Raw genomic sequence first — 66,087 nt, 5'->3', positions numbered from 1 at the left:
TGTTCCAGGAAAGTCCACCCTCTCCTTCTAGGAGTGGATCTTAGTGGATCTAATGAATCACACATGAAGAGAGACGTAAAAGAGGAAACAGTTTCAGGAGAGTACTGACCAGGTCAAAGGAGAGGGTTGGGGAGAAGAGCCATGAAATAATCAGGAGACAAACTTTTGGGGACTTTTGATTGACTAGCTGTAGCAACGCTGTGGAAGACTTCTGGCCTGCCATTTCCTGAGAATGGGACTGCTAAGAGAGGAGCTGGGAGGAGCGCTGCAAATTTCGCTTTGGACACCTGAGTCAGCGGTATCTGTAAAGGGACCTAGTTGGGAGACCAAGCAGGCAATTTGACATGTGGGCCAGGAGCACAGAGAAGGGGCTTGAGGATGCATATTTGGGTATTGCCATGGTTCCAATGTCCCCTCCAAAACTCATGTTGAAACTTAATCCTCCAAGTGGCAGCATGGAAAGGTGGGGTCTTTAAGAAGTGATTGGATCATGAAGGCTCTATTCTCATTATTGAATGGATTAATCATGGGAGAACTGGCGGCTTTATAAGAAGAGAAAGCAAGTCCTGTGCTAGCACCTTAGCCCCCTTACCATGTCATGCCCTGAACCCCTCAGGACTCCGCAGAGTCCCCATCAGCAAGAGAGCTCTCACCAAATGCAGCCCCTCAACTTTGGACTTCTCAGCCTTCAGAGCAGTAAGAAATAAATTCCCTTTCCTTTTAAATTACCCAGTTTCAGATATTCATTTTTTAAATTTTATTATTATTATTATTATTTTTGAGATGGAGTCTCACTCTGTTGCCCAAGCTGGAGTGCAGTGGTGCAATCTCAGCATACTGCAACCTCCACTCCCTGGGTTCAAACAATTCTCCTGCCTCTGTTTCTTGAGTAGCTATTACAGGCGCCTGCCACTGTGCCCAGCTAATTTTTGCATTTTTAGTAGAGACAGGGTTTCACCCTCTTGGCCAGGCTGGTCTTGAACCCCTGACCTGGTGATCCACCCTCCTTGGTCTCCCAAAGTGCTGGGATTACAGGTGTGAGCTACTGCACCTGATTCCAGTTTCAGATATTCTGTTATAAGCAACAGAAATAGACTAACTATCTTTGACATGGAGTGGGTACTGGAAGTCATGTGATTTCTGTGGAATCATCTTGAAAGAAAGCGTAAAATGAGAAGACACAAGGGCCCAGGAAAGAGCCCTAGGGAGCTCAGCATTTGCCCAGGAAAAGGGAGAAGAGGAAGGAGCCTGTTACGAATCTGAGGAGGAGCAGCCAGAGGAGGGGGAACTCAGGAAAGCATGCTGGTGTGGGAGTCAGGAGAAGTGTGTCAGAAGGGAGCAGTTGACAATGTCAGAAGCTGCCAAGAGGCACAGTAAGATTGAGGGAGGAAGTGAGTGCGGCTGTTTCCTTTTGGGCCAGAATTTCAAAACACCAGGATGAAAGGGCATCTAACAAATAGCAAGTACGCAAACTAACTTTTGTACCTACCAGACTTCAGACTAAAACTAGTACAAGGGATAGTTGCCAGGGTAAGGAGAAGCCCAGGAAATTACAAGAGAATGTCCAGTTTCTAAAATGACTTACAAACAATTATCATCCAAACAAATAGTATGAAAAAATATACACCTGAAAAAATGCGTGAAAATGGCCAAGAAAACACTGAAAATCAAGGTTAATGGAGGAAGATTTTACTGCCAGTTATTAAAATTTACTATCAGCTGTGCTGACTGGAACTGCCAGAATAGATAACAAGCCAGGATGGGAAGCCCTGATACATGACTTTGGTGGGGACTGTAGGTAGCTCCTCTGGCTATCTTCTTTCCAGTTGAATAGGTTGGATATCTAACTCCCTTGCAACTAGGTTCAGCTACTCAGGTGTCCTTAAGTTAGACTTGAAAGGCAGAGAGCAGAGGCCATTTTCCTGCTGTTTCTGATGGAGATGCAGGGCTTCCATAGGAAAGAGGGGTCCACCTGTATAAAGATCCCAACAGCCATATTCTCCAGGTGTTCAGTCCCTCTTTGCCCCTCCAAAACCAGTGACAGTCCAAGAGACTCTGCCCATGGAGACTCCACCTGCTGGTCCTCCAGGTGGAGTAACTGATAACAAGTCTCTAGCTTACTCCTAAGTGTTTATTCTGAAGGCAGAGTATGTGCAACAAGACCAGATTTTTGGCCCAGCTAGCATTGACTACTGCAATGTCAAAAGAGCACACAAACAGACTTGAAAAGCAAATGACAAACTGGGAAAAATGGCTGTAACATAGGCAGCAAAAGGCTGACATTCTATAAAGAGTTCTTGCATATGAATAAGACAAAGATGAATCCAAGCGGGCAAAAGTTTATGTTTAGGAAATTGGCAAAACTGATGCATAAAACAGGTTTAACATTATTAATAATTAATGGCATAAAGCTTAAAACAATAATACAACACCATTGTTCCATTACATTGTCAAAGATGACAATAAAATGGTGTGACAGTGAAGGATGTGGAGAAAAGTTGGTATCAAAGCTGTGCCATCTTTCTGTATATCTTTCATATTAATCAAACACCTTCAACAATGAGCACACCTTTTGACACCAGTTCCCAGACTTTATTCTGAATAAAATGACATGCACACAGATTTAGCTACAAGTACTTTTGCAAAAGTTAAAAGTTGAAAACAACCCAAATGTACAAAAATAAGAGAGATAATTATGGTACATTTGTATAATGGTATGCCACTTGGTCATTAAAAATGCCATAGAAGGCCGGGCGTGATGGCTCACGCCTGTAATCCCAGCACTTTGGGCGGCCAAGGCAGGCGGATCACCTGAGGTCAGGAGTTTAAGACCAGCCTGACCAACATGGAGAAACCCAGGCATTGTGGCGCATGCCTGTAATCCCAGTTACTCAGGAGGCTGAGGCAGGAGAATCGCTTGAATGATAGAGAGGTTACAGTAAGCCATGATCATGCCATTGCATTCCAGTCAGGGCAACAAGAGCGAAAACTCCATCTCAAAAAAAAAAATGCCATATATCTTTTGACAGGCTTATTTCTGGCTTCTGGTTTTAGGTGGTTTTTGTTTTTTAATTTTATTTATGGTTTACCATTTTCCTGTAATTATTGCATATTTTTTAATAATGATTTTTTAAACTGGCAATTATATGGTGAAAAGGAGAGAAAGGCATTAGTAAATTCTGAAGCGACTGAAATTAAATTGTAACTCATCATTAATAAATAAGCATCAAGGCCAACATGGTGAAACTCCGTCTCTACTACAGATACAAAAAGTAGCCGGGTGTGGTGGTATGTGCCTGTAATCCCAGCTACTTGGGAGGCTGAGGCAGGAGAATCGCTTGAACCCGGGAGGCAGAGGTTGCAGTGAGCCAAGATCGCGCCTTTGCACTCCAGCCTAGGTAACAGGGAGAGACTCCGTCTCAAAAAAAAAAGTATATATATAAACAAACAAGTAAACATCATTACATACTAACATTTACCTAAAATAAACTAGATTTCATTTACCTGAAATAAACTAGATTTTGTTTTTCTACTATGGGAGGAAAGACCTAAAATAAAAATGGACTTGAATTATAGAAAATAAAGTTACAATTCAGGCATATGTCTTTGAACTGAAATTTGTACCTGTTATGTGTGTATAAAAAATATATCCACTAGTTTAAAACAGTGGTTCCTTTCAGGGGTGGTGTTAGAGGGAGGCAGGAGACAATTTTTTGTTTACACAACTCTATTTGACTTGTTATAACAAGCATGAAAAATCAAAGGTCACTTAAAAAGTAAAAATGGTTATAATTATGAAAATACTTAGAAATATGTAAAGTATCTACAGTATGATCATTAGAAATCATATATATCACAGTATACTGTGCTTATAACTATGTTCTTCATATATTTCCATGTGAAAGAAGCCTGAACAGAATACTCTGCAATGAAAATAGTGTTTAAGTTAATTCATTCCTTCATTTATTCCACAAATGTGTGCTGAGCTGCTACTATAGGCCGGGCAACTGTTGTAGGCACCTGGGATATAGCAGGCAATCAAAAGTCAAATGTGCCTCCACTCAGGGAACCTAAATTCTAGTAGCAGGAGACAGACAATACATGGTTAACACAGTGAGTATTTAGGAGGTGTGAGTTCGTGCCATGAGAAAAGTGGAGCAGGCCAAGGGAGACTAGCAGTGCTCTGGGTCAGGGGCAGGTTTGAATAGGTTGGTCAGGAAAGGCCTCACTGAGGTGACATGGGAGGAAGACTCGGAAGAGCTGAACGGGTCTGTCCTGGAAATGCCTGGAAGAGGAGTTTTGCAAGTAGAAAACAGCCAGTGCAGAGGCCAGTGCAGCTGACAGAGACAGCTAAGCAGGCCAGTGGGTTGTCCGGCTCTGCGACCGTTGTAAAGACTTTAGCGTTTTATTTCATGCAAACTAAGAAGCCACTGTGCGGTTTGGAGCAAAGAAACGACAGGATTCCCGTGGCTGCTGTGCGGAAATGACAGCTACTGGGAGGGTGGAGAGGACAGGGTGACCTAGGTGTTCAGGTGAGAGATGAAGCGGGGCTGTGGATATGCCGAGATGATGCAGCCTAGACACAGACTGAAGGCAGAGTCAACAGGGTTTCTAATCAGATTGTGTCAACAGTGTGAGAGAGTGAGGCTGGCTCTTCGGGTTCTGGCTTGAGTGAAGGGAGCCGCCATTAATGCTGATGGGAAAGACAGGTGGGCGGAGGTTTGGAGATGGGGGAAGAAAAGGGTCTTATTTTCTTCCTCCTTGGAATAATATATTCCAAGCAATATATAATTAAGCAATATGTATTTTTTCCATTAAGAAAGTCCCAAATATTATACTGTTCCAAATAAAAAAATCATTTCAAGACTCCTGACGCAGCAACCATTACAATCCCAGTACTGTTAATGTTCCAGTCAAGTCAGTCCGTGCTCTGGAGACATCCCATGACGCAACACAGGCCAGGAGACCAGGCCTAGATTCCGGTTTTCGAAAAAGGGGGCAAAAACGGAGGCGGCAAATCCATCCCCAGTCCTGGCAAGATTCTCGAAAATGGCGGGAGAGGGCTGCATAAGAACTTCAAAAACGAGCAGCGGGTTCCTTGGATTCAGCGTGAGGGGAAAAAACCGCGGGGCAATTTTGGAACTTAAGAGTCCATGTTTGAAGGAGCCGGAGGCTGCCTGCGAGGAGCCCCGGGCACGACTGTTAGGGCCGCGCCGGCCAGGCCGCCCTCCTCCAGGCAGCCTCGGTTGGGCGGCTTCCGCGCCGGCGGGCCCGGCCGCAGGTACCTGGCCAGCACTTGTCCGAGGGAAGCGCGGGCGCACCCTGCAAGAGTCCTGTCTCGTCAAGAGAGGCAGCGAGAGACAGCAGCAATGAACGAAACAGAATCTTCCTCAACTACTGCTACACAAGAGCCCCCAGCCGAGGAGCAGGAACACACAAGCCCCGTTGCTTTCTGAAAACCTTGTCGCCAGGACCCGCGACAAGCAGGGGAGCAGCGCTCTTTTCGAAAAGCCAGGCCAAGCGGGCCGTTGCTGGGCGACCTTTGGGCGGAGGGAGAGAGCAGGGCTGCCCCGCACCGGCTCCGTCCTCACTTCAGCATCCTCGCCCCGCCCCTCCCGCTCAAGCCCCACCTAGCACCCGGAGGGCTGACGCATGCGTGCTTCTTCCCGCGTGGCTCCAGGAGCCGCGCGCTCCCACAGCCGGCCAGTCTCTTCTGCCCCGCCCCCTCCTGTACGGCCGCTACTCTGCGCCCCGACTTCGTTCTCACAACCTGGTTCTGCCCACACCTGTTCTTCAGCCCTGTGACCAGTGGCTGTAGAACAATCTCAGGCCTGGCCGAGCCACCTCCCTCGCTTCCGTGGTGGCGGTGGTGAAGGGCTGGGGACGGGGTGGGGGGAGGGCGGGTAGAAAAATGGGCGGGATGTGGGAGGTGGCGTTGCTGGCCCACTTCCGGATGCGGGCGGAAGTAGCTGCGGTGGATGGTGGGAGGGGGGAAGGAGTGCGAGGGGAGGGCCGGGCCGTCGGGGGTCGAGGGGGTGGGGCCTGGGCTGGCGCAAGGGATCGGGCCTGGGTCCTGGATTGCTAACCCGGGCGGGCCGCGACTCCTAGCCGAGACCGGGCGGGTGGGCACCAGGTAACGACCCGGCGCAGTTAGGGCTAGGGTCGTCCGCAGGGCGGACCGGTGGGGGTCGGAGTCCAGGGAGGGTCGCGGTGTCACCCCCTGCTGTGAACCCGGAGCTCGGGGTTCCGGGGAGAAGGGTGGGAGGAGTTAAATTCTTGGAGGGGGTGGAGGTCATGTGGACGCCACGCCCCTACAGGAAGGCAGTGGGGGAGGGAGGGGGAGAGACAGAGACAGGGAAAGTGTGAGAGTGTGTGTGTGTCTGTTTTGGAATAAACTTGGAGGGGAGGGGGGCGACAGGGGTGAGCTTCCGGGCTGAGAAATGGGGACACTGGGGGGGTACTGCAAGCAGGATTCGGGCCTTAAGCATTCCAGCAGAGTGTTCTCTAGCCCCGGGAAGGACTTTGACAGTGGTTGGGAATTATATCTCTGGCACAGTTTTGCAAGCAGAGGCGGAGCTGAGGGTTGAAGGAAAAGGAGCAAAGAATGCATGTGGAAGGTGCCAACATCTCGGTCTGGAAAGGATTTATTAACTAGTTTAGTTGAAGAAGGCTGGTGAATTAAAACAGCACCCTAAGAAGCTTGGGAGTTTCGATTATTATGTTGTGCTTTAGACGGGAGGGCAGGAGAAAGGGCGTTATTTTCTCTATTTCTTAGAAGACAGTCCTCAGTAATTTTTCTGTGGTGAGAATGGGTACCACCCATATTTTATCCTGAATCACGTATATGTTTGTACATATATATAATATGTTTATATATAAACACTTGATGAGGTGACTATTCTGGCGTGTGATACCTAAGTAGATGTTTTGTATAATCTTGTGCAGCGTTTAACGAGGGTTTTTTGATGATAGAGCCTAGTATCGACTCTTAATGTAGGTAGGGAGTGGAAACTAGAAGGTTTTAAGACTCTATTTGGGTATATACTAGATTAGAGAATGTTATAATGTTTAAATGTTCTGCAGGTTAACACCGAAATCTGCCTCCTGGGCCATGCGGCTTCTAAGACCTGTTTCTTCTCATGAGCCCCAGCAGAAGACTATGGGCCAGTTCTCACAGTGGATAACTTCCCCTGCTTGAGCAAGAGATGGGATAGTATCTGGGATCTGTCTATCACCAGACTCTGAGCTTAATAAGGCAGCTGAATGAAGGGATGTAACGGACCCCTGAGAGTGGCACTGAAGTCTGCAGTGGGGGGGGAGGGGCCTGGACACACCCCTTCCCCCCCAGACTCCTCCCCTTCAGGGTCAGCTCAGCCATGGACTTTGGACCTGGATAGGAAGAGAGAAGCTGCACTTTGTTTGGTGGATCTGATTTGGGATTCTCAGTTTTGGAAATGGAGTGCTGGATGGGGGCTTGACGATCTCCAGGGGAGCAGCTGAGACAAGAAAGGTAAGGCTCCTGTCTCATTTCCCACTTAGTGACTTGCTGCGCCTGTGCAGGTGTTGCGCGAGTGTGTTTGCCGAGACTACTATTCAGTAAGTCTTATTCAGATGGGTACACTGGAAGCTACACCTTTCCTTTACTCTGTCCGGATGTATACTTGTTCCCAACCTCTCCTTACCCAGGTTGGATGAATGCCTTGGATTGTGAGCAATAGCAGTTGTGAGGTTAGGCCAAGGAGAACATGAAAATAATTCAGGCTTCTGAAGGGAGGTTGGATTAGTTGACGTTTAAGGGCCCTTCCAACAGGGAGATAATAGGATTCCAAGTCAGTCTGGGTTAAGACTGGAATGGATTACCTGGGCAGAGGCAGCTGCTCTGTTTTGGGGAGCTAACTGAATAGGACTGTTGGTAGGGGGGAGGGGGTGGGAATGGTCTAGATAACCTCCTAAGTTGTCTCTCTTCCTCCTTCTAAAACGGGAGCTTAGGCCATGAAAGCTCAGCAAAAGAGCCGAGTAACAGAACATAGGTTTGGGAGTCAGAAGTACTTGTGTTCTAGCTTTGACTTTTTTAGTCAGTGTTCAACCCTACACAGGCCGATTAATCTCTGCCATGTTCTCTTCACCTACTAAATGGGGGAAAAACTAACTTTCCATGTTCACAAGTTGTTACAAGGGGCAAATGAAACAATGAAGGATTTTGAAAAGTATCCAGGGCCATGCTCATAGGAAACAATAACACTGATATTGCTCAATATGCTTTAAAAGCACGGAAACATCTCCAAATTAGGAGTTCTGTTTTCTTATTGAAATAGTGTGCTGGCAAGAACCCAAGAAGATGTCCTTAATTAAAAGTCTGCCCCTGAATCTGTTTCATCCTCTTGTTAAATAATACTTGAGATCGTCAAGTTGTAGAACAGGTGAATGGATCCAAGGAGAACTTGGATTAAAGAATTCTTGCGGATACTACATTGGCTCTTATGGCTCTCCAGTCCAATTTCAGTGTACCCCTTTGAGGTAGGCTGATTCAAGAGGGGGTAGCGGGAAGTTTAAGCCTTAAGGGCCAAGTGTCTGGCTAGGAGTTGGTACTGCACTTCCTTTTTTTTTTTTTTTTTTTTTTCTTTTTGAGACAAGAGTCTTGCTCCGTTTGCCCAGGCTGGAGTACAGTGGTGCCATCTCTGATCACTGCAACCTCCGCCTTCCAGGATCAAGCAATTCTCTGCCTCAGCCTCGCTGGTAGCCAGGATTACAGGTGCCTGCCACCATGTCCAGCTAATTTTTTGTATTTTTAGTAGAGATGGGGTTTCACCACTCGGCCAGGCTGGTCTTGAACTCCTGACCTCATGATCCACCCACCTCAGCCTCCCAAAATGCTGGGATTACAAGCGTGAGCCACTGCACCCAGCGTCTTTTTTTTTTTAAGAGACGGAGTCTTGCTCTTGTCGCCCAGGCTGGAGTACAATGGCTTGATCTTGGCTCACTGCAACCTCTGTCTCCCAGGTTGAAGTGATTCTCCTGCCTCAGCTTCCCAAGTAGCTGGGATTACTGGCACCCGCCACCATGCCCAGCTAATTTTTGTATTTTCAGTAGAGACAGGGTTTCGCCATGTTGGCCAGGCTGGTCTCGAACTCCTGACCTTGTGATCCACTCGCCTTGGCCTCCCAAAATGCTAGGATTATCAGCGTGAGCCACCTTGCCCGGCCGGTACGGCATTTCTTGGAGCGAGTGCTGGGCTTTTCCTTCCTGTGCCATATCCTAGTCATAATCTCCTGCTCTTTAAGATGACTTTTTTCCCAGACTGACATCTCTTCGCCCTCTGTATTTTCTCTGGCTGTATTCCCACTTAAAGCAGCCCTGTTTGTCTTTATCTTCTTACTTCCTGCCTGCCCCCTCCTTCAACTCCAGTTTACCTGTAACAAGATGCCTGCTTTTCCCAGTGACAACACATAGCAGAAAGAAGAGGTAGAGCACAGCATTGGGAATTTTGAGAGACAGTAGGATATGGTGGCCTGGGCAAAGGGCAGGAAGCCTGGCTTCTGGCATCTCTCTGCCTCTCCCTAGCTCAGTAACACCTGGGCCTCAACACATTCCTTGAGGATGGGTGACAGTGAGGTCATCTGCAAACTGAAAATCCTGTACTTATGCCTTACTTTCCTTGTTAAATTTTTTCTTCCACACTCCCCACCCCCTTCCCTGCCACCCCCATCTTTCTTCTTTGCCACAGTTGTTTTCCTGACTCCCTGCAGTGGTCTGAGAGGTTGGCAGTGGCCTGGGTGTAGTTGCTGCTGTGGAGCTGTTCTTTTTCCTCTGGTCTGATGCCTGGGGCAGCCCCTTTGAGGCCAGGCTGCTCCTTTTTAAGGTGTGTGGGTCTCAAGGTAGGTGTGCCACCTTCCCCAGCTAATTTCTGGTGCTGGTCTTTGCTTAGGCACAGGGATCACAGTGATCTCTCAGGGATATGTGATGCCAGGGTATCTCCTTAGCCATCTCTGGGATCCCAAGCACCAGGGAGTTGTGTATTTGCGTAGTGCTATCACATGACCCATCCAGTCTGCTGTTTCAGTTTTCCCTCACCACTTTGTTGTGAGGAGAACAGAGCAGGAATTCTTTTCCCAGTTTGAGGGGAAGCTACGGAAGCCCTGAGTGGGAAGGGGTTGCCTAAGTCTAGAGTGGTAGGTCCTGAAATCGTCTCCCAGGGCTGTGCTGTTTCCATAGCATCTGACCTGACAAGGGCCATCTGGATTCTGCTGCAAACCTCCAGGGAGAGAAGCTCTGTGTCCTGCCAGACAGCCTCAATGGTAGAACATTTCCTCCTTAGAGTGAGCAAGAATTCCTCTCCCTGACCCTCCCACCCTCCTGCCCTCCACCTGACCCTTCATGAGACAGTCCTCTCAAGACAACCATTGGCTTTCTCACGGGGACCAGGATGCCAGCACTCAGCAGGTATCAGGCTACTGAGCCAGGACCAATGATGGACTTAACCAGACTGTGTGTGTGTATTTTTTTTTTTTTGACATGAAGTCTCACTTTGTTGCCCAGGCTGGAGTGCGGTGGCAAGATCTTGGCTCACTGCCAACTTCCCCTCCTGGGTTCAAGTGATTCTTCTGCCTCAGCCTCCTGAGTAGTTGGTATTACAGCACATGCCACCACTTCCAGCTAATTTTTGTATTTTTATTAGAGATGGTTTCACCAGACTGGTCAGACTGGTCTCGAACTCCTGACCTTGTGATCCGCCTTGCTCAGTCTCCCAAAGTGCTGGGATTATGGGCATGAGTCACCACCCCTGGCCAATGTGTGTATTTAACTCTTTATTTCCTCCTTTTTTTTTTTTTTTGAGATGGAGTTTCACTGTTGTTACCCAGACTGGAGTGCAATGGCATGATCTCGGCTCACCGCAACCTCCGCCTCCTGGGTTCAAGCAATTCTCCTGCCTCAGCCTCCCGAGTAGCTGGGACTACAGGCGCGCACCACCATGTCCAGCTAATTTTTTGTATTTTTAGTAGAGACGGGGTTTCACCTTGTTGACCAGGATGGTCTCGATCTCTTGACCTCGTGATCCACCCGCCTCGGCCTCCCAAAGTGCTGGGATTATAGGCGTGAGCCATCGTGCCCGGCCTATTTCCTTCTTTATTCCAAATCAATTGTAGGTGGCTAACCAAAAATTATATTTCACAGACATTGTTTAGTGATTATTGTGTTAATCTTTCCTCTTTGACCTGGATGAGATGAGTTTCTGGGTCTCTACCGTGGGGTAAGGGAGAGGGGCAAGCAGAGATATTGGGAGGCAGGGAGAAGGGAAGCAAAACACTGGTTAAAAATTTTGCTTTTACTGATGTTTTCAAGCCAACATGCATTTTAACTTCAGGGCATGAATTCTTTCCAAATTGTAAAAAAATGTCATGGATCTTGGGCATGGTTTATGGGAGGGCAATTTCCTTTTCTTCTTTTCAGTTCTCTTGGTGGTGGAGTGGGCAGGAGAGAGTATTGTTCCTTCTAATTCTCTTTCATCCTGTGACTGGATCCTCCTGTTTTTCCCTTTTGCACATAATCCAATCCCAGGCCCACCCCCAGAATCCTGGTCCCTTCTTACCCCAGTCACTGCTCCCCATGCAACCTCTATCAAGAGCTCAGGGCCTCTTTTTCTCAGGTCAGTTTGGCACTCAGTTACCCTGGTTTCTTGCTTCTCAGACCAAGTGTTTTCTTTTGCCTCCATCAAGCCCATCCTGATTCTCTAACCAGGGCCTTTCTTTTTGGGATAGTCTCTTGTCATCCAGGAATTTCTCCTTTGGATTTTCCTATGAGCTTTGGGAAGAGATGGGGTGTGAGGTACGGTGCACAAACAGCCCCCCCACCTTCTGGAGAAGTATCAGGGGGTAGAGGTGGGAATCTGACATCTCATGGGCTGGTTGATCTTCACCCACCTTTCAGTACCCTCTTATGTCCGTCTTTTTTCCTGGAAGGTGATTTCAGCTTGTCATGTCTTGGATCTACAAACCAGTGTTTCCCAATTTTTTCACTTTTAGGAAATATCACTGTTTTCCTTTATGCCTTGACACCTTGTATGAGTATGCAGAGCCCCCAGGCCCCTCCTGACTCCTTCATTAGGCAAACAGAGGGTGGAGGTGACAGACACAGGCCTCTGACTGGCACATCCGCGTGAGCTCGAGGATCCTGCCGTGGTGCATACAATCAGCTAAAGTGGAGGCCACAGGGCTCCCGCACACTGCACACTACACACTACACACCGCACACAGTGGGCCTCAGTGGGCCTGCTCTTCTCCCACTCCTCCTCCAGGTCGGGGGCTCCGGCCACTTTTGCAGAGGCTTCATGGCAGTGCCTGAGAGGACACAGAGCCCTCTCAGGACACTGGCACTGGCGGATGTGTGTGTGAGGGGGGTGGATGGGGAGGGGTGCACAGGAGACTACAGGCGCGCACCACCATGTCCAGCTAATTTTTTGGTCTAAAACCTGGCCATGCTCCCCACCAGGTCTTGTGGCTTCCAGCACGTTGACACTTAACCCTGAGCCTCAAACTAGTTAACTGTAAAATGGGGATGATACCGCCCACTCTGCAGAGCTCTGGGGCTTGAAGGAGAAGCTGAGGGAGGGTTTGGCCTGTGGAGGCTTCTCACCATACCTGGTGACCCCTTAACAGTTTTGGTTTAGGTCTTTGCCTCCATACAAGGGCCTGTGGGGTGTGCCTGGCTGTTTGTTTCTATAGAACCCTCCACAATTCGTGGTTTCATGTAGAAACAAGTTAGTGAGCAAAGTCAGTCCGTAACCACAGGCTGCAGAGTTCCGGGCTGCTCCCTACTCTGAAACACGGGGGAGGGTTGGTGTCAGGGGCGTGGGTCCTGATCACATGGCAGCTGCTGTTCCAGGGGAAGTCAGCTACCCAGCAGCCCGTAGTCCTCAGCTACCCACCCTCACCAGCTAGGGTCCCATGGTGAGAGAGGTGAGTGGGTAACTGAGCTGTCTGCAGAGGGCCGGGCTGGAGGGATCTGGGGGAGGGAGTGGGGCTGGCTCCTGGTGGAATCCAGGCCTCAGACCTGATCGCTGCCGAAACTGGCCCTGTGCATTGGAGCCCCTGGTCTTCTGCGTCTCTTCTCCTCCTAGCCAGATTTTGCTCCTGGCGCAGCCACAGGTATTTGCTACTGAAGAGCTGTACCTCCCTCCCCTCGGTGGGTCTGGGTCCACCTCCACCTCCTCTTCAGGTCGCGCACTTTCCTCCCCTCTAAAACACCAGGGGCAGACCGATTCTAGGCTTTTCCATGGTGCTACCGCCAAAGCTTGTGACCGAGTCCTTCCCCCCTAGGGCTAGTGGGTCTACCCTGTCCCTGCTGGCAGCTTTCTCTTTGCTTTCTTTATTCAGAACTAACGCTCTCATTCCCCACTCACAAAGGAAAAACAAAAGGGAAGAAGCCACAGCTGGCCCTCGCCTGCTTTGGCACAGGTGTTTCCCCTGGCCCCGCGTCGGGCACCCTGGTTCCTGTTCTGTCCCTGCCCCACGCGCCCTTGGGGCCCCCACCCAGGTTCCTCTGCCTCCCATAGGTTGGGGTTGGGGTTGGGGGACCGGCTCCAGCCCTTGGCCTGGGGTTTGGTGAGCGCCTTTCCTGGGATGCGGACCCACTAAAGGCGCGCCTCCGGGCTGGGGCAGCGGCGCTGGAGGGCCGAGGGCGGGGTCGGACGTCCACCCTTAGGGTTGCGCCAGGAAGCAGGGAAGCTGCCTCCCGAAGTTGGGGGCTCAGGAAAACTTGGGCCTCGCAACTACGGCGTTAACTGCGAAGAGGCAGCCCAGGAGGAGGGGGGCCGACGAATGCCGGCCGGGAGAGCTGGGCGCGGAGGGACGGTCGGTCCCGCCCCTCGGTCTGCCCCGCCCAGCTTGCCGGGGAAGGGCCACGTTGCCCGCCCGGCCGTCCGGCCCCGGCGCGCCGCTGGAAGAGCCGGCGAAGCTAAAGGCGAGGCAGCCGCGGCAGCGCCTGGGACGCGCTTGAGCACCGGGCTCGCTCCCTGCGCCCCGGGGCGGGCCAAGTTCGGGGCAGGGACGTTGGGAGGACGTCGTGAGTAGGGGTCCGCAGGCGGAGGTCCGACCGGGGGAGGCCTCGCGGGTGCTGAGGGAGCCCCAGGGACGTCGGGTCGCCCGAAAGCCCCGGTGCCGGTGAGTGCTAGCGAGAGGGGACTTGGCTCGGGAGGGCCGAGCCGGGAGGTTAGAACTCCGCGTTCTGCTTTCGGAATCCCGGGCAGCTCCAGCTGTTAGAGGGAGGGAGGGCAGGCTCCGCACAGTGGGGAGGATGTTGTGAAACTCGGCCCAGGGCGTTTCCGTCGGTGTGGGGCAGGGAGGGGGTGGGATTGGGGAGTGGCCTTTTCCCCTAACCTCACCCCAACATCTTTTCCCCAAGTTAATAGAGGTTGATTCTCCTCAGCCGAAAGGAAATGTTGACTCAGTGTTGAAATACATATATAATAAATTGGCAAGAAAACTTTTCTTCCTACCTGTTTGCTAAAGTGTGGAGTAGAGAGCCCTGGGACCTGCAGCGCCCGCATCTGATAAACTCTGGAGTAGAGGGATTGGCTGGCCGGCTCTTCCTCCCGCAAGGCTGAAGCTTCACTTTGGTTAACCCTTGCTGCTGTAGTAGGTCTGTTGTTTGTTTTAGAACATCACTGGCTGAGATGTTATCCAGCTTTATTTTCAGTCATTTATATTTTCCAGGCCATATAGACTTTTGCTCTTACATGCTCACATCATCAAGGGCTGCCTTCCTTCAGGAATCACTGCATCCTGATCCTTCCCAATTCTGGGGACCATTGAGCTCAAGCATACCCCTGCTTCTGTGTTTTATTCTCACAGTTAGAAGCACTGCAGTATGTCTGACCTCAGTGGCCTGTGTAACAAGGTAAACTCGTTATTGTTTGAGGAATTAGAGAAATTGTCACTATCCCATCCAGGCACTGGGACCTTGTGATGAACCAAATCAACCCTGTCACATTATAAAAGAAAGAACTAAGGCACAAGTGAGTCAAGTGACTTGTCCAAAGTTGCCTGGCTGGTTGGCTGGATTGCCTGAATCCCATCCTCATACCTTTTGTGGCACTTGTATTTCCCTTTGGCCCTTTCTTTTCTGGGATAAATAACCTGCATCCCTTCCCTCCTAGGTCTTATTCTCTAAACCCTTGAATTATTTAGTGTATCTTCTCTGACTACCTTTCTGTTCTTCCGTCCTGAAATTATGGGCCTGATACATGATACAGGAGTCCAGCCGAGGGCTAAGAATGAACAAGAAAGTAGTTCAGTTAGATTTCCATTATCTGTGACATGTCTATATTTTCTGGATTTTTTAGGTTGTGCTTTTTAACGTTAAGCAAAGCAGAGGTAGAAGGGAAAATCTGTTACCATTTCTTCCACTTCTATACTTAATTTTAAAGTTAAATATAACTTTTTTTATTGCTCATGATTGGAAGTTGACTATTTGATGTTCACTTGCTGTTTAAGAAACATTTTTGCCAGAGAAAGGAAATAGGCTGGAGAATACCATGGAATCAGAGTATTAGAAAGGATATCATAGCTCCTAGGCAGTCCTTCAAATGACTCAGAAACTGAGTGAGCCCAGTACTGGTAGGTAGGACCTGCCCAGAGCCACCTGGGTTTTGGCTGAAAGTTTATGTACTGAAAGACTCACTCCTTATCTCCTATCATGGTCCAGATGTCTTTGTACTTGGTGGTGTGGATTGGCTGTGTCACTGCTCTAAAGGAGTTGTGAAAACTCCAAAAAATCAAATCCAGTTTTGAGTCTGTACCTTGCATGCCAGTCTCATAAATGACATTATTAGGAACTCAGGTCAGGATTAAGGACAGTTCTATTTAAAAAGGAAGGTGTAGCAGATTGTATTTTCCCCAAAGGTACTCACTGGTAAGTATCCCCTTCCACGTGTAGTTACGGTTTGACATTGTCCACTTCCCACCCAGTGGTAGGGTTTGTGATTCCCTCCCCTTGAATGTGAATAGGGACTTGTTTCCTTGACCAGTGAGTAAGACAAACCTTATCCAAGGCTGAATCAGGGAAAGGATATACCTTCACCTGGCTTGGTCGCTTTCTTGGGACACTCACTTTTGGAATGTAGCCACCACTTCCAGGACATTTCCAGGCCACATTGAGGGATTCTAGCAAGCACTCCTGCCAATAATGCCAATATCATCCTACAGACGTGAGAGAATGTGAGACCCTCTAAGGGAGTCTAGCTCTCAGCTTTTGAGCCTTTCACCAAGGCCTCAGGCATGGTAGAGCAGAGACAGGTCATCCCCTTGTGTTACACTGTCCAAATTTCTGACCCATAGAAACCATGACAGGGAGTAAGTGATAACTATTGTTTTAAGCCACTAAATATTGAGGTAATTTATTATGCAGGAGTAGATACCTAATAAGAAAGGGGATGTGCATGGAGACAGGGCCTCAGAGCTGAGCACAGAGAGCAGGGAGGACACTTGCCCTGATTGTCAAGACTATCTAGATTCTGTTTTTCTCATTGTTTCAGGTGCTGATGGCTGCATAATGAATCACCCCAGAACTTAGTGGCTTACAACAACAGACTCATTTTATTAACGTCTCAGCTATGTGGTTTTTGCTTGTGGTCTTTCATGTGGTTGCAGTCAGGTATGGCTGGGGCTGGGATAATCTGGAAGGCCGTCTCCTATGTCTAGTGGTTGATGCTGACTGTCAGCTGGGACCTTAGCTGGTGTTGTCAGCTGGAATACCTATAGGTGTCCTGTCTATGAAGCAGGGTTCTAGGAGTAAGCATCTTAAGAGGACCAGGTGGAAACTACTGCCTTTTATGAGTTAATCTTAAAAGTCACATAGTGTCACTTCTTCCCAGAACCAAAGGGAGGGAGTATAGACCCTCACCTCTGGAGGCAGGAATGTCTTTGTCACTTGTAAGAAGAGCATATGGAATGGGATATGTGCAGTCGTCTTTGGGAAATATAACCCTTCACTCTCTTACTGCTGCTTTGGCCATCTTTCTCCCTGATTTAGGTAATAGTGCAAGCAGTCTTCCATCTAGCCACTTGAACCTCATACATGTGCCAAGTACTGTGATGGGCACAAAGGTCATAGAGTCTTCCTCCTAAGGAGGAAGGTGGGAGTCAGGTAAGTATGGCCACAGATCCTGTTACAGCATGGAGAGAGTGCTGTGGGAGTGTAGCCTGGCTCTGTGATGTTACAAAAGGAGTCACCTGAAGTGGCTTGAAAGGATGTGTGGGTGGCTGGCAGGCGGTGCCATGGGTCTTGTTTCAGGATGAGGGACCAGCTGGAGCAAAGACACAGCAGTGTCCAAGTGTACTTATCGGGGAAATAGCAGCTTGCTGAGGCCAGAGTGCAGGGTTCATGGGGTTAGTGGTTGGATGTAAGGTTGAAAAAGGATATTTGAGCCAGTCTGTATGAAGGGCTTTGTATGTCATAATAATGAGCTTGAGTTTTATTTTGTGGGCATTGCAGCCTCTGATGGTTTTTAAGGCAAGTTAGTGTCGTGACCAGGCGTGCTCGTCAGGAGGGATGTGCTGTTGCTGTTGGAAAGGTTTGTGAGAGGGAAGCAAGATTAGTGACAGACCTGCTGGGAAACTACATCAAGAGTCAGACTTAAAACAGTATTTCATACGAAGGAATGAGTTCAGGTTAAAGGGCTGGGGGTCTTGACATGGGATGCAGTGAATGAGTAACTTTGTACTCCCCTTTTCATAGTTTTGAAGTTCTTGGGCCTAGATGTGTTTCAGAATTCAGAATTTTTTGGATTTTGAAAAGATGATCTGGTGAATTGACTGTGTAGTGGAAGATCAGAAGCAGAACAGCATAAGCCACGATGTTTATTTCTGTAGCAAAATGTATGAATAGCCACAGCAGGAAAGATAAAAGACTATAAATAGCCTCACATTAGATCAGATCAGATTTTACCAAATGAGGTTGGGTGAGGTTTTACTGCCAATTGAGTTTAGAAAACTTCTGTTTTTTTAGTGCTACTTGGATTTGGCAGTTGCAGTTGAGGAACTGTGGATGTTTTCAGATCCCAGGCACATCTGAATATTGAGGGCACTAGCACAGCAGCTTGGCAGTGCTGGTGGAGACAATCTCTGTCTTCATGTAGCTTGTAGCTGAGGGGGTCTGATAGAAGTTGAGCAAGTGGTTGCACTTGCTGCTGTTGGTGAAAGGTAGGTGGACTTTGCATGGTCCCAGACATCAAGGAAGATATCTTGGCAGAGACAAAAATCAGAGTGTGCCAGGTGAGAAGATAGGGAAGAACAGACCTGGCACATGGGCACATGCAGAGACCCCGATGGTAGGGTTGGCTGTTTTGGGACCAGATGGGAATGTGGTAGAGTAGAACAAAGAGAATGGGGAGAAAGGAGTGAAGTGACTGGCTAATATTTACATAGTCATGCTGGGCATGGTTCTAAACACCTAACATGGCTTATCTCATCCAGTCTTCACAGCAACCCAGTTTGAGTCTCAGAAATGTGACGAAATGTAGGGGAATGCCTCTGAGCTATGGCTTGCCTTTGTTGCTGCTGCACTGTCCTGATGGTGGCCTGAGCAGTGCTTCCTGGAGGAGCAGGTCACCGCTGCTGGCCAGGGTCTGGGCTTGATCATCCTTTGGGCACAGCCAGCACTTCAGTGAATAGAGTTCAGTCCCTCTTCTCTTTCCCGATCCGATTAAATAAGTCTTTTTCTTGCACAGTCATTTAGGAGGCAGGAAGTTGGGAGGCAGAGAATCCTGGCCATGAGATTGGGATTAAGTTCCAACATGGACAATATCCTGAGGGAACAGTAAAGAAAGAAACTGACAGTGCTGGGTGCAGTGGCTCACACCTGTAATCCCAACACTTTGGGAGGCTGAGGAGGGTAGATCACTTGAGGTCAGGAGTTCGAGACCAGCCTGGTCTCTATTAAAAATACAAAAATTAGCTGGGCGTAGTGGCAGGCGCCTGTAATCCCACCTACTCAGAAGACTGAGGCAGGAGAGTCGCTTGAACCTGGGAGGCAGAGGTTGCAGTGACCTGAGATCATGCCACTGTACTCCAGCCTGGGCAACAGAGCAAGACTGTCTCAAAAAAAGAAAAGTAAAGAAAGAAAACTTAAACTCTTCTGTGCATCACTCTCTTCTTCCACATAAAATTTCTTAAAAATAAAATATGAGAAGATGGCCCACCACTCTGAGTAGCTTCCTCCATCAGTATGTCCCCAGCTGGGCACAGCAGTAAGGCTAACTGAAATGATGTTTACCCTGAATTCCTTAGTCACTTGATGACATGTATCTATTGATATATAGCATATATGAGCCCTGATAAAATACGAATTTAATTGCACAGTTACATGGAAATGGACTTGAGGTTTCTGAGAAGACTGATGTCCTGGAGTGGTGGGGGTGGTTGGTTTCTAGGAAGAAGACGAGTGGTGGTGGATGCTGGCAGGGGCTGGGGGAGTTTCCCCAGGAGGGAGACAGAATCCAGGCCCCTTGAGAAGCCCTTCAGGATCAGCCCTTTTATGCCAGATCTGCTGGCTTGAGAGCCCAGGGCTTCAGATTAGATCTGAGGCCCAAGGTTTTGGCTAGGATTAGAGAGTAGGCTCTGAGGCAGAGGGCAACTGGCAGAGCTGTTGGTATAAGAGGGTACATGCCTGAAGCTTTGGGGTTTGAAGGGTAAACCAGAGGCAGGACAGTCAAGGAGTTATGGTCTGGAATGGCAGCTGGCTGGGAACTGGGGAGTGTTTTAAATCCTTTTAAGTAATGTGGTAGGGCCATGCCTTTTTCTCATTGGTTTGTGTCCTGGTTCCTTTCCAGAGCCTGGCAGAGAGCAGGTATGTGATACATGTCATCAAGCAACTGACTGAAAAATTCAGAGCAAAACAGATCATTTGAATTTGCCTTGCTGATGTGGCCCAGACACTGATGGATGAAGCTATTCATAGCTGTGGGCAATGTCTGCATATTTGATTGTCAAGAAACTTGACAGTCATGTGGAAATAGCTTAAAACTTATACAGGTTGCAAGAATAAAAAATAAAATAAGGGTGCTTGTACCCCACCTGTTGTTAATATTTTGCTCCATTTGCTCTCTCTCTATGTATGCAGTATATTTTTGTTCTGAACCATTTGAAAAGTTGCATCTATCCTGGCTGTCTACCTCTAAATACTGCAGTGTGTATTACTTAAGAATAGGAGTCAGTCAGTCATCACTGATACTTTAAACTACTGTCTATATTCTAACTTAGCCATTTTACCCAATAATGTGTTTTTTTTTTAAGTTTTTTGAGGTCTCCTTGACATACAATTGACATAAATATGTTCAGTAAACTGCACATAAAGTGTACAATTTGATAAGTTTTGACATATACATACTTGTATAAGTATCACCACAATCAAGATAATAAACATATCCACCCTTCCAGAAGTTTCCTAATGCCCTTTTGCAGTAACTACCCCACTGCCTTCTCTGCCTCTTTCCCCAGGCAAAAACTGATCTGCTTTCTGTAATATAGATTAGTTTCTATTTTCTGCAGTTTTATGTCAATAGAATCATAGTGTATGTGTTCTTTTTGGTTTTTCCCAAAAACACCCATATTGTGTAATTATTTGGAAATTCAGTCATGTGTTGTGTATGTCAGTGGTTTATTCAGTTCTGTTGTTGAATATTATTCCATTCTATGAGTAAACCACAATTTGTTTATCTGTATTTCCCTATTGATGGGCCTTTGGGTTATTTCCAGTTTTGAGTAATTATGAATAAAGTTACTGTAAACTTAATTCCTGTATAGGTTTTTGTATGGACATGGCTGAAAGTAGAAAGGAAGTGGGGCATGCATAAAGGGACATGTAGGAGAGACTGGGCTTGGTTATAACAGCCTGTTATCCCTGGGGAACTAGCTCACTCACCAGAGGGCATTTTGAGGGATCTGCCCCTCACAACCCATCCAAACACCTACCATGAGGCCCCGCCTCCAACATCACCAAACTGGGGTTCAAATTTCAACATGCGTTTCAGAGAACAAACCATATTCAAGCTATAGCATACCTACATAATTATTATTAACACTATTAGTAAAATCATCTTTGCCTTGGGAATTTTCAGTAGCACCTTTATTACGTATTAGATAGCTTTGTGTAATTAGTCTGTTTCTGGAGTTTAAATTCTATTCCATTGGATGGTCTGTTTATGTACTAGTACCACACAGTTGTAATTATGGAGGTTTTTTAGTATGTAGAGTGTGTGTATGTGTATATATATATATATTTATTATTTATTTTTATTTATATATATATATATTTTTTTAAGACTGGGTTTCACCGTGTTGGTCAGGCTGGTCTTGAACTCCCGACCTCAGATGATCCGCCTGCCTTGGCCTCCAAAGTGCTTGGATTACAGGTGTGAGCCACCACATTCGGCCTATTTACTTATTTTTTTTGAGACAGAGTCTCATTCTCTTGCCCAGGCTGGAGTGCAATGGCACAGTCCAATCACAGCTCACTGCAGCCTCAGCCTCCCAAGCTGCATGCCACCTGCCCAGCTAATTTTTGTTGTTGTTTTTTATTATTACTTGTAGAAACAGGGTCTCCCTATGCTGCCTAGACTAGTCTTGAACTCCTGGGCTCAAGTGATCCTCCTGTGTTGACCTCCCAGAGTGCTGGGATTGCAGGTGTGAGCCACTGTACCTTGCCAGTATGCAGTATGTTAATATCTGGTTGGGCTAACTCCCTCCTCACAGCTTATTTTTATATTTTCCTAGTTTTATTGTCAGTTTGTCTAGCTCCATAAAAAGGTATTTTTATTGGGATTTTTGATGATGCCGAGATGTCTTGACCAAGTTATAAGGGATGTTCAAATGTTCTTTTGTGTCTTTCGGTAATGATAGCTTTGTTCATATAGGTTTTAAATGTTTATTTAAGTTTATTTCTAAATATTTTCTCATTTCTGTGGCTTTTGTAAGAAGGGTTTTCTCATCCATGTTTTCTCATGAGCTATTCGTGGATATGAAGGCTATCCATTTGTGTATGTTGATTTTTATATTCCACTACCTTGCTCAGTTCATTGATAGTTTGGTTTAGTTTCTTATTGATTCTAGAGTTTTCCAGGCAAATTCTCACAAGTAAAGATAATAGAAATAGTTTGCTTCTTGTCCACATCTGCTATTAATTGTTTTTTTCTTGGTTCATTTGCACTGGCTGCTCCCTCTGGCAGAATGTTAAATAAACCTGGAGATCATGGGCAGCTTCGTTTTGTGCCTGACATTCATGGGAGGCGGTAAGGGACTTAATTGTAGCACTGAGGTGTGATATTTGATTTTAAAAATCAGTACTTAGGGCAGTTAGGTTAGAGGAATTGTAGGCAGATGCTGTCACTCCTTGCTCCTCCCCTCCTCCTTCCCACCTAGAGGGAAATGAAATCTGACAGGTGGAAAAGGGGGAGTTGGAGTTCTTTTTCTCTATCCTTATACCAGTATCACCTTCTACCTTCCCATCATACATATGTTGCTGAGTCAGTATGTATGTTGACTATTTCCGGAGTCAACCTCCTGGTCTTCCTCCAGCCTCACTCTTGGCCTTTCCCTGCCCCCACATTCCTCTACCTGTGGGGTGTAGAGCAGCATGCCTTTGTGTGATAGTTTGTTTTCTCTTTCCTGTCTTCAGGTACATGGCTGCTTCCTAATCCCATAGTCCAGAGGAAGTATCCCTAGGACTGCGGGCAAGGGAGCTGGACAAGCCCAGGGCAGCCTTGAGCCCTCCCCTACCCTGCCCTCCCCTGTGGGGGCCAGGATGCTGAAGAAGCAGTCTGCAGGGCTTGTGCTGTGGGGTGCTATCCTCTTTGTGGCTTGGAATGCCCTGCTGCTCCTTTTCTTCTGGACACGCCCAGCACCTGGCAGGCCACCTTCAGTCAGTGCTCTCAATGACGACCCTGCCGGTCTCACCCGTGAAGTGATTCGCCTGGCCCAAGACGCCGAGGTGGAGCTGGAACGGCAGCGTGGGCTGCTGCAGCAGATCGGGGATGCCCTGTGGAGCCAGCGGTGGAGGGTGCCCACAGCGGCCCCTCCCGCCCAGCCGCGTGTGCCTGTGACCCCAGTGCCAGTGGTGATTCCCATCCTGGTCATTGCCTGTGACCGCAGCACTGTCCGGCGTTGCCTGGACAAGCTGCTGCATTATCGGCCCTCAGCTGAGCTCTTCCCCATCATCGTTAGCCAGGACTGTGGGCACGAGGAGACGGCCCAGGCTATCGCCTCCTATGGCAGTGCAGTCACGCACATCCGGCAGCCTGACCTGAGCAACATCGCTGTGCCTCCTGACCACCGCAAGTTCCAGGGCTACTACAAGATCGCGCGGCACTACCGCTGGGCACTGGGCCAGGTCTTCCACCAGTTCCACTTCCCCGCAGCCGTGGTGGTGGAGGATGATCTGGAGGTGGCACCGGACTTCTTTGAGTACTTTCAGGCCACCTATCCACTGCTGAAGGCCGACCCCTCGCTCTGGTGCGTTTCGGCCTGGAATGACAACGGCAAGGAGCAGATGGTGGACTCCAGCAAGCCTGAGCTGCTCTACCGCACCGACTTTTTTCCTGGCCTGGGCTGGTTGCTGTTGGCCGAGCTCTGGGCTGAGCTGGAGCCCAAGTGGCCCAAGGCCTTCTGGGATGACTGGATGCGCAGGCCAGAGCAGCGAAAGGGGCGGGCCTGCATACGCCCTGAAATCTCAAGAACAATGACCTTTGGCCGCAAGGGTGTGAGCCACGGGCAGTTCTTTGACCAGCACCTCAAGTTCATCAAGCTGAACCAGCAGTTTGTGCACTTTACCCAGCTGGACCTGTCGTACCTGCAGCGGGAGGCTTATGACCGGGATTTCCTTGCCCGTGTCTATGGGGCTCCCCAGCTGCAGGTGGAAAAAGTGAGGACCAATGATCGGAAGGAGCTTGGGGAGGTGCGGGTGCAGTATACGGGCAGGGACAGCTTCAAGGCCTTTGCCAAGGCCCTGGGTGTCATGGATGACCTCAAGTCAGGGGTTCCCAGGGCTGGCTACCGGGGTATCGTTACCTTCCAATTCCGGGGCCGCCGTGTCCATCTGGCGCCCCCACAGACATGGGAGGGATATGATCCTAGCTGGAATTAGCACCTGCGTATCCTTCCTGGGCCCCTCCCTGCCACATCATGAGCTGAGGTGGAACCACAGTCCCCAGGCTGCATCGGCCTGCCTGTGTTTGCCTCTTAGGTGCATTTATGTTTTTGAGTTTTCTGAGTGGCATTTGAGTGCACAAATGATAAGGTGAGGATTATTCTCCCATTCTCAAGGGAGTCAGATCAGGGGAACTATTCTGGGGTATGTTGGGGGGTATTAAATAGGAAACCACTGTATGGTAGGGGGACGCTGGGCTTGTTTGAGCCAGAAATGTCTATGTCCTGAGCTTTCTCCTGGAGCATGTGCAGAGTTTGACCAGAGTTTGACAATGTTCACTCTCTTGACCAGACACCTTCTCCCTGACCTGGCTCTTCTAGCCAAGGCATGAGTCCTCTTTCCATACCTGCTCCCCTTCCGCCATTGGGGGCTGGGTTATGGGAGAAGGGGACATATTTGTGGCCAAAATGATACTAACCAAAGGGACTTCCTTGTCAGGGCCTGGTGGAGTTGGTGGGTCATCAGGGTTCACTGCCTCCTGCCCTTCTCTCCTGTCTCTGACACCCACTTAGCCCTTCTCTCTCTGCAGCCTAGCAGTTTATGGTTCTGAGATGGAAAGTTGAAGGAGGCAAGCAAGACCTCGCCTCAGCCCATGCTCAGCTGTCAGGGGAGAGGTACAGGGAGGAAGGCCTTGTGCTGGGACAACCCCTCTCTTGCATTGCCTCACAGAGGGACTGTGCCCTGACCCCTCCTTTCTGAAAATCAGTCCACTCCCTGTTGCTATAGGAGGCTCCTGCTGGCTTGGTAGGAGACACAATTCAATCTGTGTATCCTTTTTTCCCTTGGGGTTTGACACACAGGCCCCTCCCTGCAGGCTGTGGCTCTTGTGGCCCTCTCAGCACGAGGTGGAGCAGCAGACCAGGTGAAGCAGTGACCAGGATGCTTCTGGCCCAGTGCTGTCCAGCCTCCCTACCCATTCCCAGGCGCCTCATGTCCTCACAGACCCGGACACCATGGCAGGGTGGAGAGGACTTGGTGTGTTTTCATTTCTTGCCTGACCTCAGTTTCATAAAAGAAAGTGGAAGCTACAGAATTATTTTCTAAAATAAAGTAAAGGCTGAATTGTCTGAAAAATATTTATGTGTGTGCGTCCTGGAAAATGAGGTGATAGGCAGGGAAAGAAACGAAAAGGGAGAATGAAGAGTTAAGGAGAGGGCTAGACGGAGGAAGTGAAGTTCAGGAAGGAAAGCGGATGACTGGGAGAGAAGCGCCAAGGACAGCTGAGGGGATGGGGGCCAGGCAGGAAAGGAAGTCCAGGCCAGAAGGTGGAGAGGGCCCCTAGGCTGTGCTCCTGCTGATCATCCTGTAGAGCCAGGAGGTGCAGCAGGAAGGCTGGTAAGTGTCTCCTGCTTCTTCCTCCTGCTGGCTGGGCAGGTCTGGTCGGAGGAAGAACCAGGCCCTCTCTTCAGGGTGGTCTCTGAGTGATGCTTTGTGCCTGGTACTCTGCTGGCCCAGGCAGTTTTTACTGAGCACGCTTTATGACCTGCCGGGGAGCCTCAGGGTACACAGCTGATTCCAGGGTTGGTCCCACAGTGGCACTTGGACTCCCAAATGCAACCCCAGTAAGGGTGCCTGTTGTGCTAATAATACCCAGAAAACATACATGCACAGACGCAACTGTTTCACATGCAACATTCTGAGTTTCTGTTCTCCACCAATTCATTTAAAAGAACAAAACGCAGCTGGACATGGTGGTTCATGCCTGTAATCCTAGCACTTGTGGAGGCCAAGGCAGGCAGATCATGAGGGAGGTCAGGAGTTTAAGACTAGCCTGGCCAACATGGTGAAACCCTGTCTCTACTAAAAATAGAAAAGTTAGCTAGGTGTGGTGGCGCGTACCTGTAGTCCCAGCTACTCCAGAGGCGGAGGCATGAGAATCACTTGAACCTGGGAGGCAGAGGTTGCAGTGAGTCAAGATCACACCTCTGCAGTCAAGCCTGGGGTGGACAAGACTCCGTCTCTGAAAAACAAAAACAAAATGCTTCTTGTGACCCGCCAACTTGATTTCATGAGTGGGTTTGAAAACCCTGGGCTAGGCCGGGAGGCAGAGGTTGCAGTGAGTCAAGATCACACCTCTGCAGTCCAGCCTGGGTTGGACCAGACTCTGTCTTGGAAAAACAACAAAATGCTTCCTGTGACCCAACAATTTGATTTCATGAGAGGGTTTGAAAACCCTGGGCTAGGCCAAGTGTGGTGGTTTGCACCTGTAATCCTAGCACTTTGGCAGGCTGATCACCTAAGGTCAGAAGTTTGAGACCTGCCTGGCTAAGGTGGTGAAACCCCATCTCTAAAAATACAAAAAGGTGTGGTGGCACATGCCTGTAATCCCAGCTACTCAGGAGGCTGAGGCAGAATTATTTGAACATGGAAGCTGGAGGTTGCAGTAAGCTGAGATCATGCCACTGCACTCTAGCCTGGGTGACCAGCAAAACTACATCTCAAAAAACGGAGAAGAGAAAAAGCTGTGCTAGGCAACTTTCTTGGCAGAAACTACTTTGGAGCTCCACACCAGTTGGCGTAGGTGTCTGGGGAGCTGTGTTGAGGGCCATGGCCCTGGGAACAGCTCCAGCCTCCATTCTGGGCTCAGAAACCAGTGTCAGACATTCACTTTATTTTAACCTTTGAGATTTGTGTGGAGTGGGTTTTGCTTTCCCCTGTTGCTTAGATGGATTATTTAGCCTTACTTTTTTGTTAAATAAGGGGAGATGGTCATTACCGGTGATTTGCAGATGTAGAATCGGCCAGGAGATAGCTGCATTGTGCCCTTCCCAGTGAAGCCAGGAGGGCTGGGCGTGGTGGCTCACGCGTGTAATCCAAGCACTCTGGAGGTCAAGGCGGGCGGATCACCTGAGGTTGGGAGTTCAAGCCCAGTGAAGCCAGGAGGAGTTTGGCTGCCAGCCTCCATGTCCTTAGCACTTATGCAGCTAACCAAGTGTGCTGTTCTGAGTGCTCCATGATGAATATGAACTTTTTTAATCCTCAGAGCAAGCCCAGGTGGTGAGTACTGTTTTGCTCCTATTTTACAAGTAAGGAAGCAGGCACATAGAGGTTAACCTTTGGTAATACCCAGATTATTAGCATACAGATGGTTCGGGCAGAGCCAGATTGGAATGGACTCCATGGTGTTAGCCACCGTGTGATGCTGGATTGTTCCATTCCAGCCCTTACAGGCCGCCTCTAGGCCTCTTCCCAGCTGTACTTGGATTCTCAGGCCAGGCTCCAGTGGTTTCCTGTGAGGGTGGTCAGGGGGCTGGGTGACTGGGGGAGGTCCAGGAGAGATACAGAAGGAGTAGAGCTTGGAGCTCTCGGGGCCAGAGGACGCCCTTACAAGACAGAGACTGAGTTCTCAGGCTCCTCAGGGGACTCCTGGTATTCACCTGTCAAGGCTTGCTCAGATGTTGTGCGTGTGTGCATAGCTACTGCCTCTGGACCCCGAAGCTCCTGTGGATACCAGAGCAAATGGAAATCCCAGGTGGAAAAGCCCCATGTTATTCAATGCTGTAGAGTTCAGCCAGCCTCAAGTTTGGAGGTTTACAGAGCTGCCTTGCACCTGGCTGCTACTGCTGCATTCCTGCTTCTGCCTCCAGCAGTGACCACCTCCTGCCACTCCTGCTCTCAATGTGGGTTCCTGCTCGCTCTGTCTCCAGGAGGACTGCCTTCCCGGCAGCCTTCCCTCCTGAAGCCTCTTGGCCTTTGAAATCCTCTTATCTGGGTCACTGGTGGGATCTCATTTGTGGATTGAGTCACCCCCAGTGTAGACAAATGTCTGGTGGAGTCTCTGGCCCGGCCCTCCTGAGCCTTCATTGGGCCCTGCATCAGAACTCTGCCAAGTCTGAGGGGCAAGGGAAACTAAGACAAAGCCCTCAGGGCAGTCTGGGAGGGTGGGAGGTAGAGGGCATTTAGAGGGTTAGATACAGAGCACCCCTTTAAAAATACCAGCTACGGTTTTTTTGTATTACATGTTCATTTTAGACAATCAAAACATACTGCTCACGCTCCCTTGTGTGTTTATGCATGGGTGGCGTATCCTACCAGACGACTTCCTCACATCTATATATAATATGCATAAATAGATAAAACATTTACCACCAAACCCATTGAGTTATGTAAATATTTGTCCAGCTTATATAACTTTAACATATGAATTTATATAACGTAAGCTTGCCCTCTTTCTGAAATATCTTTTAACAAAGATAGGATTTCAGGCTCCCTGATGGGACCTTTGTAGAGGTTAGTGTTTTGCCACCAGCGGTCTTTCAACTTCCATCTGTTCTCCCACCCAGTCACATTCTGGACCCTGGCAAGTCACAGGGAGTTTACACCAGGAAGTAAATGCCAGGGCCATATCTGCTGGAGACCAGCATGGTGGCCGATGTCATAGAGTGGGGTGGGCCTGGGCCGACCTTGGTCTGGGCCCATGACCTGCATGTCTGACTTGGGTCCAGACGTTCTTCCTGACAGAGCCTCTTCCCTGTGAGGTGGGGGTAACACAACTTTCTGGGGTGGCTGTGGGGTTAATCAGTGTGGCTGCACTGTGAGCAAAGTCTGGTGGAAATCTGTCTCCACTGCTTTCCTTTTCCTGCTGTTCACCTTGGCTCTCCTGACACTTAATCCCCCTCCACATGTGTTTGGAGCAAGCAGAGAAAGGGAGTTGATAGAAAGGAGGCTGGGCAGTGCCAAGGCTGTTACTTTCTCCCACTGCCTCCCTTGGCTAACTTGGAGTCTGGATCTTTATACCAGAACTTGTAAGACAGTGTGTCAGAATGGATTCAGCCACCGAGCAGGAAGCCTGGATCCCAGTGCCTGATGGAAATGAGAGGTCAATGGTGCAGGACTGGCGTGGTGGTTCCCCCACCATCAGGGCCCAGATTCCTTCTTACATCTCAGTCTCACTCTCTAGCATGAGGCTTCCATGCTAGGTGTCATTTCTTGGCTGTGAGAGCTCCAGCCAGCACACATTTTAGGTAGGAAGGAGTAAGGAAGAAAGTAAAGGGTGGATGGCAGCTGCCGCCTTCTCTCCTGGAAGCCCACAGGCAGCATGGGGTCACAGCTCCCTGGGTAGAACTGGATCACACAGGCGCACACTTTTGCTGACTCTTTTGTCAGCAAAAGAGTTGGAAAAAGTATTTTTAAAGCTGAATCTAATAAGATTCCTGTTAATAAGGAAGAAAGGAGTGATTATATGGGCAACTACAGGGACCACTGCTATACACGGCGCCTGGAAGACTAAATTTGTGACAGTGACAAAGGATTTGAGAGGACAGGGTGATGAGGGTCTTTGAGGGAGTGCATTAGGAACCCTGACCTGGAGAGGAGCAGAATCAAACCTAACCCTAGTGCGTTATTTCAGAAACCTGTCCTGCTGTGCCAGGGGGCTGAGCCTTCTCATGGTCACACATGAAAACTGAAATTCCTAAAGGCCACACACAGCCCTGGAAGTGCTGATTGACAAGGGCAGATGGCCAGTGATCCAATCTTCTCTTTGTCTTCACTTTTGTTGTTCTGCCATCTTCAACACGTGGCTCCTACCTCACAGCAAATGCTGCCCTGGTTCCAGCATCAGGAAGCAGGAGAGGGGAAGGGAAGGCAAGCCTCATGCTTTATAGAATAAAAGCAGTGTGCACTGAATGTTCCACTCACCAGAATGTGGTCTAGTTGTCCTCACTGCAGGAGGTGGGATGGACCCTCAGTGCAGCAGCCCTGGACCCAGCCAAATGCCTCAGCAGAACTGTAAGAAGAGGAAGATGGCAGGAGACAGGCAGGCTTCCCTGCATGGGCAATGTGGCAAGTCTGTCAAAAGCCTTCTTTGGAAATACTGTTTGCTTACTTTTCAAAGTTTCTGTTTAGGAAAAGGGCAAAACCTTTCAGGATCAAGAGTAGGTGAGTGGCGATCAGGCCTCACCCCTCACCGAGGGCCTTCCCTGAGGAGCTGCCTGCAGGACGCTGGCAGCAGAATGGGGGCTGTGTGCCTGCTAGCTTAGGTCATGACAGGGAAACAGCCTCTTCCTTGTTTGCTAGAATGAGCACACTTGGGGCCTTGAGCTCCAGGGAGCTCATGGAAGATGTCTGACTACCCTGAGCCCCTTGCTGGAGAGTCCTGGGGAGTAGCTCACAGCCAGGGTGGCTGTGAAGACTTCCCTGGACAGCATCTAACACAACCACAAAGGATGCCCCAAGCAACTACTGCCCAGCTGAGGACTGCCTGAATTTCTGACTCACAAATGGTGGGCAATGTGAAATGGGTATTTTAAGCTGCTGAGTTTGGTGGGAGTTTGCTGAGCAATAGTAGAAATCAGAATTCTCGGACACTGTCTTCTGTCCTTGAAATGGTAGAATTTATGTAACCAGAATGGAATGTTTGAACAAATATTTTGAGAATAGAATTGTAAAACATATACTCATCAACACGCAAGGGTCAGCAGCAGTCTCATCTAGGAGACTGATTCTATTATTTAGGTAGATGTTGTTCTTGAATTAAAGGATGGGAATATTTTTTCCTTCCAAAACTTTTTTTCAATTTTATATTCTAAGTGTTTTTAAAGTTTTTATCATGAAAATTTTCAAACCCAGAGGGAAGTTGAAAGACTAATACAATGAAGGCCCATATTCCTTCCACTGAGATGATCCAACAATAATATTTTGCCACACGGCAAATATATACTGTATAATTTTCTGTACCACTTGATAGTTGCAGAATGAATGTTGTTTTTTATATAACTTTTTTCTTAAATAAGTAATATGTGCTCATTGTGTAACTACCTAAAAACATTGAAATATAAAAGGAAAATAAAATTCATACATAATGACACTGCCCTTTGGTTCTTGGCTTGCTGAGCAAGCTTCTGACCTGAACTTGGTCTTCATTGGGCAGAGGTGCCCTCTACTGACGGCTGGGTGAATTGTCAGTTGCTGGGCTTATTAATTTACACCTCAAGAGTGTTGGCTGAGTAGAGTCCTCAGCCCCTTTACTTCTGAATGAATTAAGAAAGCTGTTTTGTTTTGTTTTGTTTTTTTGAGATGAAGTTCTCACTCCAGTCACCCAGGCTGGAGTGCAGTGGCATGATCTCAGCTCACTGCAACCTCCACCTCCCAGGTTCCAAGCAATTCTTCTGCCTTAGCCTCCCCAATAGCTGGGACTACAGGCATGCACCACCACTACCAGCTAATTTTTTTTTTGTATTTTTAGTAGTCAAGGTTTCCCCATATTGGCCAGGGCTGGTCTTGAACTCCTGACCTCGTGATCCACCCTCCTCGGCCTCCTAAAGTGCTGGGATTACAGGTGTGAGCTACTGCACCTGGCAAGAAAGCTGTTTCTGAAGCTGCAGGACAGAGCCTGGTAGCCTCATACCTGGCTTTTTAAAACTCAAAATCTTGGGCGAGGCCTCACCTGAAACAGCAAGTGTGACTTCCCTGTCTTGTCATATAGCTCTCTTGAATTGGAGCCTGTCCTGATGCCCACCTGGCTCCAGTCCAAGCCCTAACAGTTCTCCACCCCAGTTAGATAGCATGCACCTGTGGTTCCAACTCCTCCTTCCCCAGCTGAACTGATGCCCCTGGTTCTCCCTAAATTCTCCTTCATTCTTCAGTTCATCCTTCTTGTCCTTTGCTCCAATCACATAGCATGAAGGAAAACTCTCCTCAAACTGTGTTTTCCTTCTATTCCCATACTGCAGCAATCATCTACACAGAAGAAAACTTCTGTGACCAAATATGTGGGGATCTCTCCTCACCACCAAGCAGTGGACACCAGCTAGGTGTCCTCCAATTCAGTTCCAACACTATCTCCTACGTGGAGATAGTGCCAGACCCCACAGGTTGAGGACTCCATTTCCAAGACTCATCCCTGTCCCCCTATCCCACCAATCGAAAGTTGGGGTTCTTCTGACCAACTGGGTTCAAGCTGAGGTTCCAACAACCCCCTCTTTTGAGTTTGATTAATTTGGAGGAGTTGCTCACAGAACTTAGAGAAACACTTATGTTTACCAGTTTACTAAGAAGGATATTTTAAAAGATACAGATAAATAGCCAGATGAAGAGGGACATAGGGTGAGGTCTGGAAGCACAAGAGCTTGTTACTGTGGAGCTGGGGTGCACCACCCTCCCAAAATGTGGATGAGTTCTTCACCCTCCTGTCAGCCTCCCTATGTTCAGCTATCTGGAGACTCTCCAAACCCAGTCCCCTTGGGTTTTCATGGAAGCTTCATGACATTACATTCCTTCCTGCAGGGTATAGGATGGGACCTCTCATGGGAGGGCATCAACTCCTGCCTTGGGTCAGGGAAAGGTCTGAGTCCTGCCCCTGAGGACTCACACACCCAACATTGTAACAAAAGACTAACAAGGGCTGTGGGAATTATAGCCAGGAACCCTGGATGAAAATCAATATATAAATCAATATACATACACATATTGTGAAAAGAAAGTACATCTTGGGACTCTAAAGTCACTAAGCCAAAGGGAAAAGTCAAGCTGGGAACTGGGTCACGCAAACCTGCCTCCCATTCACAAATAAAAAAGCTACGTACCTCCCTCACGATTTACCCTTGTGGGCCCCAAGATCTTTACCCTAAAAGAGTTCTGTTGAATTTCACCCTGACAATGTAAATTGATAGTTCATCTTCACAGTGATGGGACAAAGGAAATAACTCAGTCATTTCATTGCTTGCCTGAGACAAATGCAATCTGATTGCTTTCTCTGCCCTACTTTGTCTTATGTAAAAGTGCAGATTCACTGAGCTAGCTGAATGTACAAGTGACTATTCCTTTACCTCCCTTACATGTGAAGGGCTGATCAAAGGCTCAAAATAATGCAATCACTAGCCTTTTATCTACCCACGCATTTTAAATATGTCTTCCTCTTTCTCCAATATCTGACCTTTTTCCTTTAAATATTGAAGCACTCAAAATCAATAGATTTTGAGAAAGGCACAGACCTGTTTCCTGGGTGTGTGTCCTTAACGTTGGCAAAATAAACTTCTAAATTGACCAAGATCTGTCTCAGATTCTTTTTGGTTTACAATTGGTAACCACAAAGGGATTCTGAGTGGAGCTATCCCTGACCTTTGACAAATTTCCCATTGGTTCTTGGTACCAGCTTGGGCTATCTTTATTGCTTACATCACTTGAACAATTTGCTGAGTCCTGGGCGCTCCCCTCTCCAGAGAATCCCGGATCTTCCAAAAGTCTGGTTGAAGTTTCAGATTTATTTTGCTTTGCAACTCCTTTTCTGGAGTTTTACTCACTTTCAACAAGGAAGGAGAGTTTTCCTGCTTCCATGATGATGGAGTGCAGGCAAGTCCTTTCTGGAATTTCAGCCCACTTCCAACAGGGAAAGCAAGTCTGAGTTTTTTCCTGCTTTTAGGATGGTAGCACACACAGTCTTTAGCCTGGCCCCATTCCTGGGTAAGCAGATGAATGGAGGTTTTGTCTTGAAAATTCTCCTTAATGACTAAAGATAAGATGAACAACCAGCTGGCCTTAATTTCTCCTTACCATTAGAGGACTCATAATCATATAAATTGTGCAATCATTTGTTTGTTTTGCCTAACTCTTTTTAAAAAATGTGTTAGTTTCTGTTTTTGTTGTTTTGGTCTTTTCCCCTTTAGGTTTGACCAACTCTACCCAACTTGATGAAATCCAAAGAAAACTTCCAAATTATGGGGAACAAGGCCGCTGGATTGTCTAAATTCCTTCAGCTGAAAAAAAAGAAAAAATGGCCAGCAACAAGGAATATGGGAGTTATGAACCCGCACCACTGGATGAAAACCAGTACACGCATGTATGTATCATAACACCACACACATCTTGTCCTGCTGGTCTTCCCCCTCCTGGGTCTCTGGTGTATTTCATTTTACTCTTGCTCTTTTTTCAACTTAACAACTTATGCCTCATTGCAAATAGCATATTTAAGCATCCACATTTGTATAAAGAAGGCTCTATCTTTTTTTTTTTTTCTGAGATGGAGTCTTGCTCTGTTACCCAGACTGGAGTGCAGGTGGAACAATCTCGGCTCACTGCAACCTCCGCCTCCTGGGTTCAAACAATTCTCCTGCCTCATCTTCCCAAATAGCTGGGATTACAGGAGTGTACCACCACAACTGGCTAATTTTTGTATTTTTAATAGACACAGAGTTTCACCATGCTGGCCAGGCTGGTCTTGAACTCTTGACCTCAGGTGATCTGCCCACCTTGGCGTCCTAAAGTGCTGGGATTACAGGCATGAGCCACTGCACCGAGCCTCTCATTTTCATAAATAGGATACACTTTGCTTCTCTTTCAGAAAATTTGGGGCAATGAGAAAGATCCCAGTTATCTCTCTCTCTCTCTCTCTCTCTCTCTCTCATTTTCTTTTTTTAGACGGTGTCCTGCTCTGTCACCCAGGCTTGAGTGCAGTGGCACAATCTCAACTCACTGTAGCCTCAACCTCCTGGGCTCAAATGATCCTCCCACCTCAGCTTCCTGAGTACCAGGTGCACACCACCATGCCTGGCTTTTTTTTTTTTTTTTTTTTTTTGAGATGGAGTTTCACTCTTGTTGCCCAGCTGGAGTGCAATGGTGTGATCTTGGCTCACCACAACCTCCGCCTCCTGGGTTCAAGTGATTCTCCTGCCTCAGCCTCCCAAGTACCTGGGATTACAGGCATGTGACACCATGCCCGGCTATTTTTGTATTTTTAGTAGAGAAGAGGTTTCTCCATGTTAATTAGGCTGGTCTCGAACTCCCGACCTCAGGTGATATTCCCGCCTTGGCTTCCCAAAGTGCTGGAATTACAGGCATGAGCCACCGTGCCTGGCCCATGCTTGGCTAATTAAAAAAGATTTTGTAGAGATGGGGTTTTGCTATGTTCCCCAGGCTGGTCTCAAACTCCTAGGCTCCAGCAATCTTCCTGTGTCCGCCTCCCATAGTGCTGGTATTACAGGCATGAGCCACCATGCCCAGCACCAGTCATATCTCTTGAGAAAAATGGTTTGGGAGGAACTGGGGTGGGAAGTCAGACTCCTGCTAGCATATTCTGACTGCTTCTTCAGGAGGTCCAACAGGTGATCACATGGAGCTCAGATGAACTAATTTATCAGCCTCCATTCAGTGGTAGACAGGGACTGAAGTGATTCTGCACTTAAATGATTAAAGTAATGGTAATCTAAACATGTCATGGTTTACTGTCAGACCCGTTCTGTCAGGAGAAAGTAAGAAGTTTAGCTTTGTGACAAGTGTGTGGTAAGTGGAAGAGGAGAGAGTAAGATGTTCAAACACATTTCAAAAAGTGGAAGCATAGGGCCAGGCGCGGTGGCTCACGCTTGCAATTCCAACACTTTGAGAGGCTAAAGCGGGAGGATCACGAGATCAAGAGATTGAGACCATCCTGGCCAACATGGTGCAACCCTGTTTCTACTAAAAATACAAATATTAGCTAGGTGTGGTGGCGCGGACCTATAGTCCCAGCTACTTGGGAGGCTGAGGCAGGAGAATCGCTTGAACCCAGGAGGTGGCGGTTGCAGTGAGCCAAGATTGTGCCACTGCACTCCAGCCTAGCAACAGAGCAAGAATCCATCTCAAAAATAAATAAATAAATAAATAAATAAAGTGGAAGCATCAATCTAGATGTGGCTGAAGTCCAACGAAGACAGTAATTGGGTCACTCTCAGCTTTTTGGCCAACATTGTGTTTTTTGTTTTTGTTTTTCCCTCATTTTTTTCTTAGCACAGACAGCTCCTTCTCAAGAACCTATAGAATGTGAAACAGCTTCAAATACTCTTCTCCTCTGACACATTCAGAGAACCATGACGTGATCATTCCCACTGACCTTCGTGATAAGATCAATTCATGCTGAAGCGCAATAGTGATACTCAGCAGAATTGATTAGGGTGACAGTGGGATAGTGTTGAGTTGAATTAAGAACTTAGATGATAGGAAGTTTGATGGAAGTATATCGGGAATTTCATCAGTGAGATTGGACTAGATTCTTATCTGCCATCTTTATTTATAATATGCCCAGTTCTAGATCAAAATAACAAGTGGAATAATGTTTTGGAAATATTCTCTCCTCCAAACGCATAGGAACAATGTAGAAATAAACGATATATAGACACAACTTTAGTATAAAACAAATACATCTGGAACAGAAATGGAAGAGAAACAAAAACAGTGAGACCGTATCTGAGAGTATCCTCTGAGATAGGTCTCAATCAATTTAGAATTTTATTTTGCATAGGTTAAGGACACATGCCTGGGAGGCAGGTCTGTGACCTTCTCCAAAGATGATTTATTTTGTTATTTTTATAATTTTTATTATTTTTTTCTGAGATGGAGTTTCACTCTTGTTGCCCAGGCTGGAGTGCAGTGGTACAATCTCAGCTCACTGCAATCTCTTCCATCTGGTTTCAAGCGATTTTCCCACTTCAGCCACCTGAATAGCTGGGATTACAGGCACCTGCCACCACTACAGGCGCCTGCCACCACACCTGGCTAATTTTTTGTATTTTCAGTAGAGATGGGGTTTCACCATGTTGGCCAGGCTGGTCTTGAACCCCTGACCTTGTGATCTGCCCATCTCAGACTCCCAAAGTGGTGGGATTACAGATGTGAGCCACCATGCCCCGTCCAAAGACGATTTTGAGGGCCTCAATATTTAAAGGAAAAGGGCAGATATTGGAGAAAGAAGAAACTTTTAAAAGGTGTGGGTATGTAAGAGGCAAGCAGCTGCATTCTTTTGAGCCTTTGATCAGCTGTTCACACATGAGGGGAGTAAAGGAATAGTCATTTATGCATTCAGCTAGCTTCATGGATCTGCATTTTTACATAAGATAAAGTAAACATAGTGCTGAGAAAGCAATTGGATATGCCTTTGTCACAGGTGAGCAGAGGGATGACTTTGAGTTCTGCCTGTTGTCCCTTTCACAATGCTATGATTGGATGCCCCAAATGTTCAATACTACTTCAAATAATTTCTTTCTTTCTTTTTTTGAAACAGAGTCTTGCTCTGTTACCCAGGCCGGAATGCAGTGGCACAATCTTGGCTCACTACAACCTCCGCCTCCTGGGTTTAAGTGAGTCTCCTGCCTCCACCTCCCATGTAGCTGGGACTACAGTCATGTCCCACCATGCTCAGCTAATTTTTGTATTTTTACAAGAGATAGGTTTCACCTTGTTGGCCAGGCTGGTCTCAAACTCCTGGCCTCACGTGATCTACTTACTAGTCTCCCAAAGTGCTAGAATTACAGGTGTGAGCCACTGCACCCGGCCTCAGATCCATCATACATGCTGATCCTGAATTGCCAACCTAGACGGCCGGGTAGAGATGACCAATGATCTGATAGGCAAGAGATATGAGCCTGAAAATAAATGAGGGAAGGCAGGAAGAAAGAGAAAAGGAGAGTCAAGGGAAAAAGAAAATGGAAAAACTAGGCTGGGCGCAGTGGCTCACACCTATAATCCCAGCACTTTGGAAGGCTGAGATGAGTGGTTCACTTGAAGTCAGAAGTTTGAGGCCAGCCTGACCAATATGGTAAAACCCTGTCTCTACTAAAAACACAGAAATTAGCTGGTGTGAGGACCTACACCTGTAGTCCCAGCTACTTGGGAGGCTTAGGCAGGAGAATTGCTTGGATCCAGGAGGTAGAGAATGCAGTGAGCTGAGATCACACTGCTGCACTCCAGCCTGGACAACAGAGTGAGACTCTGTGTTAAAAAAAAAAAAAGAAAAGAAAGAAAGAAGAAAGAAAAGAAAGAAAGAAAATGGAAAAACTAAAATTCCTGCTGAAAATGAGTGTGCCAAACAATATTCTAAAGCACAAAATGTCTAATGCTGAGATAGACAACAAAGAATTAAACAATAAGAACACAAGCTCACTCTATAACCAGAGGAAAAGATTTGAAAAAGTATAGTAAAGATTTTATTAAAAAGATGGTGTATATGTGGACATACAGAATGGAATAACAGACACTGTAGACTTGGAAAGGTGGGAGAAAGGGGGCTGAGGGATGAAAGGGATGAAAAATTACCTAATCCCCATGGAGGATTAGGTAATGTGAGGATGGAGAGTGTCCTCACTGGTTCAGAAACCACAAGGGGTTGACCAGGTATGCCTTGGTCACTGCTATGTCTCCATATATATCCTGGAACAATGCCTGGCACAGAGTAGGTGGTGGATATCTATTTACTAAAAAGGTGAATGTATGGCTGGGTGGGAGGGATGATGGGTGGATGATTGGGTGGATGGATGGGTGGTAGGTGGATGGTGGATGAATGGATGAATGATTGGGTGGTGGTTGGGTAGGGAAAAAAATTTACCATATGTGTACAATGCACATTATTTGGGTGACAGCTGTATGAAAAGCCCAGACTCCACCACCATGTAATATATCCATGTAACAAAACTGCACTTGTACACTTTAAATACATAAAAAATTAAAACTAAAAAAAGAATGTTTAATAGTAAGCCCAGGAGTCCTGGCATCTAGGTTATTTGTTTATAAATAGGGCCCAGGCCCCTTGGCTGTCAAAAGAAAGAGATGCTATAGGGTTTGGAAAACAAACAAAAAACGGAATTGTACTTCAATGGAAATCCTGGTGTTGTCTGAAGGATAGCCCTGCAGTGCATTCAGATTCTAATCTTTCATTGTCTTTTACAACTATTTATATTTTCAGTTACTGATAGCAATGCAACATATTCCCACAGACAATAGACGTGCAAATTCTGTCCTGTCAGGTAGACATCCAGCTGATTTCCCACCCCTATGGAAAACCCAGTTTGTCTCAATTTATACATTCATTTCAACATTTGTAATCTATAAATATATCTGTTCTTCAGGTTATAGTGCCTGCCTGATTCCCTCATTAATGAGTAAAATAAAATCTCTAACGTGTTTATTTAAAAAAAGATTTAAAAAGACAAAGGAACCCAACAGTTTGAATATACTTAATACTGCTGAACCATACCCTTAAATGATTAAGATGGTCAGTTGTGTTTATTTTACCACAATTTACAAAAAGGACAGAAGCTATAGTACTTTCCCTTCAATAAAGCCAAAAAAGAACAAGAAATTATTAAAACAAAGTAGGTAGAAATTAAACAAGAATAGTTAGCCTTAAAAAAGCAATATAACCTCTTGGAACTAAAATATATTATTTTTGAAACAAAAATGCAATATGAGAAAAAACTATTGGTGGGATTGTTCAAAGACTGCATTAATCATTGGGCTGATGAACAATGAGGGCTCCCAGAATATAGAACAGAGAGATCAAGGAACACAGAGAAAGAGAAGAGCGGATGGCCAGGCTCATTGGCTCACCCCTGTAATCCTAGCACTTTGGGAAGCGGAGGTGGGAGGATTCCTTGAGCACAGTAGTTAGAGACCAGCCTGGGCAACATAGCAAGATCCCATCCTTTAAAAAAGAAGAACAGATAAGAGGTGTACAGATAGACTGAGAGGTTCTGACAGCTTCCAACAGGAGTTCCAGAAAAAGAATTGTAGGGACAGTAAAAAGGCAACATTAGAAAGAAAACTATTGTAAATAACCCAAATTATGGGGTTAAGCAAGTGTGACAATTCAACTGATAGCAGATCTCTTATCAGGGACACAGTTTCCAGAAGACATAAGAGGAATAATTTGAAAAGGCTGGGCTGTTCCGCCCGCTTTGGAGGGGCCGCAGCCTCCGGAGCAGGTGCCACCATGAGAACTCTGCCTCGGATTCTCCCCAAGAGCCGCCCCTGTCATCCTCTTTCTTCCCAGCTCCTCACCTCCCTCTTGTGTGCCTGCGGGGTGAGAGGGGACTCCCCGAACCCCTGCTGCACCTCCATGTGGAGAATACCACTGCTGCTGGGCCTTGCCAACTCCTCTCTTCCCTGGCTTGGTCAAGAAGCATACGCACCTTTGGATAGTTGGATTGGATGCTGCTGTAGAAACGGAAGTTAGGGGGACATCGTCACCACCATGCCTATCATTGTTTTTAACGTGAACACGACAGTTAGTTTAACCATGCAGGATGTTGGTGGTCAAGATAAAATTAGGCTCTTCTGCAGGCATTACTTCCAGACCATGGTCTTTTTTTTTTCTTTTTTCTTTTTTGTGGTAGATAGTGATAATCATGAAAAACTTCAGGAAGGATGGGAAAAGCAGCAGCAAATGCTCCAAGAAGATGAGTGTAGCAATGCAGTGCTGCTACTTTTTGCAAACAGGATTTGCCAAACGCTATACTTAACATGACTAATCATTAGGAAATTGCAAATCACAACCACAATGAGATATTACCTCATTCATGTTAGACTGGCTATTACTAAAAAGATTTAAAAATAACAAATATTGGCATGAGTGTGGAGAATGGGAATTCTTATGAACTGTTCATGAGAAAGTAAATTAGTACAGCCATTATGAATAGCAATATAAAGGTTCCTCAAAAAATTAAACAGAACAACCATGTGGTCCAGCAATCCTACTACTGGGTAATCATCCAGAGAAAATGAAATCAGTAATGTCAAAGAGATACCTTCACTCCCATGTTTATTGCATTACTATTCCCAATAGCTGAGATATGGAATCAACCTTTGTCTATCAATAAACTTTAAAAATGGGCTGGGCACTGTTGCTCACACATGTAATCCCAGTACTTTGGGAGGCCAAGGTGGGTGGATCACGAGGTCAAGAGATCGAGACCATTCTGGCCAACATGGTGAAACCCTGTCTTTACTAAAAATACAAAATTAGCTGGGCATGGTGGTGCATGCCAGTAGTCCCAGCTGCTCAGGAGGCTGAGGCAGGAGAATTGCTTGAACCCGGGAGGTGGGGGTTGTGGTGATTCAAGATCGTGCCACTGCACTCCAGCCTGGTGCCTGGTGACAGAACAAGACTCTGTCTCAAAAAAAACCAAAAAAACAAAAAACTATGGAGCCATAAAAATGAAATTCTGTCATTTGTGACAACACAGATAAACTTGAGGAACATTAAGTCAAATAAAATAAGCCAGGTACAGAAACAAGTACTGCTGGATCTCACTGATTTGTGGAATATAAAAAAGCTGATCTCATAAAAGTTTAGAGTAGAATAATGGTTACTAGATGGTGGAGAATGCAGAGTGGAGGGGATATTGGGAAGAGATTGGTCAAGAGCTACACAATTATGATTACACAGGAGGAATAGGTTCTGCTCTTCTATTGCACAGTAGGGTGACTATAGTTAACAGTATTGTATTGCATATTTTATTATGATGAGAAGAAAGGATTTTACAAAGAAATGATAAATGTTTGAGGTGATAGATATGTTAAATATCCTGATTGGATTGTTACATAATGTATACATGCATTGAAATGTCACATTCTCCCCGATAAATATGCACAGTTATTTTTTCTTGTCTCCATTCTCTCATGTATCAGGCTCCAAGCAAGTCTTTGTTGAAAGCAGAGGTTCAATGGCAGCCCACAATGGGAGTCACCAGAGTCAATGCCCACAAAACTTTATTATTATTTTTTTCTGTCTTCCTGCCTTTTGGTCCCAGATGTAAGTGCAGTTACAGAAGTGTACAGTATTCACCTGATATGGATTGGATGCATGTTTTTTAAAATATCAAGTTGAAATGTGATTCCCCAGTATTGAAGGTAGGGCCTAATGGAGGTGTTTGAGTCATGTGGGTGGACCCTTCATGAATGTGTTGATGCCCTTCCTGCAGTAATGAGTTCACAGGGCAGCTGTTTGTTTAAACAGCCTTGACCTCCTGTCTCTCTCTTTTGGCCCTTCTCTCACCATGTGACATGCTGGCTCTTATTTCACCTTCTGCTGTGAGTAAAAACTTCTGGAAGCCTCACCAGAAGGTAAGCAGATGCTGGTGCCCTGCCTGTTCAGCCTGCAGAGCCATGAGCCAAATTAATCCTTCTTCTTTATAAATTACCCAGTCTCAGGTATTCCTTTATAAGGATGCAAAATGGACTAACATAGTATGAAAGTCAAAGTACAACATTTCTGTTTGGAGGACTAAAAAAAGAAGAGTCCCAGAGAGCTAGATAGTACTGGGGAGATGGAAGAGGGAGAAGGAGAGAGGGAGAAGGAGAGGGAGAGAGAGGGGGAGGGGGAGGGGGAGGGGGAGGAGGAGGAAGAGAGAGAGAGAGAGAGAGAAAGATATGAAAAGTTATCCTATACACTATTCATGAATTCCTGGGCTCACTTTGAGCTACACATACATAGATTTAAACCTAATCAGTATATGAAAAAGACTTCTGTTGCTCCACAAATAGAAATCATGTTCAGGTCCCAGACAAACCTCTGGATGGTACACATATAAAACAGATCAGAATACTTATACAAAGGCCTGGAAAACTGACATTAGAACCATAAGCCACAAAAGGTAAACTGGAACTTGTGGCTTGAAATGAAGTAGGTCAATTGGTTGTGTGAACCCTGAAAATTTGAGACAGATCTCAGTTAATTTAGAAAGTTTATTTTGTCAAGGTGGATGATGCATGCCCATGACACAGGAAGTCCTGACAACATGTGCCCAAGGTGGATGGGGCACAGCTTGGTTTTATACATTTTAGGGAGATATGAGACATCAATCAATATATGTAAGAAGTACATTGGTTCTGTCCAGAAAGGCAGGGACAACTGGAAGCAGGGAGGGGGCTTCCAGTTCACAGGTAGGTGAGAGATGAATGATTGCATTCTTCTGCATTTCTGATAATGTTTTCCAAAGGAGTCAATCAGAATATGCATCTATCTCAGTGAGCAAAGGGATGACTTTGAAAGAATGGGAGGCAGATTTGCCCTGAGCAGTTCCCAGCTTGAATTTTTCCTTTAGCTTAGTGATTTTGGGGGCCCAAGATATTTTCCTTTCACACTTGCTAAGGCAAAATATTAACATTCTCTGTAAGACCCATGATCTCATAATGTAATATTCAAAATATTCAAGAAACAATCCAAAATTACTTCAGATACAAGGAACCAGGAACATCTCAATCCACATGGGGAAAGACAATCAACGGGTGCCAATGCCAAGATTTGGAATTATGTGACAAAGAATTTAAAGTAGCTGCTATAAAATATTTGATAAGCAATCATGAGCAATTCCGAAATGAATGAAAAATATGGACGTCCGAAGAAAAAGAAAAATAGAAGATGTTTAGAAGTGAAACATATAACGAATTAACAAAAAAGTCCTTACAGATGGACCCAATGGCAGCATGGATATGATGGAGAAAAAAAAAAATCAGTTCACTTGAAAATAGATCAATGAAAGTTACTTAATCTGAACAAGAGAGAAGAGATAGATTCCAAAAATTAAGCCAGAAGGATGTGTAGAATAATAATAAGAGATTCACTATTTATGTTATCAGATACCAGGAAGGAGAAGAGAAATAGTATCATGCTGAAAAAAATACATGAAGACATAATGGCTGAAAATTTCCCAGGTTTGGCAAAAAATATAAACCTACACATTCAAGAAGCTCTATGATTTCCAAACATGATCAACCCCTGAAAGTCCATACCATGAGCACATCATAATCAAATTTTTGAAAATTAAAGACAGAAAAAATTGAAAGCATCAAGATAAAAAATGGTGCCTTCTCTGTAAGCAAACAATGATTTAAATTACTGTGAATTTCTCAGCAGAAATTATACAGCCTAGAAGACTGTGGAACAAGATTTGTAAAGCACTGAAAGAAAATAACTACTAACCCAAATACTATATTCAGTGAAAATATTCGTAAGTAATAAGGGCAAAATGAAGATATTCTCAATTTGAGGAAAATTAAGTATTTATGTGTAGCAGACCTACTGTAGAAGAATTGCTAAAACAAGTTCTCCAGACAGAAGGGAAATAATATTTAAAAACTTGGAACTTCAAAAATGCAGAAAGAGCAATAGAAATACAAAATATCTTGGTAAATATAATATTGTCTCCTCTTGAGCTCTCTAAAATATATTTTACAGTTGAAAACAAAAATTATGACACTGATGAGGTTTTCAATGAACAGTTGATTCTCATTAGTCATGGTTATCATGTTCTATTAAGTCACTGTGAACACTGAATTAGTGAATATTGAACCACTGCTCCTATATTTTACACATGCACACACACATATTTATCTAGTAACATATATATCACATAGATTGTAATCTTAAATCCTAACAATAATTGATTTTAGTAAATTCCATTTTCCTTATTTTACAAAAGGGAAAAAGTTTCAAGAGTGTTAAGTGACTTGCCTGAGGTTGCCACACTAACTGACTTTCAAAGCTGGAATTTAAATCTCACTCAACTGGCCCCAAATCTGGAGCTTCTTCTATTACATTTCACTGCTGGCTACCATCTCCAGTCTCTGGTCATTTCTTTATGAAACCTGAAACAAGAAGAAAAAACAAACATCACCTTGGTTACACTTAGCTAGGAATGTGCACTTTGTATGACTCAAATGTTTTTCCACTCAGCCCATGTTCTGTAAATGACTTGCAAAAAAGCACTGTCAGTATTGATGGAGGGGTTATAAATAATTCTAGTTAGTAGGGAAATTCACAAATACAAAATCTGCAAATAGTAGAGATTAACTGTATATAAAAGTAACATATAAGACAACTATGACATAAAGAGAAAATAGTAAAAGAATCTCTATGATGATAAGGCTTCTATATTCCACTTGAAATTGTAAAATATTGATTCTTTTTTTTTTCCTTTGAGATAGGGTCTTGCTCTCTTTCCCTGGCTGGAGTGCAGTGATGTGATCTAGGCTCACTGCAGCCTTAACCTCCTGGGGCTCAAGCAGTCCTCCCACCTCAGCCTTCCAAGTAGCTGGGACCACAAGCATATGCCACCATGGTCAGCATTTTTTTTTTTATAGAGATGGGGTTTCACTCCATTGCCAAGCTGGTCAAATTCCTGAGTTCAATGGATTCACTCAGCTCAGCTTCCTAAAGTGCTGGGATTACAGGTATGCACCACTGTGCCTGGCCTAAAATATTGATTCTAAGCAGACTGTGAAAACTTAAGAATGTATACTGTAATCCCTAGAACAACCACAATAAAACTATGCAAATTAATGTAGTTAAAGTCACAATACATAAATTAAAGTGGAATACTAAAATTGTTGAAATAACCCAAAGGAAGGCAGGAGAGGGGAACCAGAGGACAAAAAACAAATGGAACAATGACAACAAATAATAATACAGTAGCTACGAATCCAAATGTGAATAATTACATTAAGCGTAGATGTTCTAAACACATGAAATAAAAGACAGATATTGTTAGATCAATTTAAAAAACATTAGCCAACTGTATCTAAATAAATTCTTTTTTTATATATAGTTACATTAAAATGTAAAAATGATAAAATCAAGATACAAAAATTGCATCAACTAATGGGCAAAACAGCCACCTAGCATCAAAATGGCACTATCAAATTCACACATAACAATATTAACCCTAAATGTAAATGGGCTAAATGCACCAATCAAAAGACACAGACTGGCAAATTGGATAAAAAAACCAAAACCCATTGGTGTGCTGTATCCAGGAAACCCATCTCACATGCAAGGATACACAAAGGCTCAAAATAAAGAGATGGAGGAAGATTTACCAAGCAAATGGAGAGCAAAAGAAAGCAGGACTTGCAATTCTCATCTCTGTTAAAATAGACTTTAAAGAAACAAAGATCAAAAGAGACAAAGAAGGACATTACATAATGGTAAAAGGATCGATACAAGAAGAGCTAACGATCCTAAAAATATGTGGACCCAATACAAAAGCACCCAGATATATAAGGTAAGTTCTTAATAACTTACAAATAGACTTAGATTCCCACACAATAATAGTGGGAGACTTTAACACTCCACTGTCAATATTAGACAGATCAACCAGACAGAAAATTAACAAGGATATCCAGGGCTTAAACTGAGACCTGGAACAAGCAAACCTGATAGACATTTACAGAACTCTCCACCCCAAATCCACAGAATATACATTCTTCTCAGCACCACATCACACCTACTCTAAAATTGACCACATAATTGGAAGTAAAGCACTGCTCAGCAAATACAAAACAACTGAAATAATAACAAACAGTCTCTCAGACTATACTGCAATCAAGTTAGAATTCAGAATTCAGAAACTAACTCAGAACTGCACAGCTTCATGGAAACTGAACAACCGGCTCTTGAATGTTGGTTGAATAAACAATGAAATGAAGGCAGTAATAAAGAAGTTCTTCGAAACCAATGAGAACGAAGACACAACATACCAGAATCTCTGGGACACATCTAAAGCAGTCTCCAGAGGAAAATACATAGCAATAAGTGCCCATATGAGAAGAGTGGAGACATCCAAAATTGACACCCTATCATCAAAATGGAAAGAGCTAGAGCAGCAAGATCAAAAAAACTCAAAACCTAGCAAAAGACAAGAAATAACTAAGATCACAGCAGAACTGAAGGAGATAGAGACATGAAAAACCCTTCAAAAAATTAATAAATCCAAGAGCTGGTTTTTTGAAAAGATCAACAAAATAGACAGACCACTAGCCAGACTGATAAAAAAGAAAAGAGAGAACAACCAAATAGAGGCAATAAAAAATGATAAAGGGGAAATCACAGATTCCACAGAAATTCAAACCATTATCAGAGAATATTACAAACAACTCTATGCACATAAACTAGTAAACCTGGAAGAAATGGATAAATTCCTGGACACTTGTGCCCTCCCAAACCTAAACCAGGAGGAAGCTGAAACTATGAATAGACCAATAAGAAGGTCAGAAGTCGAGGCAGCAATTAAGAGCCTACCACACAAAAAAAGTTCAGGTCCAGATGGGTTCACAGCCGAATTCTACCAGACACACAAAGAAGTGCTGGTACCATTCCTTCTGAAACTATTCCAAATAATCCAGAAAGAGGGAATCCTTCCCAAATCATTTTATGAGACCAACATCATCCTGATATCAAAACCTGACAGAGACTCAACAAGAAAAAAAACCTCAGGCCTACATCCATGATGAACATAGATGCAAAAATCTTCAATAAAATACTGGGAAACTGATTGCAACAACACATCAAAAAACTTATCCATCATGATCAAGTAGGATTCATCCCGGGGATGCAAGGCTGGTTCAACATACGCAAGTCTATAAACGTAATTTACCACATAAGCAGAACCAAAAACAAAAACCACATGATTATCTCAATTGACACAGAGAAGGCATTTGACAAAATTCAGCAGCCATTTATGCTAAAAACCCTCAATAAACTGGATATTGATGGAACATATCTCAAAGTAATAAAAGCTATTTATGACAAACCAACAGCCAATATCATACTGAATGGGCAAAAACTGGAAGCATCCCCTTTGAAATCCGGCACTAGACAAGGATGCCCTCTCTCACCACTCCTATTCAATATAGTACTGGAAGTTCTAGCCAGAGCAATCAAGCAAGAAAAAGAAATAAAGGGTATTAAAACAGGAAAGGAGGAAGCCAAATTGTCTCTATTTGCAGACGACATGATAGTATACCTAGAAGACCCCATCGCCTCAGCCCAAAAACTTCTGAAACTGATAAGTAACTTCAGCAAAGTCTCTGGATAGAAAATCAATGTGCAGAAATCACAAGCATTCCTATACACCAATAACAGACTTAGAGAAAGCCAAATCAAGAAAGAACTGCCATTCACAATTGCTACAAAAAGAATAAAATACCTAGGAATACACCTCACAAGGAACGTAAGGGACCTCTTCAAGGAAAACTACAAACCACTGCTCAACGAAATAAGAGAGGACACAAACAGATGGAGAAACATTCCATGTTCATGGTTAGAAATAATCAATATCATGAAAATGTCTATACTGCGCAAAGTAATTTACAGAATCAATGCTATCCCCATCAAGCTACCATTGACTTTCTTCACAGAACTGGAAAAAAACCACCATAAACTTCATATGGAACCAAAAGAGAGCCCGCATAGCCAAGTCAATTCTAAGCAAAAAGAACACAGTGGGAGGCATCATCCTACTGGACTTCAAACTATACTACAAGGCTACAGTAATCAAAACAGCATGGTACTGATACCAAAACAGAGATATAGACCAATGGAACAGAACAGAGGCATCGGAGGCAACACAACATATCTACAACTATGCAATCTTTGATAAACCTGACAAAAACAAGCAATGGGGAAAGGATTCCCTGTTTAATCAATGGTGTTGGGAAAACTGGCTAGCCAGGTGCAGAAAGCAGAAACTGGACCCCTTCTTGACACCTTACACTAAAATTAACTCCAGATGGATTAAAGATGTAAACATAAAACCTAACACCATAAAACCCCTAGAAGAACATCTAGGCAAAACCATTCAGGACATAGGAGTAGGCAAGGACTTCATGACCAAAACACCAAAAGCATTGGCAACAAAAGCCAAAATAGACAAATAGGACCTAATGAAACTCCACAGCTTCTGCACGGCAAAAGAAACAGTCACTAGAGTGAATCAGCAACCAACAGAATGGGAAAAAATTTTTGCAGTTTACCCATCTGACAAAGGGCTGATATCCAGAATTTACAAAGAACTCAAACAGATTTACAGGAAAAAAGCAAACAAGTCCATTCAAAAATGGGCAAAGGATATGAACAGACACTTTACTAAAGAAGACATACATGAGGCCAAAAATCATATGAAAAAATGCTCATCATCACTGGTCATTAGAGGGATGCAAATCAAAACCACATTGAGATACCATCTCACACCAGTTAGAATGGTGATCATTAAAAAATCTGGAGACAACAGATGCTGGAGAGGATGTAGAGAAATAGGAACACTTTTACACTGTTGGTGGGAGTGTAAATTAGTTCAACCATTGTGGAAGACAGTGTGGCGATTCCTCAAAGCCTTAGAAACAGAAATTCCATTTGACCCAGCAATCCCATTACTGGATATAGATCCAAAGGACTATAAATCATTCTACTCTAAGGACACATGCACACGAATGTTCATTGCAGCACTGTTTACAATAGCAAAGACCTGGAACCAACCCAAATTCCCATTGATGATAGATTGGACTGGGAAAATATGGCACATATACACCATGGAATATTATGCAGCAATGAAAAGTGATGAGTTTGTGTCCTTTGTAGGGACATGGATTAATCTGGAGAACATAATTCTCAGCAAGCTGACACAAGAACAGAAAATGAAATACCGCATATTCTCACTCATAGGCGGGTGATGAAAAATGAGAACACAAGGACACGGGGAATGGAGTACTACACCCTGTGGTCTATTGGGGGGAATAGAGGAGGGACAGCGGGGGGGGGAGCTGGGGAGGAATAGCCTGGGGAGAAATGCCAAATGTGGGTGAAGGGGAGGAAGGCAGCAGAACACACTGCCATGTGTGTACCTATGCAACTATCTTGCATGTTCTGCACATGTACCCCAAAACCTAAAATGCAATTAAAAAAAAACCAATGCTCTGATTAAAAAAAAAAGTCTATGTTCTTGTATTTCTAATAGTTTTCTTGTGGCTCTATTTCTATTCTTTGTTCTTTTCTCCTTTTTGGTCATTTGGTCTTATCTCCTAACATGCCTTTTTTGTTTAATTGGTTTTAATGGATTGCTGGACAGTGTATAGAAAAAAAACAGAAATAATCTGACATTGCTGATGGTGATCTTTCTCCAGAGGACTTCCCACTGCCTCTGGAAGTGATATATCACTTTTAGAATATGAGCATATTGCTTTAATCTAATTATAGATTTAGCAGATTAAAAGTTGGGCTTCTGTCTTTGAGATGAGTCAAACTCTGGTTCAACCTCCAGTTCCAGGCTATAGACCTTTGGAGATCTTAGTTGAAGGCCTGGGATGCTTATCAGAGTTCTTTCTGCTTGGTGGGCCCTGAATTCCTAGTTTCACCTCACAAGCCCAACAAAACTGCTTATTTATTGGTCTTTTGCCAGAAGAAAAAAAGTGGTGTTGAATGCTGGATTCATATCTCTGTACCTCCCTTTTCTCTAGGATCTTTGCTCTTCAAGTCATCACTGCATTGATAGCTCTTTAATGTCTTAAAATGAAATGTTTAAAAAACATTTTTCCATATTTCTAGTTCTTCCTGATATGATAGTTGGACCACAAGAAGATAGTCTGACAATACCAGAAAGAGAAATCTCATAAATTTATTACCAATGGTCTACAGTTTCGTTAATGTGGCTTAAAGTCCCATTTGACTTTAAATACTAAAACTGATAAATGGAATTTAAAAATGAAATACAGCAGTACATTCTTCAAGTCTCTGTAAAACATAAGAAGCTGATTATGTCTGTTATCCTATTTGCTGTTTTATGTTTTTCTTTCTCAATAAGATCATAAACTCTCCATGGGCACAACTCGGATATATTTCATTTTTGTTTCTTCACATCATGCCAATAAATATTCCATTAAATTGAGTTGATTAGGATGTATACTATTTAATTAGAGTTACTAATTTGTGTCCAAATAGGTTTAATTTAGAACCATCTCAGTATGAAATAAAGAAGGCAATTGCACCAAGAAACAATGAAGAAGCTGGAAATTAACCACCAGTTATTTCTGTACCATTGGTTTTGGTAGTTATATGGCTTTAATGAAGATTGCAAAGATTTTAAATAACTGAAATACTAATTGATTGAGGACTGATTCAATATACAATACATTTGTCAATATACAGAGACTGAGGTAGACAGATCTGTATGCACTGATATGGAAAAATCTCCAAATTTTGGAAAAGAAGACTATATAGTCCACATATTCTTTTTGGAAAAATCTATAGTAATCTATGTTCTTAATCTCAAATTTAAATAAGAGTTTTTGGAGTCAGTTCTAGAAAAGAGCAAATGGAAGCCCATCTAAGCCTTGAAATTGCAAGCTTGAGTAAGAAAGAATTTTAGACATTTTAAAAGAAATTGTTGAAGTGGATGCAAAAAGAGAACAAAATTCTGTACAGTAAAGCCATTTAGGAGAAAATCATCACTATAAATAGGTTACTATGAAGACTGAAAGCCTAAGTATTTTTTTTTTTTTTTTGAGATGGAGTCTTGTTCTGTCTCCAGGCTGGAATGCAGTGGCACAATATCAGCTTGCTGCAACCTCCAACTCCCTGATTCAAGCAATTATCCTGCCTCAGCATCACTAGTAGCTGGGACTATAGGCACACACCTCCATGCCCAGATAATTTTTGCATTTTTAGTAGAGATGGAGCTTCACCATGTTGGCCAGGATGGTCTCGATCTCTTGACATCATGATCTGCCCACCTTGGCCTCCCAAAGTGCTGGGACTACAGGCATGAGCCATCAAGCATGGTTGAAAAGCCTAAGTCTTAACTGTTCAAAATGTTATTGTTAGAGTGTATTTGTGAAGTCCCTTTCTGAGACTTCTGGACTTCAAAGATGTGATGTTTTGTTCAGAGATGTTGTAAATTTTCTTAGAACATCCTCTGTTCATTTGCTGCAATGGATGACATATTTTTTGTTGTGTAACTCTTTCCTGTGGATATAAGATAAGGCTTTTTGTTTTATGGAAGAGTCTCAAAAATGTCTTTTCTTTAGGCTCAAGGAGAATGGATAGGTCGCTGACAAATAGGTGACTGGTTTCATGACTATGTGCAGAAAAGAATTTGTTGGGGAATGTATGTGAAAGGATATGCTCATATAGACACAAAATCTCTTTGGAAGTGTGCATACAAGGCACAGGTAACAGAGTCTGCCAGGAGAGGCCTGGGTGACTGGCGTCAGGGAGAGCCGGACATGGACTTTTCACCTTCCAACCTATTTTGCTATTTTTACTTTTTGCCATGTGCACTTATTATTTAGAAAAACAATTTAAAACAATTTCAAAGTATAAGAAAAAGGGAATAAAGAGAAAAAAGCATAACATGTACTTATAATTTCACAACTGGCCTGCAAAGTAGATGTGTCATTCCTGTTTCATAGATAGAAAAAGTGAGGCTCAGAGACATAAAATAGCTTACAGAAAATCTAGAACTATAGAGATGTTTTTCAAAACCAATGAGAACAAAGACAACATAAAAGAATCTCTGGGACACATTTAAAGCAGTCTCTAGAGGAAAACATATAGCAATAAGGGCCCACATGAGAAGCAAGAAAAGATGTAAAATCGACACCCTATCATCAAAATTGAAAGAGCTTAGAGGAGCAAGACCAAAAAAACTCAAAACCTATCAGAAGACAAGAAATAACTAAGATCAGAGCAGAACTGAAGAAGACAGAGACAAAAAAAAAAAAAAAACCTTCAAAAAATCAATAAATCCAGAAGCTGCTTTTTTTGAAAAGATCAACAAAATAGACAGACCACTAGCCAGATTAATAAAAAAGAAAAGAGAATAATCAAATAGATGCAATAAAAATGATAAAGGGAATATCACCACAGAGTTTACAGAAATACAACCATCATGAGAGATTATTACAAACAACTCTGTGCACATAAGCTAGTAAACCTGGAAGAAATGGACAAATTCCTGGACACTTGACTCCTCCCGAGGCTAAACCAGGAAGAAGTTGAAACCCTGCATATACCAATAAAAAGGGCAGAAATTGAGGCAGCAATTAAGAGCCTACCACCCAAAAAAAGCCCAGGTCCAGATGGGTTCACAGCCAAATTCTACCAGACATACAAAGAGGAGCTGGTACCATTCCTTCGGAAATTATTCCAAACAATCCAAAAAGAGGGAATCCTTCCCAAATCATTTTATGAGACCAACATCATCCTGATACCAAAACCTGGCAGAGACTCAGCAAGAAAAGAAAACTTCAGGCCAATATCCATGATGAACATAGATGCAAAAATCTTCAATAAAATACTGGCAAACTGATTGCAACAGCACATCAAAAAGCTTATCCACCATGACCAAGTAGGCTTCATTCCGAAGATGCAAGGCTGGTTCAACATATGCAAGTCTACAATGGTAATTCACCACATAAACAAAACCAAAAACAAAACCCACATGATTATTCCAATTAAGGCAGAGAAGGTTTTTGACAAAATTCAACAGCCCTTTATGCTAAAAACTCTCAATAAACTCAGTATTGATGGAACGTATCTCAAAATAATAAAAGCTATTTACGACAAACCCACAGCCAATATCATACTGAATGGGCAAAAACTGGAAGTATTTCCTTTGAAATCTGGCACTAGACAAGGATGCCCTCTCTCACCACTCCTATTCAATATAGTATTGGAAGTTCTAGCCAGAGCAATCAGGCAAGAAAAAGAAATAAAATGTTATTCAATTAGGGAAGAAGGAAGTCAAATTGTCTCTATTTGCAGACGACATGATTGTATATCTAGCAGACCCCATCGTCTCAGCCCAAAATCTCTTGAAATGATGAGTAACTTCAGCAAAGTCTCAGGATACAAAATCCGTGTGCAAAAATCACAAGCATTCCTCTACACCAATAACAGACTTAAAGAGAGCCAAATCAAGAACAAACCGCCATTCAAAATTGCGACAAAGAGAATAAAATACCTATGAAAACAAGTAACAAGAAACATAAAGGATCTAAGGAGAACTACAAACCACTGCTCAACGAAATAAGAGAGGACACAAACAGATGGAGAAACATTCCATGTTCATGGTTAGGAAGAATCAATATCATGAAAATGTCTATACTGCCAAAAGTAATTTACAGAATCAATGCTATCTTCATCAAGCTACTATTGACTTTCTTCACAGAACTGGAAAAAACCACCATGAACTTCATATGAAACCAAAAGAGAGCCCGCATAGCCAAGTCAATTCTAAGCAAAAAGAACACAGTGGGAGGCATCATCCTACTGGACTTCAAACTATACTACAAGGCTACAGTAATCAAAAAAGCATGGTACTGATACCAAAACAGAGACATAGAGACCAATGGAACAGAACAGAGGCATCGGAGGCAACACAACATATCTACAACTATGCAATCTTTGATAAACCTGACAAAAACAAGCAATAAGGAAAGGATTCCCTGTTTAATCAATGGTGTTGGGAAAACTGGCTATCCAGGTGCAGAAAGCAGAAACTGGACCCCTTCTTGACACCTTACACTAAAATTAACTCCAGATGGATTAAAGATGTAAACATAAGACCTAACACCATAAAAACCCTAGAAGAACATCTAGGCAAAACCATTCAGGACATAGGAGTAGGCAAGGACTTCATGACCAAAACACCAAAAGTATTGGCAACAAAAGCCAAAATAGACAAATGGGACCTAATCAAACTCCACAGCTTCTGCACAGCAAAAGAAACCGTCATTAGAGTGAATTGGCAACCAACATAATGGGAAAAATTTTTTGCAATCTACCCATCTGACAAAGGGCTGATATCCAGAATCTACAAAGAACTCAAACAGATTTACAGGAAAAAAACAAGCCCATTCTAATGTGTGAAAAGGATATGAACAGACAATTTACAAAAGAAGACATACATGAGGCCAACAAACATATGAAAAAATGCTCATCATCACTGGTCATTAGAGAAATGCAAATCAAAACTACATTGAGATACCACCACATGCCAGTTAGAATGGCGATCATTAAAAAATCTGGAGACAACAGATGCTGGAGAGGATGTAGAGAAATAGGAACACTTTTACACTGCTGGTGGGAGTGTAAATTAGTTCAACCATTGTAGAAGACAGTGTGGCAATTCCTCAGGGACCTAGAAATAGAAATTCCATTACTGGGTATATATCCAAAGGATTATAAATCGTTCTCATAAGGACACATGGACATGAATGTTCACTGCAGCACTGTTCACAATAGCAAAGACCTCGAATCAACCCAAATGCCCATTGATAATAGACTGGACAGGAAAAACGTGGCACATATACACCATGAAATATTATACAGCCATCAAAAACGATGAGTTTGTGACCTTTGTAGGGACATGAATGAACCTGGAAACCATCATTCTCAGCAAACGGACACAAGAACAGAAAATAAAACACCACATGTTCTCATTCATAGGTGGGTGTTGAACAATGAGAACACATGGACACAGCGGGGGGAGCATCACACACTGGGGTCTGTAGGGGGGAAATAGGGGAGGGACAGCAGGGGGTGGGGAGTTGGGGAGAGATAGCATGGGAATAAATGCCAGATATAGGTGATGGGGAGGAAGGCAGCAAATCACACTGCCATGTGTGTACCAATGCAACAATCTTCCATATTCTTCACATGTACCCAAAACCTAAAATGCAATTAAAAAAATCTAGAACTAGAATCCAAGTAAAGCTGAACCCAAAGCGAAGTTATCTTTCAGTCTTATATTCTCATAAGCATAAGTAACTTAGATTGCAGCTATGATTAAGCTGAAAAATACAGCACACTGATGGGTTTTGGTTTTTATCCAATTTGCCAGTCTGTGTCTTTTGATTGGGGCATTTAGCCCATTTACATTTAGGGTTAATATTTTTTTTTTTAGCTTTTTATTGCATTTTAGGTTTTGGGGTACATGAGCAGAACATGCAAGACAGTTGCGTAGCGTAGGTACACACATGGCAGTGTGTTTTGCCTCCTTTCTCCCCTTCACCCACATTTGGCATTTCTCCCCAGGCTATCCCTCCCCACCTCCCCCTCCCACTGGCCCTCCCCTTTTCCCCCCAATAGACCTCAGTATTTAGTACTCCCCTCCCTGTGTCCATGTGTTCTCATTTTTCATCACCCGCCTATGAGTGAGAATATGCGGGGTTTCATTTTCTGTTCTTGTGTCAGTTTGCTGAGAATTATGTTCTCCAGATTCATCCATGTCCCTACAAACGACACAAACTCATCATTTCTGATTGCTGCATAATATTCCATGGTGTATATGTGCCACATTTTTCCAATCCAGTCTATCATCAATGGGCATTTGGGTTGATTCCAGGTCATTGCTATTGTAAACAGTGCTGCAATGAACATTCGTGTGCATGTGTCCTTATAGTAAAACAATTTATAGTCCTTTGGATATATACCCAGTAATGGGATTGCTGGGTCAAATGGGATTTCTATTTCTAAGGCCTTGAGGAATCACCACACTGTCTTCCACAATGGTTGAACTAATTTACACTCCCACCAACAGTGTAAAAGTGTTCCTTTTTCTCCACATCCTCTCCAGCATCCGTTGTCTCCAGATTTTTTAATGATCGCCATTCTAACTGGCGTAAGATGGTATCTCAATGTGGTTTTGATTTGCATCTCTCTGATGACCAGTGACGATGAGCATTTTTTCATATGATTGTCGGCCTCATGTATGTCTTCTTTTGTAAAGTGTCTGTTCATATCCTTTGCCCACTTTTGAATGGGATTGTTTGTTTTTTCCTGTAAATCTGTTTGAGTTCTTTGTAAATTCTGGATATCAGCCCTTTGTCAGATGGGTAAACTGCAAAAATTTTTTCCCATTCTGTTGGTTGCCGATTCACTCTAGTGACTGTTTTCTTTTGCCGTGCAGAAGCTGTGGAGTTTCATTAGGTCCCATTTGTCTATTTTGGCTTTTGTTGCCAATGCTTTTGGTGTTTTGGTCATAAAGTCCTTGCCTACTCCTATGTCCTGGATAGTTTTGCCTAGATTTCCTTCTAGGGTTTTTATCGTGCCAGGTCTTATGTTTAAATCTTTAATCCATCTGGAGTTAATTTTAGTGTAAGGTGTCAGGAAGGGGTCCAGTTTCTGCTTTCTGCACATGGCTAGCCAGTTTTCCCAACACCATTTGTTAAACAGGGAATCCTTTCCCCATTGCTTGCTTTTGTCAGGTTTATCAAAGATTGTATGGTTGTAGATATGTTGTGTTGACTCCGGTGCCTCTGTTTTGTTTTATTGGTCTATATCTCTGTTTTAGTACCAGTACCATGCTGTTTTGATTACTGTAGCCTTGTAGTATAGTTTGAAATCTGGCAGGGTGATGCCCCCCACTGTGTTCTTTTTGCTTAAAATTGACTTGGCTATGCGGGCTCTCTTTTGGTTCCATATGAAGTTCATGGTGGTTTTTTCCAGTTCTGTGAAGAAAGTCAATGGTAATTTGATGGGGATAGTGTTGATTCTGTAAATTACTTTGGGCAGTATAGCCATTTTCACGATATTGATTATTCCTAATCATGAACATGGAATGTTTCTCCATCTGTTGTGTCCTCTCTTATTTCGTTGAGCAGTGGTTTGTAGTTTTCCTTGAAGAAGTCCCTTACGTTCCTTGTGAGTTGTATTCAAAGGTATTTTATTCTTTTTGTAGCAATTGTGAATGGCAGTTCGTTCTTGATTTGGCTTTCTTTAAGTCTGTTATTGGTGTAGACGAATGCTTGTGATTTTTGTACATTGATTTTATATCCTGAGACTTTGCTGAATTTGCTTATCAGTTTTAGGAGTTTTGGGGCTGAGGCGATGGGGTCTTCTAGGTATACTATCATGTCATCTGCAAATAGAGACAATTTGGCTTCCTCCTTTCCTATTTGAATACCCTTTATTTCTTTTTCTTGCCTGATTGCTCCGGCTAGAACTTTCAGTACTATATTGAATAGGAGTGGTGAGAGAGGGCATCCTTGTCTAGTGCTGGATTTCAAAGGGGATGCTTCCAGTTTTTGCCCATTCAGTATGATATTGGCTGTTGGTTTGTCATAAATAGCTTTTATTACTTTGAGATACGTTCCATCGATACCGAGTTTATTGAGGGTTTTTAGCATAAAGGGCTGTTGAATTTTGTCAAATGCCTTCTCTGCGTCAATTGAGATAATCATGTGGTTTTTGTTTTTGGTTCTGTTTATGTGGTGAATTACGTTATAGATTTGCGTATGTTGAACCAGCCTTGCATCCCCGGGATGAAGCCTTCTTGATCATGATGGATAAGTTTTTTGATTTGCTGTTGCAATTGGCTTGCCAATACTTTATTGAAGATTTTTGCATCTATGTTCATCATGGATATTGGCCTGAAGTTTTCTTTTCTTGGGTCTCTTCTGGGTTTTGGTATCAGGATGATGTTGGTCTCATAAAATGATTTGGGAAGGATTTCCTCTTTTTGGATTATTTGGAATAGTTTTAGAAGGAATGTTACCAGCTCCTCTTTGTGTGTCTGGTAGAATTAGGCTGTGAACCCATCTGGACCTGGGCTTTTTTTGTGTGGTAGGCTCTTAATTGCTGCCTCGACTTCTGACCTTGTTATTGGTCTATTCATAGTTTCAGCTTCCTCCTTGTTTAGGCTTGGGAGGACACAGGAATCCAGGAATTTATCCATTTCTTCCAGGCTTACTAGTTTATGTGCATAGAGTTGTCTGTAATATTCTCTGATGACGGTTTGAATTTCTGTGGAATCTGTGATTTCCCCTTTATCATTTTTTATTGCATGTATTTGGTTGTTCTCTCTTTTCTTTTTTTTATCAGTCTGGCTAGTGGTCTGTCTATTTTGTTGATCTTTTCAAAAAACCAGCTCTTGGATTTATTGAGTATTTGCAGGGTTTTTCGTGTCTCAATTTGCTTCAGTTCAGCTCTGATCTTAGTTATTTCTTGTGTTCTGCGGGGTTTTGAGTTTTTTTGATCTTGCTCCCCTAGATCTTCCAATTTTGACAATAGGGTGTCAATTTTGGATCTCTCCATTCTCCTCATATGGGCACTTATTGCTATATACTTTCCTCTAGAGACTGCTTTAATTGTGTCCCAGAGATTCTGGCATGTTGTGTCTTCGTTCTCATTGGTTTCGAAGAACTTCTTTATTTCTACCTTCATTTCGTTGTTTATCCAGTCAACATTCAAGAGCCAGTTGTTCAGTTTCAATGAAGCTGTGCAGTTCTGGGTTGGTTTCTGAATTCTGAGTTCTAACTTGATTGCACTATGGTCTGAGAGGCTGTTTGTTATGATTTCAGTTGTTTTGCATTTGCTGAGCAGTGCTTTACCTCCAATTATGTGGTCAATTTTAGAGTAGGTGTGATGTGGTGCTGAGAAGAATGTATATTCTGTGGATTTGGGGTTGAGAGTTTTGTAAATGTCTATCAGGTTTGCTTGCTCCAGGTCTGAGTTCAAGCCCTGGATATCCTTGTTGATTTTTTGCCTGGTTGATCTGTCTAATATTGACAGTGGAGTGTTAAAGTCTCCCACTATTATTTTGTGGGAGTCTAAGTCTCTTTGTAAGTCATTAAGAACTTGCCTTACGTATCTGGGTGCTCCTGTATTGGGTCCATATATGTTTAGGATCGTTAGCTCTTCTTGTTGTATCGATCCTTTTACCATTATGTAATGGCCTTCTGTGTCTCTTTTGATCTTTGTTGCTTTAAAGTCTATTTTATCAGAGATGAGAATTGCAACTCCTGCTTTTTATTGCTCTCCATTTTCTTGGTAAATCTTCCTCCATCCCTTTATTTTGAGCCTTTGTGTATCCTTGCATGTGAGATGGGTTTCCTGGATACAGCACACTGATGGGTTTTGGATTTTTATCCAATTTGCCAGTCTGTGTCTTTTGATTGGTGCATTTAGCCCATTTACATTTAGGGTTAATATTGTTATGTGTGAATTTGATACTGCCATTTTGATGCTAGCTGACTGTTTTGCCCATTAGTTGTTATAGATTCTTCATTATGTTGATGCTTTTTAGCATTTAGTGTGATTTTGGAATCCCTGGCACTGGTTGTTCCTTTCTATGTGTAGTGCCTCTTTGAGGAGGTCTTGTAAAGCAGGCCTGGTGGTGACAAAATCTCTGAGTACTTGCTTGTTCACAAAGGATTTTATTTTTCCTTCATTTATGAAGCTCAGTTTGGCTGGATATGAAATTCTGGGTTGAAAGTTCTTTTCTTTAAGAATGTTGAATATTGGCCCCCACCCTCTTCTGACTTGTAGTGTTTCTGCCGAGAGTTCTGCTGTGAGTCTGATGGGCTTCCCTTTGTTGGTGACCCGACCTTTCTCTCTGGCTGCCCTTAGTATTTTCTCCTTTATTTCAACCTTGTTGAATCTGACGATTATGTGCCTTGGGGTTACTCTTCTTGTGGAATATCTTTGTGGTGTTCTCTGTATTTCCTGCATTTGAGTGTTGGCCTGTCTTGCTAGGTGGGGGAAATTTTCCTGGATAATGTCCTGAAGAGTATTTTCCAGCTTGGATTCATTCTCTTCATCACATTCTGGTATACCTGTCAAACGTAGGTTAGCCTTCTTCACATAGTTCCACATTTCTTGGAGACTTTGTTCATTCCTTTTTGCGCTTTTTTCTCTGATCTTGGTTTCTCGTTTTATTTCATTGAGTTGATCTTCGACTTCAGATATTCTTTCTTCTGCTTGGTCAATTCGGCTATTGAAACTTGTGCATGCTTCGCGAAGTTCTCGTATTGTGTTTTTCAGCTCCTTCAATTCATTCATATTCCTCTCTAAGTTATGCATTCTTGTTATGATTTCCTCGAATCTTTTTTCATATCTTTTTTCAAGGTTCTTAGTTTCTTTGCATTGATTTAATACATGTTCTTTTAGCTCACAAAAGTTTCTCATTATCCACCTTCTGAAGTCTAATTCTGTCATTTCGTCACAGTCATTCTGCATCCAGCTTTGTTCCCTTGCTGGTGAGGAGTTTTGGTCCTTTTTTTGGAGGTGAGGTGTTCTGGTTTCGAGTGTTTTCCTCCTTTTTGCGCTGGTTTCTTCCCATCTTTGTGGTTTTATTTACCCGTCGTCTGTGTAGTTGCTGACTTTTCAATTGGGTCTCTGAGTGGACACCTAGATTGTTGATGATGAAGTATTTCTGTTACTTTGTTTTCCTTCTACCAGTCTAGCCCCTTCACTGTACGACTGCTGAGGTCCACTCAAGGCCCTGCTTGTCTGGGGTGCACCTCTAGCAGCTGCGGAACAGTGAGGGATGCTACCAGTTTCTTTTTCTGCTATGTTTGTCCCAGGATGATGCCTGCCAAATGTCAGTCTTTTGGATATAGAGGGGTCAGGGAGCTGCTTGAGGAGACATTCTGTACTTTATAGGAGCTCAATTGCTGAGCTGTGAGCTCTGTTGTTCATTCAGGGCTGTTAGGCTTCTATGTTTAATTCTGCTGCAACAGAACTCATTAAAAAACCTTTTTTTCTCAGATGCTCTGTCTGTGGGGGTTGGAGCTTTATTTTTGAATGTCCGTTGCGCTTTCCTGCCCAGCTAGGAGGCAGTCTAGTCACTATTTGCCTGCCGAGGCTCCGCCCTGCTGATGTGAGGTTCGCCCTGTTGCTGCAGGCTCTGTTCTTCTGCTGCGGTCTCCGCCCTGCTGCCACGGGCTACGCCCTGCGGCGGAGTCTCTCTGTTGTATCGAGTTGCCTTGGCAATGGCAGGCTGCATCAGCAATGGGCATGTATCTCAGTAGGGGCAGATTGCCTCGGTAATGGTGGATGCCCCTCCCCCAAGGAGCTGCGCTTTCAGCGACCATCTCCACTGGGAGCATTTGGAATTGCCGTTTTGTCTGTCCCACTGTGCTACCCCAAACGCTGTGTCCCTGCAATCCCCTGGGCTGGCCCACTTTCCAAGTCCCATTCAGTCTCAAGTTCAGCCCTCTCAAGTCTCAGGTTGCCAGTTCAACAGGGCACCCAGACAAGCGCGCCCTGTGTGGAGCGCTGTGTAGGGCTGGCCGCCACCACCCCGGCTGCCGGCTGCACCAGCCCAAACTTCTGCCTGGTGTCCCGCGTCTTCTTTATACCTGGGAATTTCCCCGTTCTGTGGGCAACAAAGATCAGTCTGGAAATGTGGCCCTGACTCACCTCTCTGTGCATTGACCGGGAGCTTCAATCCTGGGTTGTTCTCACAGCACCATCTTGAGTCCTCTCAGGGTTAATATTGTTATGTGTGAATCTGATACTGCCATTTTGATGCTATCTGGCTGTTTTGCCCATTAGTTGATGCAGTTTCTTCATTGTGTTGATGCTCTTTACCATTTGGTATGTTTTTGGAGTGGCTGGTACTGGTTGTTCCTTTCTATGTGTAGGGCCTCTTTCAGGAGCTCTCGTAAAGCAGACCTGGTGGTGATGAAATCTCTGAGTACTTTCTTGTTTGCAAAGGATTTTATTTTTCCTTCACTTACAAAGCTTAGTTTGGCTGGATATGAAATTCTGGGTTGAAAGGTCTTTTCTTTAAGGATGTTGAATATTGGCCCCCACTCTCTTCTGGCTTGTAGAGTTTCTGCCGAGAGATCTGCTGTGAGTCTGATGGGCTTCCCTTTGTGGGTAATCCAACCTTTCTCTCTGGCTGCCCTTAGTATTTTCTCCTTCATTTCAATGCTGGTGAATCTGACAATTATGTGCCTTGGGGTTGCTCTTCTTGAGGAGTATCTTTGTGGTGTTCTCTGTATTTCCTGGACTTGAATATTGGCCTGCCTTGCTAGGTTGGGGAAGTTTTCCTGGATAATATCCTGAAAAATATTTTCCAGCTTAGATTCATTCTCTCCATCACATTCTCCTATCAAATGTAGATTAGGTCTTTTCACATAGTCCCATATTTCTTGGAGACTTTGTTCATTCTTTTTTACCATTTTTTTCTCTAATCTTGCCTTCTCATTTTATTTCATTGAGTTGATCTTCTACCTCTGATATTCTTTCCTGTGCTTGGTCAATTCAACTGTTGAAACTTGTGTATGCTTCGTGAAGTTCTCGTGTTGTTTGTCAGCTTCATCAATTCACTTATATTCCTCTCTAAGTTGTTTATTCTCATTAGCATTTCATCAAATCTTTTTTCAAGGTTCTTAGTTTCTTTGCATTGGATTAGAACATGTCCTTTTAGCTCACAAAAGTTTTTTATTATCCACCTTCTGAAGCCTGATTCTGTCAATTTATCACACTCATTCTCCATCCAGCTTTGTTCTCTTGCTGGTGAGGAGTTGTGATCCCTTGTAGGAGGAGAGGCATTCTGGTTTTGGGTGTTTTTATCCTTTTTGTGCTGGTTTCTTCCCATCTTTGTGTATTTATCCACCTAATGTCTTTGCAGTTGTTGACTTTCAGATTGGGTCTCTGAGTGGACGTCCAGTCTGGCCCCTCTGTTATAGGACTGCTGAGGTCCACTCCAGGCCTTACTTGCCTGGGGATCACCTGCAGTGGCTGCAGAACAGTAAAGGTTGCTGCCAGTTTCTTTTTCTGCTATCTTTGTCCCAGAAGGATATCCGCCAGATGTCAGTCTGAGCTCTCCTTTATGAGGTAACTCTTTGGATATATGGGGGTCAGGGAGCTGCTTGAGGAGACAGTCTGTACTTTATAGGAGCTCAGGTGCTGAGCTCTGAGCTTCGTTGTTCATTCAGAGCTGCTGGGCAGGTGCATTTAAGTCTGCTGCAGCAGAACTCACAACCGCCCCCTTTTTTTCCCCAGGTGCTCTGTCCCAGGGTGTTAGGGCTTTATTTATGAGTTTCTGTCGTGCTGCTGCCTTTTTTCAGAGCTGCCCCACCCAGTGTGGAGGCAGCGTAGTCACTGTCTGCCTGCAGAGGCTTTGCTGAGCTGCTGTGGGCTCTGCCCTGCTGTCATGTGAACTTTCCTGCAGTCCTGTTTATACGGGTATAGTTAGAACTACCTCGGCAATGGTGGCCCACCTCTATAATGGCAGACTCTCTCTGTAATGGCAGGCTGCCTCAGCAATGGCAAAACTACCTCCGTAGTAGTGAACTGCTTCAGTAATGGCAGACACCCCTCCCCCACAGAGCTGGACTGTCCCTGTTTCAGCTGTGCTAGCTGTGACAGTCTCAATCCAGAGCATTTCCAATTGCTTTTTTTATTGTGGGTTTGGGACCAGCCGAGCCTGATCACCTGGCTCCCTGCCTCAGAGCCTTTTTTTGTTTTTAGTTGAATGGTCGACTGTCTCCCAGGTGTTCCAGTCACCTGTTGAAAAGATGCTGAGATCTGTGTGATTTCCCATGCGGAGACGCACTGTGCCAGCTGAAACAGTGGCGCTGAGATTTGTGGCACTTTTTTGCATGGGAATCTCCTGGCCTGGCTCCCTGTTTCAGTCCCTTTTTTAATCAGATGAACGGGTGACTCTGCCTTCCCGGAGCTCCAATTGTCAGCTAAAATGGTGCCTGGACCCATGTATTTTTGTATGGAGAACCACAGAGCTGGGGTGCCAGCAAAACAGCTGCCAGCCAAAACAGCTGCACCAGCCAAAACAGCCACGCCAGCCAAACCAGCCTCGCTGGTGACCCATGGGGCTCCTCTGCCTGGGAATCTCTTGGTCTGTGGGCAATAAAAATCCATCTGGAAGTGTGGCATCCATTCACCCTCCATGCTTTCACTGGAAGCCGCAATCCTGAGCTGCTCCTAATGCACCATCTTGGATCCCTCCTCCTTTTTTTTTTTTTTTTTTTTTTGAGATGGAGTCTTGCTCTGTCCCTGAAGGCTGGAGTGCAGTGATGTGATCTTGGCTCACTGCAACCTCCATCCACTAGGTTCAAGCAATTCTCCTGCCTCAGCTTCCTCAGATTACATGTGAGCACCACCATACCCAGCTAATTCTTTTGTATTTTTAGTGGAAATGGGGTTTCACCATGTTGGCCAGGCTGGTATTGAACACCTAATCTCAAGTGATTTCCCACCTCAGCCTTCAAAAGTGCTGGGATTACAGGTATAAGCCACTGTGCTTGGCCACCAGTCTTCTCAATTCTGACTCATCAAGCATTCATATGGAGACCAGGCATGGTGGCTCATACCTATAATCCCAGCACTTTGAGAGGCTGAGGTGGGAGGATTGCTTGAGACCAGGAGTTAAAGACCAGCCTGGACAATGTGGTGAGACTGTCTGTACAACAACAACAACAACAACAACAAAAATTAGCAAGCTTGTAAGCCACCATGCCTGGCTAATATTTAAAAAAAATTTTTTTCATAGAGACAGAGTCTCCCAGCTCCTCAGGCTGAGGTAGTAGGATCTCTTGAGTCCCAGAGTTCAAGGATGCAGTCAACCATGATCACATCACTGCACTCCAGCCTGGGTGACAAAGCGATACCCTGTCTCAAAAAAAAAAGTTCACATGGAGCAAGACTACAGGGGTAACATGTCTGGCTCTGCAAAAGGGGCTCCTACTGCTGCTAGGCCCCTTTCCTTCTAATTTCTCTGCATCATTCCTTGATGACCTCAGGCCCTGTTTCCAGATCAGGCACATATATTTGCTTACAAGTGGCAAAACTTTATTTTATCACTATGCCTTGGGCTTAATAGTAGCTACAGCTGTTGTAAGTGATAACTGGGCTGGGCATTGTGGCTCACACCTCTATTCCCAGCCACTTTAGGCAGTCAAGGCAGGTGGATCACTTGAGGCCAGGAGTTCAAGAACAGTGTGTCCAACATGGTTAAAAAAAAAAGTGGCAACTGGCTAGTATTTTCACATAAGGATTTTATATAAAAAAGGAATGGCCACTGGACATGAGGTTGGGCCTTTCTAAGGGCTGCAGGAGTTCTCTCTCACCCACACCTGCGACCCCTGCCCTTCCATGCAATGAGCAATGCTTGGTCTCACACCCAGCAGGGTATGCTGAAAGCACGTGGGAAAGCAGTGGGACTTAGCAGACCCAAATACTTCACAGATCAGCTGCAACACTTCAGTGGCACAGGGCCTGTTCTGGGTTGAGTGGTACCTGAGCAAGGCTTGTCTATCATCAGTGCTAAAAAGTGTTCTGATGACCAGTTCAAATTTTCATACAAGTAAGGAAAGAAAAAACACTGCTGAGCAACACTAAATGCTGAGCACTTTCACACACACCATGTTTCCAGTTCTTACAGCACTATGTTACTGTTACAGTGACTTTTATTCCACTGGCGAGAAAACAGGCTGGGAGAGATCAAGCAGGACTCATGCCACAGTAGACATTCTAAGGTGCAGATCAAATAAATACAAAGCACTGACAGGATGCTAGTTTGTGTGTTGAATGTATTGGCGGTGTAGGTGACAGACTCAAGTGGAACAATGGAAATTCAATTTGCTTTGCCAGAAGCTTATGAGCAATGTCTGGCCTCAGCAGGAACCTAA

General features: G+C 44.5%; 1 protein-coding gene and 1 long non-coding RNA gene across 18 annotated transcripts; both read left to right on the top strand.

The window, feature by feature from the left end:
• Positions 1-5,656: 5,656 nt before the first annotated feature.
• MGAT1 (alpha-1,3-mannosyl-glycoprotein 2-beta-N-acetylglucosaminyltransferase) lies at positions 5,657-25,266 on the top strand. Of its 17 annotated transcripts, XM_078364823.1 has the most exons (4): positions 6,023-6,133; positions 7,084-7,510; positions 16,529-16,647; positions 22,666-25,266. In XM_078364823.1, the coding sequence occupies exon 4, from the start codon at positions 22,792-22,794 to the stop codon at positions 24,127-24,129; it is 1,338 nt and encodes a 445-aa protein (XP_078220949.1). In that variant the 5' UTR covers positions 6,023-6,133; positions 7,084-7,510; positions 16,529-16,647; positions 22,666-22,791; the 3' UTR covers positions 24,130-25,266. The 17 variants fall into 17 exon arrangements, 16 of the variants coding, with proteins under 16 accessions (XP_008988051.1, XP_078220947.1, XP_035146707.1 ...); XM_008989803.3 differs by lacking the exons at positions 6,023-6,133; positions 16,529-16,647 and adding an exon at positions 5,657-5,730; XM_078364821.1 differs by lacking the exons at positions 6,023-6,133; positions 16,529-16,647 and adding an exon at positions 5,657-5,860.
• Positions 25,267-33,797: 8,531 nt separating this feature from the next.
• On the top strand, positions 33,798-41,528 carry LOC144581391 (uncharacterized). The gene is made up of 2 exons (XR_013532069.1): positions 33,798-33,970; positions 39,769-41,528. It is a non-coding gene; the product is annotated as an uncharacterized LOC144581391 (long non-coding RNA).
• Positions 41,529-66,087: the final 24,559 nt, after the last annotated feature.

This window comes from Callithrix jacchus, chromosome 2 (assembly GCF_049354715.1).
Source record: "Callithrix jacchus isolate 240 chromosome 2, calJac240_pri, whole genome shotgun sequence".
Lineage (NCBI taxonomy): Eukaryota > Metazoa > Chordata > Mammalia > Primates > Cebidae > Callithrix > Callithrix jacchus.
Note: the sequence above shows the minus strand (reverse complement) of the source record. Positions and strands in the feature narration are given on the sequence as shown.

Bases quoted from the DNA above. Each gene is read 5' to 3' on its own strand.
- MGAT1 (XM_008989803.3), top strand. From the start codon at position 22,792: ATGCTGAAGAAGCAGTCTGCAGGGCTTGTGCTGTGGGGTGCTATCCTC.